We start from the raw sequence: 61,181 nt of genomic DNA on the forward strand, positions 1-61,181 counted from the left end.
AGCTTAATGATGAGCTTGGAGGGTACTATGGTGACGAAGGCTGAACAGCATTCTTACATAGGTATTTCTCTTGTAAATGTGGGATAGGCGATTGCATAATCTGTGGCTCTGTTGGGGCGCAATCCATATTGTAGTGGGTCTAGGGTGTCAGGTAAGATGGAGGTGAAATGGTCCTTAACTAGCCTCTCAAAGCACATATGATTACAGAATTAAACTCCTACGGGGGCGATAGTAATTTAGTTCAGTTACCTTCACTTTCTTGTGCACAGGAACAATAGTGGACATTTTGAAGCAAGTGGGGACAACAGACTGGGATAGTGAGAGATTGAATATGTAGGTAAACACTCCAGCCAGCTGGTCTGCGCATGCTCTGAGGACGCGGCTTGGGATGCAGTCTGGGTCAGTAGCCTAGCGAGGGTTAACATGCTTAAATGTCTTACTCACATCGGCCACAGAGATTGGCAGCACACCGTCCTTGTGAGTGGTGGGGCCCACGTCGGTGGCCCAATGTTGTTTTCCTTGAAGCAAGCAAAGGTTTTTAGCTTGTCCAGAAACGAGGTGTCGGTGTCCACGATGTGGCTGACTTTCCCTTTATAATCTGTGATTGTCTGTAGTCCCTGTCACACAGGGTTAGTGTTAGTGGGGCGGCAGGGTAGCCTAGTGGTTAGAGTGTTGGACTAGTAACCTGAAGGTTGCGAGTTCAAACCCCCCGAGCTGACATCTGTCGTTCTGCCCCTGAACAGGCAGTTAACCCACTGTTCCTAGGCCGTCATTGAAAATAAGAATTTGTTCTTAACTGACTTGCCTGGGTAAATAAAGGTAAAATAAAAAAATAAAAACACGCATCTCATGTCTGAGCCGTTGAATTGTGACTCCACGTTGTCTCTATGCTGAAGTTTTTCCACTTTGATTGCCTTGCGGAGGTCATAGTTGGTCTGATTGTGCATGTTCATGTTCCTAGACACTTTGCCGTGGTTAAATGTGATGGTCCTCGTTTTCAGTTTTGCACGAATGCTGCCATCAATCCACGGTTTCTAATCGTCACAGTATGAACCCAGAATGAACCCAGTGGACTGATGAACCCAGTCACCGAGTCAGTGTATACTTCGATAATATTCCCAGAGGCGACCTGGAACATATCCCAGTCCGCCTGATCAAAACAATCTTGAAGCATAGATTCCGATTGGTCAGACCTATTTTGAACAGTCCTTACCACGGGTTCTTCCTGCCTAAGTTTCTGCCAATAAGGGGGAGCAGGATAGAGGCATGGTCAGATTTCCAGAAGGAAGGGTGGGGAGAGGGCATTGTAGCCGTCCCTGAAAGGAGAATAGCGATGACCAAGAACACTCTCGCCGTGAGTAGCAAAGGCCATGTGTTGACAGAATTTCTGGAGTGTTTTCCTCAGATTTCCTTTAATTAAGTCCCCAGCTACAATAAATGTGGCCTCAGGATATGTGGTTTACAGTTTGCACAAAGTCCAGTGTAGTTCTGGTGTCGACCACCAGATTTCTACAGAGCTCCCTCTCTCTGTGTGTGTGTGTGTGTGTGTGTGTGTGTGTGTGTGTGTGTGTGTGTGTGTGTGTGTGTGTGTGTGTGTGTGTGTGTGTGTGTGTGTGTGTGTGTGTGTGTGTGTGTGTGTGTGTGTGTGTGTGTGTGTGTGTGTGTGTGTGTGTGTGTCTCTGTGTGTGTGTGTGCGTCAAATCAAATCTAATTCTATTGGTCACATGCGCCGAATACAACAGGCGTAAACTTTACAGTGAATTGCTTACATACGATACAACAATGTAGAGTTAAAAAGTAAGACAAATATTTGCTAAAAAAAAAAGGAAATAGTAACACAATAAAAATAATAATGAGACTATATAGAAGGAGTACTAGTACCGAGCCATTGTGCAGGGGTACGAAGTAGTTGAGGTAGTTGAGGTAATTGAGGTAATACAGTATGTACATGTGGGTGGGGGTAAAAGCGACTAGGAAAGGAAGATATATAACAAACAGAGTAGCAACAGCGTATGTGCAGTGTGAAAGTGTGTCAGTGTTTGAGTGTTTGTGTGTGTGGCGTCAATATGCATGTGGGTGTGTGTTTTGTGTGTGTGAGCATGAGCAATATGCATGTGGGAGTGTGTGTGTGTGTTAGTGTAGTATGTGTGTGGGTAGAGTCTAATGAGTGTGCATAGAGCCAGTGTAAGGGAGTCAGTGCAAAACAATGAAGATAAATAAATAATAAAGGGGTCAATGTAAATAGTCCAGGTAACCATTTGATGAACTGTTTAGCAGTCTGATGGCTTCTGGGTAGAAGCTGTTCAGGTGCATTTGTGTCCCAGACTTGGCGCTCTGGTAGCAGAGAGAACAAACAGGGAGCAGAGAGAACAAACAGTCTATTAATTGGGTGGCTGGAATCTTTGACAATCTGACACTGCCTGGTATTGACGTCCTGGATGGCAGGGAGTTCGGCCCTAGTGATATACTGTTTGGACCATGATAGGTCCCTAGTGATGTGGACACTAGGAACTTGAAGCTCTCGACCCGCTCCACTACAACCTCGTCCATGTGAATGGGGGTGTGTTCGGCCCTCATTTCCTATAGTCTAGTCCACGATAATCTCCTTTCTTGCCCACGTTGAGGGAGAGGTTGTTATCCTTGCACCACACTGTCGTCAATGATCAGGCCTACCGCTGTCGTGTTGTCGGCAAACATATTGGTGATGTTGGAATCGTGCGTAGTCACGCATTCATGGGTGAACAGGGTGAACAGGGAGTACAGGAGGGGACTGAGCTCGCAGCCTTGAGGGGCCCACGTGTTGATGGTCAGTGTGGTGGATGTGTTGTTGCCTCACCTCACCACCTGGGGCGGGCCGTCAGGAAGTCCAGGATCCAGTTGCAGAAGGAGGTGTTCAGTCCATGGGTCCTTAGCTTAGTGATGAGCTTTGAGGGTGCTATGGTGTTGAACGCTGAGCTGTAGTCAATGAACAGCATTCTCACGTAGGTGTTCCTTTTGTCCAGGTGGGAAAGGGCAGTGTGGAGTGCAATAGAGATTGCGTCATCGGTGGATCTGTTGGGGCAGTATGCGAATTGGAGAGGGTCCAGGGTTTCTGGGATGATGGTGTTGATGAGAGCCATGACCAGCCTTTCAAAGCATTTCATGGCTACAGATGTGATTGCTACGGAGCGGTAGTGTGCGCTTGCGTGTGTGCGTGCGTGAGTACTTGTGTGTGTGATGAGCTATAGTGCGCAGACAGAGCATGTGTTACATAATTCATAATTCAGAAATAAGCCTACATTAAATAACTACAGAGATACAGAGAGGAGAGTGTTAAACACACTAGGCTTGTGTGTGCGCTTGCGTGTGCGCATTCATGTGTGATGACGCCACACACCCTTGCCCAACTCGCCTTGCGCCCCTCCTCCGGTCACATCTGGATCCTTCCATCATCAGCAGCAGTCAGCAGAACTGTATCAGTGTCTGCGAGGGAGAGAGGAGAGAGAATCTCTTATCACGGGAAGACAGGAATATATACATCAGATCGTTGTCTCTTTTTCTATGTCTCTCTCTCTCTCTCTTTCCATTTTGAAACGGAGAAGCCTATTTATCTGTCTCTTTGCTACCGATCATCTCAGAAACAGAACAGAGGATTAAAAACAGAAGAGAAGAGTAAAACAAAAGGAGAGACTAATGGAAGAATAAAAAGCAAAGGAGAAGAGAGGGGGAAGACCTCTCATCTCATTCATCTATTCTAGCAGGAAGAAGGAATTTAGGCTACCTCTCCTCTACACTTGATCATCTCTCTCTCTTTCTCCTTTTCCTTCTCCTATCTCTTTCTCTCTCTATGGTCATGGCTGTGCAGGGGACCAGCCTGCTAGAGAACCCAGTTCAGGCAGTTCTATACCTTAGAGAACTGACCACTATTGTTCAGAACCAGCAGAGCCTCATCCAAACACAACGCCTGCGCATTGACGAACTGGACCGACGCGTGGGTGAGCTGCTTGGGGAGAACAGGAATCTGCGTGAAGTAAGAGGTGTACAACCTGACCCTCATCACCCAGAACACAACCCGAGCCTTCATTGTCATCATCCTCAGCATCAACATCCGTACCCACAAGACACCGGTTCTCTGCCCGCCCAGCCCATGCCTGAGGTTCATCCTGCTGAGCCAGAAAAGTCCTCTCCTCAGCCCGCCAATCCAGAGGACATGCAGCTGGTACCGGCCCATTCCCAGCCACAGTCACTGAGCCCTTTGCAAGGCGAGGCCATCCTGGGTGAGGGGGAGGACAGCAGGACTAGCATGGGCTGCCACATACTGGTTCCCCTGGTTCCCCTAGCTCCCCTCACTCCTACCACTTTCTGTCGCTCGCTGGCTCTCACCAGGCAATCAGAGTGAGTCTGTTTACTATAGCCTTTAGCATTGCAAACAAAATAAAGTGTGTGTGGCAACTCGAAAATGTCCAGTTTGTAAAATATAAGCCTACCAGCCCTCTGAAGTTGGCTGTTTTAACGGTAGGGTCATCGTGAGAGTGACGTGGAGAATTTACAGAAGCGGATTATTTGCCAAAATAGACCAAAACATGGGAGATTATATAACAAACAGCTGTGTGTGTGTGGTGTGTGTGTGTGTGCGTGCATGTGTATGTGTGCATGTGTGCGTGTGTGTGTGTGTTTGTTTGGAGGGATATGGCTCAAATGCATGCTGCACTCTTGGCAAAGAAACACTGCTTTGAAACCTGATTGAGGGGTCAGTTTTAAATATGGGACCGTAGGCCTAGTTGGATTGAATACAACTCTACAACTGCCAACTGTAATTGTTAAGAATAAATGCAGCCAGCTCTACTGTTATAGCTGTAGCAGCCCTCTCCATGGTTCTAAATCAATTTGAAAAAAAAAACCTTGTGTGTGTGTGTGTGGGAGTGTACTGTACGTCTGCATATGTATCCGTGTGTGTGTGTGTATGTGTGTGTGTGTGTGTGTGTGATGCCCCCCCCCCCTCTGGGGAAAAGAATGGAGTAAAGAGGGAACAGAGGAGGGGAGAAGAGAGGAATAAAATGCAAGATTGATGATGCTTGGCTGTGAGGAACAACCACAGTTCCATCAGGCTGGACCTGTGGACTCCTACTGATATTAGAGCTGTCTGTCTTTGGAAACCTAGAGGCAATGACATACAGGATATTCAGGAACTACAGTAGAAAATATTGATTTATATAGATATTCATATTTCTCTCTCCCTTCAACAACTACATCTATCCATATGACTGGCAATATTCTTCTCACATTACGCAGTGCACAAACTGTAATTTTTTTGTCACTCTTTTTTTTTTGCGGGGGGATCGGCAGACTGTATAACATACTGTACATGCTGAAATAGGCTGTGTGTGTGTGTGTGTGTGTGTGTGTGTGTGTGTGTGTGTGTGTGTGTGTGTGTGTGTGTGTGTGTGTGTGTGTGTGTGTGTGTGTGTGTGTGTGTGTGTGTGTTGGTGGGGGGACTGCACATGGGTTTGCCTATTGATGAGAGTATCATTCCTCTCCCCCTATTTCTCCCCCCTCCTTCCTCCAGCTGATCCACACGTATCTGGCCCACTTAGCCCATGGAGCGAACTGTAATCACCTACTCTCTGGAGAGAGAGAGAGAGAGAGAGAGAGAGAGAGAGAGAGAGAGAGAGAGAGAGAGAGAGAGAGAGAGAGAGAGAGAGAGAGAGAGAGTAACTGTGTGTTCTGACCCCTCGCTCCTAGATTGTTAATAATGCGTATGAGAGTCTAGGCTAGGGCAATGGGGCTAGGTTAGAGAGAGATATGGAGTGAGAGAGCAGAGAGAAGGAGAGAGAGCAGAGGGAGACGTGTCATGTTAAAATATTAATCTGCTCTCTGTATTAGAGATGTAATGGCTGAGATGTGTGTTAGTGTTGTACAGACAGAGAGGTGACCTTGCTATGGCCAATAGAGACAGACTAATTCCACTGTTACCAGGTCCCTGCTGGTCCTATAAGTTTTTTTGTAAGCAGCTGGGATTGAACTCTTCCTAAAACAGTTCATGAAAAACGCTTGCATGCATCAAAGCAGGACATTACATTTGTCAGAGCTCGGGAAAAGCCCAAGTCATTTGCCAGGACACTGGTGACGGCGGGCTGGCAGTTGAAGGTCATCTTCAGGAGGCAACTCAGGTTTCCATACATCATCACAACAACTAATCTGATGTTGAGAGACCTGAAACACCCCAGACCCCAAAATACATCACTGATGACTTAGGTCTAGCTAACTCTTCTGACTATCTTTCTCAAGCCATATATCATGACATTGTTATGACAATGTTTGGCATGGCAACAAGCAAACACTGCAAATTTGTGTGTGCGTATGTGTGTGTGTGCATGTGTATTTGTGTGAGACAGAGAGAGAGAGAGAGAGAAACCATCTGTCTGTATTTGTTAAATATGTCCGATAGCTGAATTCTGTTTCTGTTGTTTTAAGGTTTGTGTGTGTGCATGTGTGTGTCTGTGTGTGTTGAGAGAATTTGGTTTTGAGCCAACTCGGCTGTTTTAGAGTAAAGAAACAGTCACACTATACCCCTCCTTTTCCCCCTTTCCCCTCACTCCTATCTCCTCTGCCCTCTCTCCTCTCTTTGTCCTCTATCCCTCTACAGGAGTCAGACAATACTACATCAGTTCTGTTGTCCTGCTCCAGAGGCTCCAGAGGCTGCTCTCACTGGCTCCTCCAGGTAAGGTTGTGGCTTCCACACTCTGAAAACACTCCATCTAGATAGTTTTTTCTCTCTGCCTCTTCCTCTGTGACTGTCTGTTTTTCCATTTATTTTTTCCTTCCATCTGCCCCCTCTTGTCCTCTCGCTCTCTCTCACATCTCTCACTCTTTCTTTCTTTCGCTATCTCTCTCTCTCTCTCTCTCTCTCTCTCTCTCTCTCTCTCTCTCTCTCTCTCTCTCTCTCTCTCTCTCTCTCTCTCTCTCTCTCTCTTTCTCTCTCTTCTCTCTTTTTCTCCCTCTCTTGCTTTCTCTCTCTTGCTTTCTCTCTCTCCTTCTCTGTCTGTCTGTGTGTGTCTCTCTCTCCTTTGATCTTCCCTCTCTCCAGTCTATCCTGCAGTGCCATTACTGATTCTCTCAGCAGGGCTATCTAATGGCTCTGTCATTTTGCCCCCATGGAACTCCCTTCAGTGTGTGTGTGTGTGTGTGTGTGTGTGTGTGTGTGTGTGTGTGTGTGTGTGTGTGTGTGTGTGTGTGTGTGTGTGTGTGTGTGTGTGTGTGTGTGTGTGTGTGTGTGTGTGTGTGTGTGTGTGTGTGTGTGTGTGTGTGTGTGTGTGTGCATGGACATGTCTGTGTGTGTGTGCTAGTGAAAGTGCTAACAGTGACTGATTCAACCTAAAGCTCTGTAGCCCTCAGGAGGTTGGAGGGAGAAGGGCAATGTTGTCATTACATATGATGTTGTATTTATTTCACCTTTATTTAACCAGGTAGGCTAGTTGAGAACGCCTTTATTTAACCAGGTAGGCTGGAGGGAGAACACCTTTATTTAACCAGGTAGGCAGTTGAGAACACCTTTATTTAACCAGGTAGGCTAGTTGAGAACACCTTTATTTAACCAGGTAGGCTAGTTGAGAACACCTTTATTTAACCAGGTAGGCTAGTTGAGAACACCTTTATTTAACCAGGTAGGCTAGTTGAGAACACCTTTATTTAACCAGGTAGGCAAGTTGAGAACAAGTTCTCATTTACAATTGCAACCTGGCCAAGATAAAGCTAAGCAGTCCGATACATACAACGACACAGAGTTACACATGGAGTAAAACAAACATACAGTCAATAATACAGTAGAAACAAGTCTATATACGATGTGTATACGAAGGCAAAAAAAGGCAAAAAAAGGCCATGGTGGCAAAGTAAATACAATATAGCAAGTAAAACACGGGAATGGTAGATTTGCAGTGGAATAATGTGCAAAGTAGAAATAAAAATAACGGGGTGCAAAGGAACAAAATAAATAAATAATAAAATAAATAAATACAGTAGGGAAAGAGGTAGTTGTTTGGGCTAAATAAGTCTCACATACTGTACTGTGACTGTACAAAGTGTGTGTGTGTGTGTGTGTGTGTGTGTGTGTGTGTGTGTGTGTGTGTGTGTGTGTGTGTGTGTGTGTGTGTGTGTGTGTGTGTGTGTGTGTGTGTGTGTGTGTGTGTGTGTGTGTGTGTGTGTGTGTGTGTGTGTGTGTTCGCATGTGTGTGTCCCCTGTAAGTCCAGATAGACAGGGGAGTTTCTCAGAGTGGAAGTTAGTCTAAACAGTATTCACAAAGTATTCACCCACAGTTCAGAGCGGTTTTGCCTGTTGGTAAATAGAGGTAAAGGTGTAGAGGCAGACATAACCTTTAGACTAGAGATAACTCAATATACACTGATCATACCACAACTGACTGTATTGGCCTTGTGGTTGCATGTTATATTCATGTTCATGTGTGAGTGAGTGAGCTTGTGTATGTTTGTAAAGGTATGTGTGTGTCCTCTGACTGTGGGTGTCTATACGGTGATGTGAGATGACAGATGTTCATTTCTCCTTCACTGTGACATTAGAGGAGGCGGAGAAACCAGTGTGTGTGTGTGTGTGTGTATTTCGACCCTTCCCACAGGGCACGTACGTCAATTCAACGTCTATTCGACACTGGATCAACGTAATTGAATTGAAATGATGTGGAAACAATGTTGGTTCAACCAGTGTGTACCCAGTGGGATAAGTCTTCTTCAGCCATTCATATTCCAGGTGAAAAGTCCTATATATTGGGGCAGTGCTCAGTGACTTCACATCCTGAAACAGGAGGTCAAGAAACACTATTGGTTCACAGAATCAACATTAAATCAATCAAAATATAGAACCATACATGAGGAATGTGATACATGTTTACAATTATATACAGTACCAGTCAAAGGTTTGGACACACCTAGTCACTCAAGGTTTATAAAATATGTGTTATTATTTTATACATTGTAGAATAATAGTGAAGACATCAAAACTATGAAATAACACATGGAATTATGTAGTAACCAAACAAGTGTTAAACAAATCTAAATATATTTTATATTTGAGATTCTTCAAAGTAGCCACCCTTTGCTTGATGACAGCTTTGCACACTCTTGGCATTCCCTCAACCAGCTTCTTGAGGAATGTTTTCTCACATATGCTGAGCACTTGTTGGCTGCTTTTCCTTCACTCTGCGGTCCAACTCATCCCAAACCATCTCAGTTGGGTTTAGTTTGGTTGATTGTTGAGGCCAGGTCATCTGATGCAGCACTCCATCACTCTCCTTCTAGGTCAAATTTTCATTTGTTTAACACTTTTTTGGTTACTACATGATTCCATATGTGTTTTTTCATAGTTTTGATGTCTCCACTATTATTCTACAGTGTAGAAAATAGTAAAAATAAAGAAAAACCCTTGAATCAGTCGGTGTGTCCAAACCTTGGACTGGTACTGTAGATACACAATTATAAGGGCACAGGGCGAGACCCAGATGCAGACACGGGAGGCAGATGGTTCGAGTCTGATATTTATTATAATCCAAGGGGCAGGCAATAGAATGGTCGTGGACAGGCAAAAGATCATAAACAAGGTCAGAGTCCAGGAGGTACAGAGTGGCAGTGTCACTCACGGGTTTCTTCCTGGGAAGGAGATGAGGACCAAAATACAGCGCGGTAGTTGTCCATGGTTTTTTAATTAGAAAACTGAACATGAACACATAACCAAAACAACAAAGTGAAAACCCGAAACCAGTCCCGTGTGGCACAAACACTAACACAGGAAACAACCACCCACAAAACCCAACACAAAACAGGCTACCTAAATATGGTTCCCAATCAGAGACAATGACTAACACCTGCCTCTGAAACATAGAAATAGACAAACTAGACACACAACATAGAATGTCCACTCAGATCACACCCTGACCAAACAAAACATAGAAACATACAAAGCAAACTATGGTCAGGGTGTGACAGGCAGGCAGGCTCGAGGTCAGGGCAGGCAGTATGGCCAGGCAGGCGGGTTCAGAGTCAAGGCTGGCAAGGGTCAAAACCGGGAGGACTAGCAAAAGAGAAACAAGAACACGCAGGAGCATGGAAAAACACACAGGTTGACTTGACAAGACAAGACAAATTGGCAACAGACAAACAGGGAACACCGGAATAAATACCCAGGGACTAATGGGGAAAACAGGTGACACCTGGAGGTGGGTGGAGACAATCACAAAGACTGGTGAAACAGATCAGGGCGTGACAACAATATTCCCTTCAGGTAAAAACAGCAGTTTGGACATAGAACTATAGAAAAGGTTTCTAATCAAACTCCTCATTCAGGCCAAGATACGGGACAGTGTGTTGACCCTGTGGATCCAGAAAGATTTCCTTTGAAGTAGTTTCCTCCCAATGTCCCCTCCCCTGCATGACATCTTAACCCTTTCTATCCCAATGCATCTCAGAGAACTAATAGTGTGTCAGGTTGAGCAAAATGAACGGCAACAGGGTTTATGTACAGTGCATTCGGAAAATATTCAGACCCCTTGACTTTTTCCACATTTTGTTACAGCCTTATTCTAAAATTGATTACATTGTTTTTCCCCTCATCAGTCTACTTACAATACCCCATAGTGACAAAGTAAAAACTGTTTTTTTTTTTGAAATGTTGGTATTCAAACCCTTTACTCAGTACTTTGTTGAAGTGCCTTTGGCAGCAATTACAGCATTGAGTCTTCTTGGGTATGGTGCTAAAAGCTTGGCACACCTGTATTTGCGAAGTTTCTCCAATTCTTCTCTGCAGATCCTCTCAAGCTCTGTCAGGTTGGATGGGGAGCATAGCTGCACAGCTATTTTCAGGTCTCTCCAGAGATGTTCGATCGGGTTCAAGTCCGGGCTTTGGCTGGGCCACTCAATGACATTCAGAGACTTCCCAAAGCCACTTCTGTGTTGCCTTGGCTGTGTGCTTAGGGTTGTTGTCCTGTTGGAAGTTAAACCTTTGCCCCCGTCTGAGGTCTTGAGCGCTTTGGAGTAGGTTTTCATCAAGGACCTCTCCGTTCATCTTTCCCTCAACCCTGACTAGTCTCCCAGTCCACACCGCTGAACAATATCCCCACAGCAAGATGATGCCATCACCATGCTTCACCGTAGGGATGATGCCAGGTTTCCTCCAGATGTGACGCTAGGCATTCAGGCCAAAGAGTTCAATCTTGGTTTCAGCACACCAGAGAATCATGTTTCCCATGGTCTGAGAGTCCTTTAGGTGCCTTTTGACAAACTCCAAGCGGACTATCTATATGCCCTTTACTGAGGAGTGGCTTCCGTCTGGCCACTCTACCATAAAGGCCTGATTGGTAGAGTGCTGCAGAGATGGTTTTCCTTCTGGAAGGTTCTTCCATCTCTACAGAGGAACTCTGGAGCTCTGCCAGAGTGACCATTGGATTCTTGGTCACCTCCCTGACCAAGGCCCTTCTCCCCCGATTGCTCAGTTTGGCTGGGAGGCCAGCTCTAGGAAGAGCCTATGTGGATCCAAACTTCTTCCATTTAAGAATGATGGAGGCCACTGTGTTCTTGTGGACCTTCAATGCTGCAGACATTTTTTGGTACCCTTCCCCAGATCTGTGCCTTGACACAATCCTGTCTCGGAGCTCTACTGACAATTCCTTCAACCTCATTGTTTTTGCTTAGTTTTTGCTCTGACATGCACTGTCAATTGTGGGACCTTATATAGATATGTGTGTGCAATTCCAAGTCATGTCCAATAAATAGAATTTACCACACAATTTACCACAGTTGTAGAAACATCTCAATGATGATCCATGGAAACAGGATGCACCGAAGCTCAATTTCGAGTCTCATAGGAAAGTGTCTGAAAACGTATGTACTGTATATAAGGTAGTTAAAAAATCAATAATAATAATTTCTTAACAAACTGTTTTCGCTTCATCATTAGGGGGTTATTGTGCGTAGATTGATGAGGATTTTAAAAAATCAATAAGACTGTAACGTAACAAAATGTGGAAAAAGGGACAGGGTCTGAATACTTCCCAAATGCACTGTATATACACTATATATACAAACTAGTGGATTCGGCTATTTCAGCCACATCAGTTACTGACAGGTGTATAAAATTGAACACACAGCCATGTATTCTGCATAGACAAACATTGGCAGTACAATGGCCTTACTGAGAAGCTTAGTGACTTTCAATGTGGCACCGTCATAGGATGCCACCTTTCCAACAAGTCAGTTCATCAAATTTCTGCCCTGCTAGAGCTACCTCGGTCAACTGTAAGTGCTGTTATTGTGAAGTGGAAACGTCTAGGAGCAACAACAGCTCAGCTTAAGTGGTAGAGCTCACAGAACAGGACGGCCGAGTGCTGAAGCACGTAGTGCGTCAATATCGCCTGTCCTCGGTTGCAACACTCACTACTGAGATCCAAACTACTTCTGGAAGCAACGTCAGCCTAAGATCACCGTTCGCAATGCCAAGCATCGGCATTAGACTCTGGAGCAGTGGAAACTCGTTCTCTGGAGCGCATAGCACCCCCTGAAAAATAATAATAATAATAAAAATAATGAAACAATATATATAAATATACTGTATATTTTTGTTAAAAATATATTTTTTACAAAACTAGTGCACTGGTTCTTTAATAGTCCTGTGCTAGCGGACTGCAGCGAGGGTATGGTGGTGTTTTTAATAGAGTTGTTATAAAAGGTAGCCTCCAGCACGTGCAAACACACACACACACAAACACACACACATATATGGAGATAGAGAAAGAGAGAGACACGTACAGTACACACACACACACACACACACACACACACACACACACACACACACACACACACACACACACACACACACACACACACACACACACACACACACACACACACATATATGGAGATAGAGAAAGAGAGAGAGACAAGTACAGTACACACACACACACACACACATATACGGAGATAGAGAAAGAGACACACACACACACACACACACACACACACACACACACACACACACACACACACACACACACACACACACACACACACACACACACACACACACACACACACACACATATATGGAGATAGAGAAAGAGAGAGAGACAAGTACAGTACACACACACACACACACACACATATACGGAGATAGAGAAAGAGACACACACACACACACACACACACACACACACACACACACACACACACACACACACACACACACACACACACACACACACACACACACACACACACACACACACACACACACGGAGATAGAGATAGAGAAAGAGAGAGACAAGTACAGTACACACACACACACACACACACACACACACACACACACACACACACACACACACACACACACACACACACACACACACACACACACACACACACACACACACACACACACGCAGTGTTAGCTGAATAGTAGAACCAGAGAAGAACATTAGTGATGTAGTCATTATTTAAACATTAGTCTTTGCTTTTATACAGTAGCTGTGGTTTTAGAGCTGGCTTATATAACAACTGGTAGACTTAGCAAGTAGGTTAAAACACACACACACACATACAGTACATACACACATACACACGTTATCCCAGGCGTTGAAGGTGAGTGTTGTTGTTTCCATAGTGATGGGCAGCTGCTGGGTCTGGAGGGCGGGACTTCCGCCAGCAGACAGGAAGGAGAGGGGTCAGTAGGTGTGGCACGTAGAGAAGGACCCAGCGACTATGAACTTGCCCTGGAGAACAAGACCAAACAGGTGTGTGTGTGTGCAGAGGCATACAGGTGGGTTTGTGGGTTTGTGTTTCTGTGTGTATATGATACTGTACTCTTGATGAGAGAGAAAGAGAGAGTCAGACAGAGAGAGAAGAAAGTAAGAAAGAGAGGACACCAGCCCTTCCATCTCACGGGTAACAGGAACATGGGGGATGATGGGTTGTCATGGTAACAGCTAATAGCTCCTGCTGACTGCAGAATATGTCTTTATATTGCACAGAGAAGTGCCAAATGGACCACACTCTGTGTGTGTCTTTCTCTCTCTGTCCTTATTCTCTGTCCTTATCCTCTCCCCCTTCTTCTCTGCTTCTCCTTCCCACTCTTCCACTCCCCCCTCTTTATCTGAGCCTCAGAGGAAGTAAAAGGGGATTACTTGTCTTTTGTTCGCTTTCTGTTTGAGACACAGTGATGTAGTGATAGGTGTATCTGGTAGAAAGGTATTGGAGTTTGGTGAGAGGGTGTGTTGTACTCTCACCCCACCCCCCCTAGTTTTAGATGCACTATTGTTAAGTGACTGTCCCACTGGATGTCATAAGGTGATTGCACCAATTTGTAAGTCGCTCTGGATAAGAGCGTCTGCTAAATGACTTAAATGTAAATGTATGTTAAATGTACTGTTTTCAGAGAGGAGAGCTTGTCCCACTTTTCTTTTATATTTGGAGAAACATCCAGTTTAACAACCGGAGGCTTTTAGCATTGTTCTGTTAAGACTACAATATTTCCCCCCAAAAATCTTGCCAACAATATTTTTCTCTCTACTCTCTCTTCTTCTCTCCCCCCCTCTGTCTGTAGATAGAGGAGTTGGAGCTGAGGTACGGTGGTCACCTGGTGTCGCGGCGCGCTGCGTGTCGTATTCAGACAGCGTTCCGTCAGTACCAGCTCAGTAAGAATTTCCAGAAGATCCGGAACTCTTTGTCAGAGAGCAAGTTGCCACGCCGCATATCCCTGCGCCGGCTCAACCCCAGCCGGGGTCAGAACCCCACCCAGCGACACAGCTTCCTGTTAGAGAGTGGGGGCCCACCATTGCGCCCCAAAACACCCCCACCACCCCCCTCACGCTCCACCTCCCTGCCGCCCTCAGCCTCCCCTGCCATGGGCCCTGGCCCCTCGCTCACACAGCTGGAGGACTGCTTCTCAGAGCAGGTGGGCTTTATGTAACACTAGCATAGCCTAGCATCATAATAGTTTGCCTTTACAGTGAGCCTAGTGTTTCATCATAATACAGCTTAAAGGTCTTCCTATAACTAGTATTATGATTCTTATTCCAGGTACGCTCGCTGGCCCATTCGATAGACGAGGCCCTGCGTGGGTGGAGCCTGTCGGAGGGGGTTGAAGGGGGGACAGGGGGGCTGCTGATGGACCCTGAGGCATTTCGGGCGGCTGGTCAGAATGCCTGCATGCCTCGCAGTGCCAGCTCCCTGCTCATGGCCTTCAGAGATGTCACCGTTCACATCGACACCAACAACTACACTGTCTCCACAACTACCACCTCCACTACCACCACTACCCACGGCAACACAGGGACAGGGGCGGGAGGAAGCAGGCAAACCTCAATGGAAGGGGGAGGGGGAGAGGGGGGTGGAGGGGTAGGGAGAGAAACAACAACCTCCCAGCTGGGGGGTGAGAAAGAGTTCCCTGCCCCCCCTCCCAGTGAGGAATTGTTGAAGGGAGGAGGGTTGAGGATGGAGTCAACTATGACAGGGCAGGGGAGAAAGTTGGGGGGGCAGAGTGGCTCAGAGATACTCAGTTCCACCTCTACCTCCACCTCGGCCCAGTCTAACCAGTATACCACTCAGTCCTCCTATCCCCAGTACCACCAGTATTCCACATACCCCCAGGCCCATCACCCCCAATCCCAGCCAGGGTCCCAGTCAGTCAGGGACCCCACCACTGAGGCCCTCCAGGCCCTGGTCCTCTCTTTGCCCAGAGACCGATGCCAGGACCCTGCCTCCTGCCGATCCCCCACACTCTCCACTGACACACACCGCAAACGACTCTACCGCATCGGACTCAACCTCTTCAACGTGTAAGTACGCACGCACGCACACACACACACACACACACACACACACACACACACACACACACACACACACACACACACACACACACACACACACACACACACACACACACACACACACACACACACACACACACACACACACACACACACACACACACACACACACACACACACACACCTCACACTCACACTCACACGCAAACACGCACATTATACACCTTATAATGTAGCAAGATGTCGCCGAAAGAGATGGTAGCCTCTCTTCAGATCCTTAGGAAACTATGCAGTTATTTGTTTTTTTAATGTATTATTTCTTACATTGTTAGCCCAGAAAATCTCAACTGTTATTACATACAGCCAGGAAGAACAATTGGATATAAAAGCTTACCAACTTACCAACATTACGACCAGGAATACGTCTTTCCCGGATCCTTTGTTCGAAGCTCCACCCTGAACATGGGATCTTATCCCAGAGGCCGACCCAAAACAACGCAGTCGCTGCAGGAGAGGTAGACGGAGCAGCCTACTGGTCAGACTCAGAAGGCAAGCACACCATCCACCGCATCCGAGCATATTACTCGCCAATGTCCAATCTCCACTGACAGAAACAAATATCTCTCTGGTAAAAAGAAGGGCAGGGGTGTATGCCTTATGATTAACGACTCATGGTGTAATCACAACAACATACAGGAACTCAAGTCCTTTTGTTCACCTGAAATAGAATTCCTTACAATCAAATGCTGACCGCGTTATCTTCCAAGAGAATCCTCTTCGATTATAGTCACAGCCGTGTATATCCCCCCCAAGCAGATACCTCGTCGGCTCTGAAAGAACTTCACTGGACTCTTTGTAAACTGGAAACCATACATCCTGAGGCAGCATTTATTGTAGCTGGGGATTTTAACAAAGCTAATCTGAGAACAAGACTTCCTAAATTCTATCAGCATATCGAATGCACGACACGAGCTGGTAGCATTCTGGATCATGGCTACTCTAACTTCCGCGATGCATACAAAGCCTTCCCCCACTCTGCCTTTGGCAAATCTGACCATGACTCCATTTGTTGTCCCAGCCTATAGACAGAAACTAAAACAGGAAATGCCGTGCTATAGGTCTATCCATCGCTGGTCTGACCAATCGTGAATCCACTCTTCAAGATTGCTTTGATCACGTGGACTGTGATATGTTCTGGGTAGCCTCAGACAATAACATTGATGTATACGCTAACTCGGTGAGCAAGTTTATTACGAAGTGCATCGGAGATGTGGTACCCACTGTGACTATTAAAACCTTTCCTAACCAGAAACCATGGATTGATGGCAGCATTCACGCAAAAGCTGAAAGTAAAGACCACCGCTTTTAATCATGGCAAGGTGTCTGGAAACATGACCGAATACAAACAGTGCAGCTCTTCCCTCCGCAAGGCAATCAAACAAGCAAAGCGTCAGTATAGAGACAAAATACAGTAGAGTCGCAATTCAACGGCTCAAACACGAGACGTATGTGACAGGGTCTACAGTCAATCACGGATTACAAAACGAAAACCAGCCCCGTCGCGGACATCGACGTCTTGCTCCCAGACAAATTAAACAACTTCTTTGCTCGCGTTGAGGACAATACAGTTCCACTGACGTGGCTCGCTACATAAGCCTGTGGGCTCTCCTTCTCCATGGCTTACGTGAGTAAAACATTTAAACGTGTTAACCCTCGCAAGGCTGCCGGTCCAGACAGCATCCCTAGCCGCGTCCCCAGAGCATAAGCAGACCAGCTGGCTGGTGTGTTTATGGACATATTCAATCAATCCCTGTCCCCATATGCTTCAAGATGGCCACCATTGTTCTTGTTCCCAGGACAGCTAAGGTAACTGAACTCAATGACAATCGCTCCATTCCACTCACTTGTGTCATTATGAAGTGTTTTGAGAGACTAGCCAAGCATCATATCACCTCCACCCTACCTGATAGACCCACTCCAATTTGCTAACCGCTACAATAGGTTCACTGATGATGCAATCGCCATCACACTGCACACTGCCCTAACCAATCTGGATAAGAGGAATACCTATGTAAGAATGATGTCCATTGACTACAGCTCAGCATTTAACACCATAGTACCCTACAAGCTCGTCACCATAGTACCCTCCAAGACCCTTGGTCTCGACCCCGCCCTGTGCAACTGGGTCCTGGACTTTCTGACGGGCCACCCCCAGGTGGAGAAGGAAGGAAGCAATGTCTCCACCCCGCTGATCCTCAACACTGGGGCCCCACAAGGGTATGTTCTCAGTCCTCTCCTGTACTCCCTGGTCACCCAAAAATTGCATGGCCATGCACGCCTCCAACCCAATCATCAAGGTTACAGACGACACTACAGTTGTAAGCTTGATTACCAACAACCACAAGGCCCTCGGAGTGTGGTGTCAGGAAAATAACCTCTCAATCAAATTCTACAAAACAAAGGAGATGATCGTGGACTTCAGGAAACAGCAGAGCACCCCCCAATCCACATTGACGGGACAGTAGTGGAGAAGTTGGAAAGTTTTAAGTTCTTCGGCATACTCATCATGGAAAACTGAAATGGTCCACCTACACAGACAGCGTGGTGACGAAGGCGCAACAGCTTCTCTTCAACCTCAGGAGGCTGAAGAAATTTGTCACGTAAAACACTCACAAATGTTTACAGATGCACAATCGAGAGCATCCTGTGATTGAGTGCAACACCTTCAACCACAAGGCTCTCCAGAGTGTAGTGCGGTCTGCACAATGCATTACCAGGAGCAAACTACTTGCCCTTCAGGACACCTACTCCACCCGATGTCACAGGAAGGCCAAAAATATCATCAAGAACAACAACCACCCAGGCCACTGCCTGTTCACCCCGCTATCATCCAGAAGGCGAGGTCAGTACAGGTGCATCAAAGCTGGGACCGAGAGACTGAAAAACAGCTTCTATCAACAGCCGTCACTAACATAGAGAGGCTGCTGCCAACATACAGACTCAAATCTCTGGCCACTTTAATAAATGGACTTAATAAAGGTATCACTAGTCACTTTAAATAACGCTACTTTAATAATGTTTACATACCCTACAATACTCATCTCATATGTACAGTGGGGCAACTACTTTGTTTCCGGTGTCCTTTGATGCCTCTTTGGTCTTGGCCATAGTGGAGTTTGGAGTGTGACTGTTTGAGGTTGTGGACAGGTGTTTTTAAACTGATAACAACTTCAAACAGGTGCCATTAATACAGGTAACGAGTGGAGGACAGAGGAGCCTCTTAAAGAAGAAGTTACAGGTCTGTGAGAGCCAGAAATCTTGCTTGTTTGTAGGTGACCAAATACTTATTTTCCACCATAATTTGCAAATAAATTCATAACAAATCCTACAATGTGATTTTCTGTTTTTTTTTTCATTTTGTCTGTCATAGTTGAAGTGTACCTATGATGAAAATTACAGGCCTTTCTCATCTTTTTAAGTGGGAGAACTTGCACAATTGGTGGCTGACTAAATACTTTTTTGCCCCACTCTATATACTGTATTCTATACCATCTACTGCATCTTGCCTATGCCGCGCGGCCATTGCTCATCCATATATTTATATGTACATAATCTTATTAATACCTTTACATTTGTGTGTATAAGGTATTTGATTTGATTTGATAAAGGATCACATGCAGGGTTGAATTGTCCTCTAGCTACTCACAGAATTATTCACAGAACAGGTATCTGCTCTAGAAAGGGGGAGAGGAAAAGGGAGAGAGAGGTGGAAAGGTGGTATTTATATATAGCAGTACAGTTGAAGTCAGAAGTTTACATACACCTTAGCCAAATACATTTAAACTCAGTTTTTAAACAATTCCTGACATTTAATCATAGTAAAAATTCCCTGTATTAGGTCAGTTAGGATCACCACTTTATTTTAAGAATGTGACATGTCAGAATAATAGTAGAGATAATGATTTATTTCAGCTTTTATTTTGTTCATCACATTCCCAGTGGGTCAGAAGTTTACATACACTCAATTAGTATTTGGTAGCATTGCCTTTAAATTGTTTAACTTGGGTCAAATGTTTTGGGTAGCCTTCTACAAGCTTCCCACAATAAGTTGGGTGAATTTTGGCCCTTACCTCCTGACAGAGCTGGTGTAACTGAGTCAGGTTTGTAGGCCTCCTTGCTCGCACACGCTTTCTCAGTTCTGCCCACAAATTCTCTATAGGATTGAGGTCAGGGCTTTGTGATGGCCACTCCAATACCTTGACTTTGTTGTTTAAGCCATTTTGCCACAACTTTGGAAGTATGCTTGGGGTCATTGTCTATTTGGAAGACCCATTTGCGACCAAGCTTTAACTGATGTCTTGAGATGTTGCTTCAATATATCCACATAAATCTTCCATCCTCATGATAACATCTATTTTGTGAAGTGCACCAGTCCCTCCTGCAGCAAAGCACCCCCAAAACATGATACTTGCACCCCGTGCTTCAAGGTTGGGATGGTGTTCTTCGGCTTGCAAGCATCCCCCTTTTTCCTCCAAACATAACGATGGTCATTATGGCCAAACAGTTCGATTTTTGTTTCATCAGACCAGAGGACATTTCTACAAAAAGTACAACCTTTGTCCCCATGTGCACTTGCAAACCGTAGTCTGGCTTTTTATGGCAGTTTTGGAGTAGTGGCTTCTTCCTTGCTGAGCGGCCTTTCAGGTTATGTCGATATAGGACTCACTTTACCTAGATATAGATACTTTTGTACCTGTTTCCTCCAGCATCTTCACAAGGTCCTTTGCTGTTGTTCTGAGATTGATTTGCACTTTTCTCACCAAAGTACGTTCATCTCTAGGAGACAGAACGCGTCTCCTTCCTGAGTGGTATGACGGCTGCGTGGTCACATGGTGTTTATACTTGAATACTATTGTTTGTACAGATAAACGTGGTACCTTCAGACATTTGGAAATTGCTCCCGAGGAGGAACCAGATCATCTTGGCTGATTTCTTTTGATTTTCCCATGATGTCAAGAAAAGAGGCACTGAGTTTGAAGGTAGGCCTTGAAATACATCCACAGGTACACCTCCAATTGACTCAAATGATGTCAATTAGCCTATCAGAAGCTTCTGAAGCCATGACATCATTTTCTGGAATTTTCCAAGCTGTTTAAAGGCACAACTTGGTGTATGTAAACTTTTGACTCACTGGAATTATGATTCAGTGAATTATAAGTGAAATAATCTGTCTGTAAACAATTGTTGGAAAAATGACTTGTGTCATGTACAAAGTAGATATTATAACCGACTTCCCAAAAATATAGTTTGTTAAGCAAGACATTTGTGGAGTGGTTGAAAAACGAGATTTAATGACTCCAACCTAAGTCTATGTAAACTTCCCACTTCAACTGTATTTACGGTTGGCCTGCAGCCTGTAGTTATTTTAAAGAGCTAATGTGAATCACTGAGACTGAGAGAGTTGCCTATCACTTTACGGTTCTATTCACACACATATACGCACACACACACATGCATACACTTATATTGTGCTTTCTATCTCTACTCTAGGAACCCAGAGAGAGGCATCCACTTCCTGATCACGCGTGGTTTCGTCCCAGACACGCCCATGGGCGTGGCCCACTTCCTGTTACAGAGGAAGGGCCTAAGCCGACAGATGATTGGAGAGTTCCTGGGGAACAGCAAGCTGCTCTTCAACAGAGACGTCCTGGAGTGAGTCCACACACAAAATAAAGCACAAATATGTTTTACACGGATGCATGCTCTCACACTGCAGAGAGCGAGAGAGCCAGGAGAATGTGCTTTGCTTAGAGAAAAAATAGGTCACAGCACTCAGCACAATTTTCTTTCTCCTCTCTCCCCTTCTCTTCTTTTCTCTCTACTCCCCCTCTCTCCTCTTCTCTTCTTTTCTCTCTACTCCCCCTCTCTTCTTTTCTCTCTACTGCCCCTCTCTTCTTTTCACTCCACTCCCCCTCTCTCCTTTTCTCTTCTCTTCTTTTCTCTCTACACCCCCTCTCTTATTTTCTTTCTACTCCCCCTCTCTTCTTTTCTCTCTACTCCCCCTCTCTCCTTTTTTCTTCTTTTCTCTCTACTCCCCCTCTCTCCTTTTCTCTTCTTTTCTCTCTACTCCCCCTCTCCTCTTTTCTCTCTACTCCCCTATCTTCTTTTCTCTCTACCCCTCCTCTCTCCTTTTCTTTTCTCTTAATATAATAATAATAATATATGCCATTTAGCAGACGCTTTTATCTCGACTTACAGTCATGTGTGCATACATTCTACGTTTTCTCGGGGATCGAACCCACCCCCTGGCGTTACAAGCGCCATGCTCTAATGAGCCAGAAGGACCTCTTTTCTCTCTTTCTCTTCTTTTCTCTCTTCTCCCCCTCTCTAATCCCCCTCTCTCCATTTCTCTTCTTTTCTTCTTCTCCCCCACTCCTCCCCCCTCTCCATTTCTCTTCTTTTCTCTCTACTCCCCCTCTCTTCTTTTCTCTCTACTCCCCCTCTCTTCTTTTCTCTCGTTTCTCGTTTCTCTTTTCTCTCTACTCCCCCTCTCTTCTTTTCTCTCTACTCCCCCTCTCTTATTTTCTCTCTACTCCCCCTCTCTTCTTTTCTCTCTACTCCCCCTCTCTTCTTTTCTCTCTACTCCCCCTCTCTCCTTTTCTCTTCTTTTCTCTCTACTCCCCCTCTCGTCTTTACTCTCTACTCCCCCTCTCTTCTTTTCTCTCTACTCCCCCTCTCTTCTTTTCTCTCTACTCCCCCTCTCTTCTTTTCTCTCTACTCCCCCACTCTTCGTTTCTCTCTACTCCCCCTCTCTTATTTTCTTTCTACTCCCCCTCTCTTCTTTTCTCTCTACTCCCCCTCTCTTATTTTCTTTCTACTCCCCCTCTCTTCTTTTCTCTCTACTCCCCCTCTCGTCTTTTCTCTCTACTCCCCTCTCTTCTTTTCGCTCCACTCCCCCTCTCTCCTTTTCTCTTCTCTTCTTTTCTCTCTACTCCCCTCTCTTCTTTTCTCTCTACTCCCCCTCTCTCCTTTTCTCTTATTTTCTCTCTACTCCCCCTCTCTCCTTTTCTCTTCTTTTCTCTCTACTCCCCCTCTCCTCTTTTCTCTCTACTCCCCTCTCTTCTTTTCTCTCTACCCCTCCTCTCTCCTTTTCTTTTCTCTTCTTTTCTCTCTACTCCTCCTCTCTTCTTTTCTCTCTACTCCCCCTCTCTCCGTTTCTCTTCTTTTCTCTCTACTCCCCCTCTCTACTCCCCTTCTCGTCTTTTCTCTCTACTCCCCTTCTCTTCTTTTCTCTCTACTCCCCCTCTCTTCTTTTCTCTCTACTCCCCCTCTCTTATTTTCTTTCTACTCCCCCTCTCCTCTTTTCTCCCTACTCCCCTCTCTTCTTTTCTCTTCCTTTCTCTCTACTCCCCTCTCTTCTTTTCTCTCTACCCATCCTCTCTCCTTTTCTTTTCTCTTCTTTTCTCTCTACTCCTCCTCTCTTCTTTTCTCCCTACTCCCCCTCTCTCCGTTTCTCTTCCTTTCTCTCTACTCCCCCTCTCTACTCCCACTCTCTTCTTTTCTAACTACTCCCCCTCTCTTATTTTCTTTCTACTCCCACTCTCTTCTTTTCTCTCTACTCCCCCTCTCTTATTTTCTTTCTACTCCCCCTCTCTTCTTTTCTCTCTACTCCCCCTCTCCTCTTTTCTCTCTACTCCCCTCTCTCCTTTTCTTTTCTCTTCTTTTCTCTCTACTCCTCCTCTCTTCTTTTCTCTCTACTCCCCCTGTCTCCGTTTCTCTTCTTTTCTCTCTACTCCCCCTCTCTTCTTTTCTCTCTACTCCCCTCTCTTCTTTTCTCTCTACTCCCCCTCTCTTCTTTTCTCTCTACTCCCCCTCTCTTCTTTTCTCTCTACTCCCCCTCTCTTCTTTTCTCTCTACTCCCCCTCTCTTCTTTTCTCTATACTCCCCCTCTCTTCTTTTCTCTCTACTCCCCTCTCTTCTTTTCTCTATACTCCCCCTCTCTTCTTTTCTCTCTACTCCCACTCTCTTATTTTCTCTCTACTCCCCCTCTCTTATTTTCTTTCTACCCCCCCTCTCTTCTTTTCTCTCTACTCCCCCACTCTTCTTTTCTCTCTACTCCCCCTCTCTTCTTTTCTCTCTACTCCCCCTCTCCTCTTTTCTCTCTACTCACCCTCTCTTCTTTTCTCTCTACTCCCCCTCTCTTCTTTTCTCTCTACTCCCCCTCTCCCTTTTCTCTCTACTCCCTCTCTTCTTTTCTCTCTACCCCTCCTCTCTCCTTTTCTTTTCTCTTCTTTTCTCTCTACTCCTCCTCTCTTCTTTTCTCTCTACTCCCCTCTCTTATTTTCTTTCTACTCCCCCTCTCTTCTTTTCTCTCTACTCCCCCTCTCTCCTTTTCTCTCTACTCCCCTCTCTTCTTTTCTCTCTACCCCTCCTCTCTCCTTTTCTTTTCTCTTCTTTTCTCTCTACTCCTCCTCTCTTCTTTTCTCCCTACTCCCCCTCTCTCCGTTTCTCTTCCTTTCTCTCTACTCCCCCTCTCTACTCCCACTCTCTTCTTTTCTAACTACTCCCCCTCTCTTATTTTCTTTCTACTCCCACTCTCTTCTTTTCTCTCTACTCCCCCTCTCTTATTTTCTTTCTACTCCCCCTCTCTTCTTTTCTCTCTACTCCCCCTCTCCTCTTTTCTCTCTACTCCCCTCTCTCCTTTTCTTTTCTCTTCTTTTCTCTCTACTCCTCCTCTCTTCTTTTCTCTCTACTCCCCCTGTCTCCGTTTCTCTTCTTTTCTCTCTACTCCCCTCTCTTCTTTTTTCTCTCTACTCCCCCTCTCTTCTTTTCTCTCTACCCCCTCTCTCTTTTCTCTCTACTCACCCTCTCTTCTTTTCTCTCTACTCCCCCTCTCCCCTTTTCTCTCTACTCCCCTCTCTCTTCTTTTCTCTCTACCCATCCTCTCTCCTTTTCTTTTCTCTTCTTTTCTCTCTACTCCCCCACTCTTCTTTTCTCTCTACTCCCCCTCTCTTCTTTTCTCTCTACTCCCCCTCTCCTCTTTTCTCTCTACTCCCTCTCTCTTCTTTTCTCTCTACCCCTCTTCTCTCTCCTTTTCTTTTCTCTTCTTTTCTCTCTACTCCCCCTCTCTTCTTTTCTCTCTACTCCCCCTCTTATTTTCTTTCTACTCCCCCTCTCTTCTTTTCTCTCTACTCCCCCTCTCTCCTTTTCTCTCTACTCCCCTCTCTTCTTTTCTCTCTACCCCTCCTCTCTCCTTTTCTTTTCTCTTCTTTTCTCTCTACTCCTCCTCTCTTCTTTTCTCTCTACCCCTCCTCTCTCCTTTTCTTTTCTCTTCTTTTCTCTCTACTCCCCCTCTCTTCTTTTCTCTCTACTCCCCTCTCTTCTTTTCTCTCTACTCCTCCTCTCCTCTTTTCTCTCTACTCCCCTCTCTTCTTTTCTCTCTACTCCTCCTCTCTTCTTTTCTCTCTACTCCTCCTCTCCTCTTTTCTCTCTACTCCCCTCTCTTCTTTTCTCTCTACCCCTCCTCTCTCCTTTTCTTTTCTCTTCTTTTCTCTCTACTCCTCCTCTCTTCTTTTCTCTCTACCCCTCCTCTCTCCTTTTCTTTTCTCTTCTTTTCTCTCTACTCCCCCTCTCTTCTTTTCTCTCTACTCCCCTCTCTTCTTTTCTCTCTACTCCCCCTCTCTTCTTTTCTCTCTACTCCCCCTCTCTTCTTTTCTCCCTACTCCCCCTCTCTTCTTTTCTCTCTACTCCTCCTCTCTTCTTTTCTCTCTACCCCTCCTCTCTCCTTTTCTTTTCTCTTATTTTCTCTCTACTCCTCCTCTCTTCTTTTCTCTCTACTCCCCCTCTCCTCTTTTCTCTCTACTCCCCTCTCTTCTTTCTCTCTACCCCTCCTCTCTCCTTTTCTTTTCTCTTCTTTTCTCTCTACTCCTCCTCTCTTCTTTTCTCTCTACTCCCCCTCTCTTATTTTCTTTCTACTCCCCCTCTCTTCTTTTCTCTCTACCCCCTCTCCTATTTTCTCTCTACTCCTCCTCTCTTCTTTTCTCTCTACCCCTCCTCTCTCCTTTTCTTTTCTCTTCTTTTCTCTACTCCTCCTCTCTTCTTTTCTCTCTACCCCTCCTCTCTCCCTTTCTTTTCTCTTCTTTTCTCTCTACTCCCCTCTCTTCTTTTCTCTCTACTCCCCCTCTCTTCTTTTCTCTCTACCCCTCCTCTCTCCTTTTCTTTTCTCTTCTTTTCTCTCTACTCCCCCTCTCTTCTTTTCTCTCTACTCCTCCTCTCCTCTTTTCTCTCTACTCCCCTCTCTTCTTTTCTCTCTACCCCTCCTCTCTCCTTTTCTTTTCTCTTCTTTTCTCTCTACTCCTCCTCTCTTCTTTTCTCTCTACCCCTCCTCTCTCCTTTTCTTTTCTCTTCTTTTCTCTCTACTCCTCCTCTCTTCTTTTCTCTCTACCCCTCCTCTCTCCTTTTCTTTTCTCTTCTTTTCTCTCTACTCCCCCTCTCTTCTTTTCTCTCTACTCCCTCTCTTCTTTTCTCTCTACTCCCCCTCTCTTCTTTTCTCTCTACTCCCCCTCTCTTCTTTTCTCCCTACTCCCCCTCTCTTCTTTTCTCTCTACTCCTCCTCTCTTCTTTTCTCTCTACCCCTCCTCTCTCCTTTTCTTTTCTCTTATTTTCTCTCTACTCCTCCTCTCTTCTTTTCTCTCTACTCCCCCTCTCCTCTTTTCTCTCTACTCCCCTCTCTTCTTTCTCTCTACCCCTCCTCTCTCCTTTTCTTTTCTCTTCTTTTCTCTCTACTCCTCCTCTCTTCTTTTCTCTCTACTCCCCCTCTCTTATTTTCTTTCTACTCCCCCTCTCTTCTTTTCTCTCTACCCCCCTCTCCTATTTTCTCTCTACTCTTCCTCTCTTCTTTTCTCTCTACCCCTCCTCTCTCCTTTTCTTTTCTCTTCTTTTCTCTACTCCTCCTCTCTTCTTTTCTCTCTACCCCTCCTCTCTCCCTTTCTTTTCTCTTCTTTTCTCTCTACTCCCCTCTCTTCTTTTCTCTCTACTCCCCCTCTCTTCTTTTCTCTCTACCCCTCCTCTCTCCTTTTCTTTTCTCTTCTTTTCTCTCTACTCCCCCTCTCTTCTTTTCTCTCTACTCCTCCTCTCCTCTTTTCTCTCTACTCCCCTCTCTTCTTTTCTCTCTACCCCTCCTCTCTCCTTTTCTTTTCTCTTCTTTTCTCTCTACTCCTCCTCTCTTCTTTTCTCTCTACTCCTCCTCTCTTCTTTTCTCCCTACTCCCCCTCTCTCCGTTTCTCTTCTTTTCTCTCTACTCCCCCTCTCTTCTTTTCTCTCTACTCCCCTCTCTTCTTTTTCTCTCTACTCCCCCTCTCTTCTTTTCTCTCTACTCCCCCTCTCTTCTTTTCTCTCTACTCCCCCTCTCTTCTTTTCTCTCTACTCCCACTCTCTTCTTTTCTCTCTACTCCCCCTCTCTTATTTTCTTTCTACTCCCCCTCTCTTATTTTCTCTCTACTCCCCCTCTCTTCTTTTCTCTCTACTCCCCCTCTCTTGTTTTCTCTCTACTCCCCCTCTCTTCTTTTCTCTCTACTCCCCCTCTCTTCTTTTCTCTCTACTCCCCCTCTCTTATTTTCTCTCTACTCCCCCTCTCTTATTTTCTCTCTACTCCCCCTCTCTTCCTTTCTTTTATTTTCTCTATACTCCCCCCTCTATCTCCCTTTCTTTTCCTTTATCCTTTGGGAGGAATATGTACTGTATAAGCACTTGTTAAGTGTGTGAGTCAATTTGTGCGTGTGTGTGCGTTTTCGAGGTCAGTGCTTCTGTAATGAAACTATGATTGAAAAAGGGGGAAAAAACGCCAAGAGCAGTTGTACACCCACCCTCTCTCACCCTCAGACACAAACACACAAAACAATGATGTCAACGGTGACATGAGAGAGACATACACAACTAACCTCTTCTCCCCCTGTCTCTAGCTGTGTGGTCGATGAGATGGACTTCTCTGGGATGGAGCTGGACGAGGCTCTGAGGAAGTTCCAGGCTCACATCAGAGTCCAGGGAGAGGCCCAGAAGGTGGAGAGACTCATTGAAGCTTTCAGGTCAGACCCATCAACCAATCACATCATACCCTCAGATTGATCAGCATATCAGGGTTACACCAGGGGCAGACAATCTGGTTCTAGGGTATCACAAACAGCAAGTCCAACCTAGCACCACACCTGACCTGATTACTAAAAACTTCAGCAACTGAGCCAATCAATATCAGTAACGAGCTACATTCCAGCTGCCTAGTGGTTTCCCAGGTCTAAAACAACAAGTGTCCTGCCTACAGGACCATGGTTTTAAGCTGTAGGGACAAAGTCCAACCTATCTGGGAGGGGGTAGTAAGATAGACAAGAAGTTACGGGAGTGTCATCTGTCATAAGGGTGACATAGAGTGACATAAGAAGTTAGTTTAATGGAGGAATTATTCCGTGCCAGCAGGTAAGCATCTCTCATATGCAGATGTGAAGATAAGAAAACTAGCTGGTGTAGAAATAACTTTGTTACGTAATCACACACACACAAACGGATCATTCCCAGTGTCAGAGTATTTGATGTGCAGCAGGAATCTCAGGAAACTGGACACTGACAAAGTGTATGTGTGTATATGCTTGGGAGGAGGGTTATACCGTACATCTCTTGTCAGGATGTAAGAAGCCACAAGTGAACAGTATTAATGTCTGAAGTTGAGTTACTAGCTAATGATGGAGAAACTGTTTGTTTCTGAGACCATTACAGCAGAAAACAGCTTTTTGTCTCTTTTTCTTTCTTTCACTCTCTCTTTTTCACTGCTCCCCTTCCCCCTGTCAGAGGTACTGCACAGATGTAGGATCTTCATTTGAGCCAGGAAAATAATCCAGCTGCAACAGAAAATGTGAATTACTATATGGATTACAATTATTGGAATTTCTTTGCAGGGGTTTATACATTTTCTCTTAGGGCAAATCAAGTCTGACATTCTAAAGTGGAAATTACTAAGTTTAGAAGTATTTTTAAACCTTGAATACATTACAGGTTTGCTAAATTCTCAGCAACAAAAGAGTATGTGTCGATACCTCTCTCTCCATCTCTCTACCTGTCCACCTCTACAGTCAGAGGTACTGCATGTGTAATCCTGAGGTGGTGCAGCAGTTCCATAACCCAGACACCATCTTCATCCTGGCCTTTGCTGTGGTCCTCCTCAACACTGACATGTACTCCCCTAACATCAAACCTCAACGCAAGATGGGCCTCAACGATTTCATACGCAACCTACGAGGTGACTGGGTGTCTGTGTGTGTGTCTGTTGTCAACAAACAGGGCCTAGCTTGTTAGGGGAGTTGTGTCTTTGTTTAGTTCTTCCTTCGGTGTGATTTCTGTGCCTACTGATAAAAGAACGAATCAAAATAATACAAACCCCACAGTGTGTGTGTGTGTGTGTGTGTGTGTGTGTGTGTGTGTGTGTGTGTGTGTGTGTGTGTGTGTGTGTGTGTGTGTGTGTGTGTGTGTGTGTGTGTGTGTGTGTGTGTGTGTGTGTGTGTGTGTGTGTGTGTCGGTGTCGGTGTCGGTGTGTGTGTGTGTGTGTGTGTGTGTGTGTGTGTGTGTGTGTGTGTGTGTGTGTGTGTGTGTGTGTGTGTGTGTGTGTGTGTGTGTGTGTGTGTGTGTGTGTGTGTGTGTTGGTGTCGGTGTGTGTGTGTCGTGTGTGTGTGTGTGTGTGTGTGTGTGTGTGTGTGTGTGTGTGTGTGTGTGTGTGTGTGTGTGTGTGTGTGTGTGTGTGTGTGTGTGTGTGTGTGTGTGTGTGTGTGTGTGTGTGTGTGTGTCGGTGTGTGTGTGTGTGTGTGTTTATGAGTGTGACTCAGTATAATGAGCTGCAGAAGCCTTGCAACATTTATGACAGCGTTTCTGAGACACTGGAGGGGTTATTTATAGAACTGACACACAATGCTTTGAATATTTTAAAACAACACATGACCCTTTTCATCTGGACTGGCCCATATCATTAGAGTGGCAAGATCAGGGCTCGTCAGTGTAGAGAACACACCAAACCAGGGACAAGTGAGAGAAGGCTGAGGGCTGGAACATCCCTAACTCCTAAATAAATAATTAAAGTTGCATATTTAAAGTGGCATTATTAGAACATGAGGAGTAATGTTCTAATAATGCCACTTTAAAAATTACACTTTAATAATGTTTACATATCTTGCATTACTCATCTCATATGTATATCTGCATTTTATACCATCTATTGCATCTTGCCAACACCACTGTGTCATTGCTCATCCATATGTTTAAATGTATATATTCTTATTCCATTCCTTTATTTAGATTTGTGTGTATGCACACATGACTGTAAGTCGCTTTGGATAAAAGCGTCCGCTAAATGGCATATATTATTATTATTATTATATTATATTATTATTATATTATTATATTATTTATATATTATATTATTATTATTATATTTATTATATATTATTATATTATTATATTATATATTATTATATATTATTATATTATTATTATATTATTATTATTATTATATTATTATTTATTATATATTATTATATATTATATTTATTATATTGTATTAGGTATCTGTTGTGGAATTGTTTGATATTACTTGTTAGATTTTGCTGCACTGTCAGAACTAGAAGCACAAGCATTTTGCTACACTCGCAATAACATCTGCTAACCATGTGTATGTGACCAATACAATTTGATTTGATTTGATTTTGGAATGGGGGCTTCTCTCCTGACTGGAACACAACACAAGGTCTCCCTCTAGTGGTGAGATAGAGCCACAGCATATCTACTGTTGACAGATAGGGATGCTACTAACTACCAGGCAATCCTGTCCTGTCCTGCAACGAGTCTAAACCAGGGATGGAGTAAATTCAGCTATTACTTTATTTTGTGAATTTCCTCTGTAGTTCCTCCTGTGTGACTAGTAGTGTGTGTCCCTGTTCCCTTAGGAGTGGACGACGGAGCAGACATCCCCAGGGAGATGGTGACAGGGATCTATGAGAGGACCCAGCAGAGAGAGCTACGCTCCAACGAAGACCACGTCACCTACGTCAGCCGTGTGGAACAGTCCATACTGGGCATGAAGACGGTGAGTTGGTGGGTTTGGGTGTGTGTGTGTCAGATAGCTAGACAGAAAGTGAGAGGGAGAGAGAGAGTGGTGTGTGTGTGTGTTGTGTGTCTGAAAGAGAGATGGAGAGAGAGTAAGAGAGTTTGAGGGAGAGGTGTGTGCATGTGTGTGAGAGAGTGGTGAGTGTGTGTGTGTGTGTTAACCCCATGGTGTGTGTGTTAACCTCATGGTATGTGTATGTGTGTTAAACCCATGGTGTGTGTGTTAACCTCATGGTATGTGTATGTGTGTTAAACCCATGGTGTGTGTGTGCTTGTTAACTCCATAGTGTGTGTGTTAACCTCATGGTATGTGTATGTGTGTTAAACCCATGGTGTGTGTGTGCTTGTTAACTCCATAGTGTGTGTGTTAACCTCATGGTATGTGTATGTGTGTTAAACCCATGGTGTGTGTGTGCTTGTTAACTCCATAGTGTGTGTGTTAATCCCATGATGCGTGTGTGTTAAACCCATGGTGTATGTGTGTGTTAACCTCATGGTGTGTGTATATGTGTGTGTTTAGCCCATGGTGTGTGTGTTAACCCCATGGAGTGTGTGTTTGTTAAGCCCGTGGTATGTGTTTGTTAAGCCCGTGGTGTGTGTGTGGGTTAACCCCATGGTGTGTGTGTGTTAACCCCATGGTGTGTGTGTTTGTTAAGCCCGTGGTGTGTGTGTTTGTTAAGCCCGTGGTGTGTGTGTGGGTTAAACCCATGCTGTGTGTGGGTTAACCCCATGGTGTGTGTGTGTGTGTGTTAAGCCCGTGGTGTGTGTGTGGGTTAACCCCATGGTGTGTGGGTTAACCCCATGGTGTGTGTGTGTGTGTTAAGCCCATGGTGTGTGTTTTTTAACCCCATGGTCTGTGTGTGTTTAGCCCATGGTGTGTGTGGGTGTGTTAACCTCATGGTGTGTGTGTTTAGCCTGTGGTGTGTGTGTGTTTAGCCCATGATGTGTGTGTGTGTTTCTTTGTAGAATCTGTCTGTGCCCCACCGTAGGCTGGTGTGCTGCTGTCGTCTGTTTGAGGTGGCAGACTTCAACAAACCCCTGAAACAGAAACTGGCCAACACCCAGAGAGAGGTGTTCCTGTTCAACGACCTCATACTTGTGAGAACACACACAAGCACGCACCCGCATACACACGCATGCGAGTAGTGTTATTTTGTGTAGTAACAGTATGTGTATGTGTACTGATGGTATAGCTTATGTTCATTCTGCTATTTCCTCACACAGATCCTGAAGCTGTGTCCCAAGAAGAAGACTTCTGCCTCCTACACCTTCTGTAAAGCCATGGGTCTACTGGGCATGCAATTCCACCTCTTCAGTAACGAATGTAATTTCTATACTATTACTACTACTACTACCACTACTACCACTAATACTACTACCACTACTACCACTACTACTACTACTACCACTACTACCACTACTACCACTACTACTACTACTACCACTACTACCACTACTACTACCACTACTACTACTACTACTACTACTACTACTGTCCAATACTACTACTACTACCACTACTACTACTACTGTACTATAACACTGTACTTCTACATACATAGCTAATTATGAGCTGTGACATTGTCCAGAGTCCAGACTATATATGTGTGTGTGTGTGTGTGTGTGTGTGTGTGTGTGTGTGTGTGTGTGTGTGTGTGTGTGTGTGTGTGTGTGTGTGTGTGTGTGTGTGTGTGTGTGTGTGTGTGTGTGTGTGTGTGTGTGTGTGTGTGTGTGTGTGTGTGTGTGTGTGTGTGTGTGTGTGTCCAGACTATGCTCATGGCATCACCATGTTGAGTCCGTTCTCGTCAGAGAAGAAGCAGATGGTGAGTTTCTGCTCCCCCAGTGGAGAGGAGCTCAGGAAGTTCACAGAGGAGCTACGAGAGTCCATCACTGAGGTCAACGAGATGGAGCAGATACACATTCAATGTGAGCACACGCACACGCACACGCACATGCACACGCACACGCACACACACACGCACACGCACACACACTTTATGTAATATATGGTCATATATCACTGTCTACAGGGGAGCTGAAGAGAGAACAGGGGGTGCAGACTCACACCCCCCACACCAACGGAGGACAGATGGGCACACTCAGTCGACACACGGGATCCCCCACAGGTAACAGACAAACACTAAGTTAGCAACTAGCACCACACACCACTCTGTGTCTCTGAGTGTCACTTCTGTGTTTCTCCCCTCAGCCCAGAAAGATCTGTATGACAAGACTAGCAACAACACTGTGGAGGTGAGTCACATGCACACAGTGTATTTTTGTTAGCAACGATACAGACAGGTGAGGAGTAAAGGAGACCCTCGCCATCTCCCTCCAGCTCTGTGTGACTCAGAGCGACACAGCCACAACTGTAGGGCTAGATTTATCCTTCAGCTTTCTGCTAACAGGGGGCAGTAATGAACTATTAGCCACCTGCTAATGCACGGTGAGCTATTAGCCTCCTGCTAATGCACGGTGAGCTATTAGCCTCCTGCTAACAGAACATCTGCTTCCCAGCCATCATAAGCTTTTCTAAGCCCTGTTGGCCCTGCTAGAAAACCATCTCCATGGCCAGACTCAGGGTTGATGCGCGTGTCTGTGTATGCATGCATGAGTATGATTTTTAAAATGGCGCTGGAGGAGATTGCTGCCGTTTTACGGGCTCCTAACCAGTTGTGCTATTGTGTGTTTTTTTGCATTATTTGTAACTTATTTTGTACATAATGTTTCTGCCACCATCTCTTATGACCGAAAAGAGCTTCTGGATATCAGAACAGCGATTACCCACCTCGTAACGAGTCGGACACGAAGGATTTACTTCAGACACCAGACAAGGCCCAAATCCCCGTCATTTGCATGAAGAAGAGACGGAGATATAGGTCGGGGTGCCTTATAAGAAGGCGAGTGGGTAACCTCCTCTAACATCAATCCTATTAGCCAACGTGCAATCAATCATTGGATAATAAACTGGATGAGCTCGGATCAAGACTTTCCTATCAACGGGACATTAAAAACTGTAATATTTTATGTTTCACCCATTTGTGGTTGAATGACGACATGGATAACATACAGCTGACTGGGTTTTCCGTGCATCGGCAAGATAGAACAGATAGACAAGGGGTGGCGGTCTGTGTCTATTTGTCAATAAAAGCTGGTGCACAAAGTCTAATATTAATGAAGTTTCAAGGTTTTACTCACCTAATAATATATAATATATGCCATTTAGCAGACGCTTTTATCCAAAGCGACTTACAGTCATGTGTGCATACATTCTACGTATGGGTGGTCTGAGGTAGAGTATCTCAGCTCTATACCACACTATGTACTAAGAGAGTTTTCATCTATATATTTCATAGCTGTCTACTTACCACCACAAACCAATGCAAAAAAATGCTCATCCAGAGGTGGCGCTCCTAGTGGCCGGGACTTTAATGCAGGGAAACTTAAATCCATTTTACTTCATTTCTACCAGCATGTTACATTTTCAACCAGAGAAAACTCTAGACCACCTTTACTCCACACTCAGAGACGTGTACAAAGCACTCCCTAGCCCTCCAATTGGCAAATCTGACCATAAATATATCCTCCTGATTCCTGCTTACAAGCAAAAACTAAAGCAGGAAGTACCAGTGACACGCATAATATGGAAGTGGCCAGATGACGCAGATGCTAAGCTACAGGACTATTTTGCTAGTACAGACTGGAATATGTTCTGGGATTCTTCCGATGGCATTGAGGAGTTCACCACATCAGTCACTGGCTTCATCAATAAGTGCATTGATGATGTCATCCCCACAGCGACCATACGTACATACCCCAACCAGAAGTCAAGGATTACATGCAACATTTGCACTGAGCTAAAGGGTAGAGCTGCCGCTTTCAAGGAACGGGACTCTAACCCGGACGCTGATAAGAAATCCCGCTATGCCCTCCGATGAAGGCAAAGCGTCAATACAGGACTAAGATTGAATCCTACTACAACGGCTTCAACAGTCGTCGAGGTGGTAGGGCTTGTAAACTATTACAGACTACAAAGGGAAGCACAGCCGTGAGCTGCCCAGTGACTACCAGACAAGCTGAATTACTTCTATGCGCCTTCAAGGCAAGCAACACTGAGGCATGCATGAGAGCACCAGCTGTTCCGGATGACTGTGTGATCAAGCTCTCCGTAGCCGATGTGAGTATGAGCGATAAACAGGTCAACATTCACAAGGCCGGAGGGCCAAATGGATTACCAGGACGTATACTCCGAACATGCACTGACCAACTGACAAGTGTCTTCACTGACATTTTCAACTTGTCCCTGACTGAGTCTGTAATAGTAACATATTTCAAGCAGACCATCATAGTCCATGTGCCCAAGAACACCAAGGTAACCTGCCTAAATGACTAACGCCCTGTAGCACTCACGCCTGTAGTCATGAAGTGCTTTGAAAGGCTGGTCATGACTCACATCAACACCATTATCCCAGACACCCTAGACCCACTCCAATTTGCATATCGCCCCAACAGATCCACTGATGACGCAATCTCTATTGCACTCCACACTGCCCTTTCCCACATGGACAAAAGGAACACCTACGTGAGAATGCTATTCATTGACTACAGCAACACTGAAGCATGCATGAGAGCACCATTAGTTCAACACAACAGTGCCTTCAAAGCTCATAATTAAGCTAAGGATCCTGGAATTAAACATCCCTCTCTGCAACTGAATCCTGGAATTCCTGACAGGCCCCAGGTGGTAAGGGTAAGGAACAACACATCTGCCACGCTGATCCTCAACACGGGAGCCCCTCAGGGGTGCGTGCTTAGTCCCCTCTGTACTCCCTGTTCACCCATTACTGCATGGCCATTCTCATACATATTACCTCAATTACCTCAACTAACCGGTGCTCCTGAACATTGACTCTGTACCGGTACCCCCTGTATATAGCCTTGTTACTGTTATTTTATGGTTTCTCTTTAATTTCAATGTTTTATTGTTTTCTTCAGTTTATTTAGTAAATACTTTCTTAACACTTATTTTTTCTTAAAACTGCATTGTTTAGTTCAGGTTTTCTAAGGAAGCATTTCACTGTAATGTGTACACCGGTTGTATTCAGCGCATGTGAAAAATACAATTTGATTTGATTTAAATCGAGCCCAGTTACTCCACTCTAAATGACCTCTCTACAGAACTAGCAGCTCCCAACCCAACCTTCTCACCAAGCCCTAACTCTTAGTCAGTCCTTTAGAGTTGCATATATCTTGGCAGCAGGTAGCATAGTGGTTAAGAGAGTTGGGCCAGTAACCGAAAGGTCACTGATTCTAATCCCGAGCCGACTTGGTGAAAAATCTGTCAATGTGCCAATGCTCCTGTAAATGGCTGCGGATAAGAGTGTCTGCTAAATGATGTAAATGTAAAAATCTTTGTTAGGGAGACATTGTGTGTGTGTTCGCTCCCTGCATGCTGCCATTGTGTCTAACCCACCAGAGGGCTGTTGTAGGCTGCGTTCAGGCTGGTAACTCCTCATGCCATTCTCTGGCTGTTTCTAAACTAGGTGTCAATTCACAATAGGCTGCTGCAGACCTACCACATGACCCAGGCCAGCCCTGATAGGCTGCTTCAGACCTACCATGTGACCAGTCCTGACTCCACCCAACTGGCTCTGGCAGCACCCCTGGCAATGCATAGCCCCACCCACCCTGGAGAACTCCGCCCAGACACCCTCATTCAATGCCAGCAGATCGTCAAGGTGATTGTTGTGGACCAGAGCGGCCAGGGGCGAATGGAAGCCTTCCTCAGTCAAGGAAGCCCCGCCTCCCACCACCGCCTCATCCAATCAGCGATGTCCACACCCGTACGGATCAGAGAGGGATCTGAGCCCCCTCTGCCTCCCCCTCCTCCCCCCTACAACCACCCCCACCAGTACTGTCCCCCCGACTCCCCCTACCCCCTTCCACACACCCTTCCTCACCCCCTGCGCAGACGCAACTCTAGTGGTTCCCGCAGCCTCGTCTGACATATGTCCCCTGATCCTACCACACCTAATCCTCTGTCCTCTGAACCTTTGTTAAACAGTGATATACTGGGAGAAACACACACAACACAAACACTCATAGACAAAGATAGAGAGGGAAAGGGTGAGACGAGGAAGGGAGGAAGAGAAAGAGGGAGGTAAGGAAGTCAGCTGAGAGAGAGGGAATAAGCCGAGAAATAGAGTGGGAGAAAATGGAGAGTTTTCAAATCGATATAAATTCAAAGTCATCTAACGATGTAATGTGTATTTTTGATTCTGATGTAGTTTTGACAACATTTCTAAAGATAGATTTTCTAATCTGACAGCTCTTGTGTCATCTGTACATATCTATATCTGTACCTGGCTTTAGAGGCACTGAGTTTGAAGGTAGGCCTTGAAATACATCCACAGGTACACCTCCAACTGACTCAAATTATGTCAATTAGCCTACCAGAAGCTTCTGAAGCCATGACATAATTTTCTGGAATTTTCCAAGCTGCTTAAAGGCAGTCAACTTGGTGTATGTAAACATCTGACCCACTGGAATTGTGATACAGTGAATTATAAGTGAATCTGTCTGTAAACAATTGTTGGAAAAATTACTTGTGTCATGCACAAAGTAGATGTCCTAACCGACTTGCCAAAACTATAGTTTGTTAATTAACAAGAGATTTGTGGAGTGGTTGAAAAACGAGTTTTAATGACTCCAACCTAAGTGTATGTAAACTTCTGACATCAACTATATCACCTCCTTCACATCATCAACTCTCACCTTTAGCTTTCCTCCATCACATCTTCAACTCTCACCTAGGGTTTTAGCTTTCCTCCATCACATCATTAACTCTCACCTAGGGTTTTAGCTTTCCTCCATCACATCATCAACTCTCACCTAGGGTTATAGCTTTCCTCAATAACATCATCAACTCTCACCTAGTGTTTTAGCTTTCCTCCATCACATCATCAACTCTCACCTAGGGTTATAGCTTTCCTCCATCACATCATCAACTCTCACCTAGGGTTTTAGCTTTCCTCCATCACATCATCAACTCTCACCTAGGGTTTTAGCTTTCCTCCATCACATCATCAACTCTCACCTAGGGTTTTAGCTTTCCTCCTTGGCACTCTGTGTTTTGTGTTATAAGATGATAATGAGATGCTAAAACGACTTTTGATCCTGAAGAAGTGAGTATGTCAGAGCAGCAGGGAGGGAAGACTGTTTCTCCTGAATCCTGGTTTACAGTGTCTGACTTCTATATCTGTGTGGGAGTGTGTGTGCATGTGAAGGTATCGGGGTGTTATAGTGTGTGACAGTGTGTGTGTGTGTGTGTGTGTGTGTGTGTGTGTGTGTGTGTGTGTGTGTGTGTGTGTGTGTGTGTGTGTGTGTGTGTGTGTGTGTGTGTGTGTGTGTGTGTGTGTGTGTGTGTGTGTGTGTGTGTGTGTGTGCGCGCGCGCGCTTGTATGCGGGCATGTGTGAATACCATTGTTATCATCTCTGAGGTTTTGTTACATGGGTCCAAGCCTCACACTCAGGTAAACACCAGTACTGACGACAATCTTATTTGATCTGCTACTTGTCAACTTTTAATCTTATTAATGACGTTCATATGATTAGTTCATAAAAACATTAACGTTGAATCTTATTAATTGATCATGTTCTAACATTCTAGCTTATTAGTCCTGTTGAATATTTAGTCTCACGTTGTGAATCTATACCCATTCTTTATCCATTCTCACATGATTAACCTGTTCTACTCTTCACTGGACTGCTTGTCCCACAGGGATGTATATACACAACAAGTACACACACACACACACACACACACACACACACACACACACACACACACACACACACACACACACACACACACACACACACACACACACACACACACACACACACACACACACACACACACACACACACACACACACACACACAGAGAGAGAGAGCATTAAACCAGAGAATGACTTACGATGTAAGATATTTGTCAGAGTATTACGTATTTTTGATTATTATTACTGATTGTGGTAACATCTCTTCCTTCCCCTCTCTCGGAGGGCTGTGACACGCGGTGACCCACTGAGGCTGTCCTCTAAGTATCGCACCATATTTTTGGAGTACAGAAGAATAATGGATATGTGTATATAGGTGATTTATAGATTTAACATAGAAATAACGGACACAGTGCTGATGTGTGTATTAATACAGAGGGGAGGAAATTGTATTTAACTTGGACAAGAAAATAAATCGATTTGTTTTTCCAACTATGGGCACAACAGAACTCACTGTTACCACGGGAGACAGAACAGGCACCATGGAAACATACACAGAGATGACATCACTAAATTATCATAGTTAGAGTTATAGTGGTTGTGATCGCGCTAACGTAAGCATTAGATGGTTTAGTGGAAAATAAGCAGGAATCATCGTAGACATTTTAGCATGTTCTAAAGCCCTTATATATTATCGCCCTAACCCTAGCTCTGAGTCTGGCTCACCTGTCCTTCTTGGAGATGTGTTACACTATTGAGCACCTGTGCACCGACACACTTATAAAGTATTTACTAAGAGAATATCATGTTTATAACAAGTGTTTACTACTGGAATATTTCTAAAGATTTGTTTGAAATTAATTAAAGAATAAAGTAGTTTGTACTCTGCCTTGAGTCCTGTGTGTGTGTGTGTGTGTTATACTGTACACACAGTTTCTCAGACTTTCTCAGGGTGTAATTTCATGTCCACTAAACAGCTCACATTGCACAAGATGACAGACAGACCAACAGAGAGATCGATCGATAGATATGCAGACTGATAAGGCAGACAGGTGAGTAGGGGAGTTGATTTTACTTGTCCAAAACACAGATGTAGAACACTCAGAGAAAATACATTAAATAAACCATAACACCCCACAAATAAATTATCCCCCAAACACGATGATAGTAACATAGTAACACGAGGATAGTAACATAGTAACACGATGATAGTAACATAGTAACACGATGATAGTAACATAGTAACACGATGATAGTAACATAGTAACACGATGATAGTAACATAGTAACACGATGATAGTAACATAGTAACACGATGATAGTAACATAGTAACACGATGATAGTAACATAGTAACACGATGATAGTAACATAGTAACACGATGATAGTAACATAGTCACACGATGATAGTAACATAGTAACACGATGATAGTAACATAGTAACACGATGATAGTAACATAGTAACACGATGATAGTAACATAGTAACACGATGATAGTAACATAGTAACACGATGATAGTAACATAGTAACACAGTGACACAAACAGATGAACACAGTGACAACACTTATTTGGCTGAACAACTTAAATGTACAAAAACATGATACAAGAATATAATAAAATACACAGTGGTATGACTAGTGCAAGATACCTGTATACTTACATGTGTGATATATATATCCTATATATTAGGGCTGTCAAATTAAGAACAAAAAATGTAATCGTGTTAATCGCAGGATTTGCTGTGATTAATCGGCATTGCTAAAATTGGGCTGTAATTTAAGATTATTCATACAAAAAGCATTACAAAAATATTGATGTCTTGATTTTGTCCAAAGTAACAATAATTCAAATCAGGTAAATTGATAAAACACATGTTCTTTAACCTCAATGTTAACTTGTTTGGACATCGCATTGTGGTTTTTAGCTGTATGCATGATGTATTTTGGATGTTTTCATTCTATTTTCAACACTTTCAGACGTGATTAAACGCGATAACAAAAAAAATGTGTACACTAAAATGACAAAAAGTGAACTTGAGTTAACTGGTTAACTCTGACAGCCCTACTATATATATATACACATGTATCTCCCACTCTTTCTGTTCTGCCTGACGACATTGAAAAGATGGAGGGCTCCAAGAGGGTTGCAATGCTGTGTTGATTCAGGCCAGGGAACCACCAGGTTCTGTTGGGTGGTTTTGACTCTCCTGCCAGAAAAGGGCAACTTCTCTCCTTCCCTCCCTCCTTCCCCTCCCTCCCTCCCTCCCCTCCCTCCCTCCCTCCCTCCCTCCCTCCCTCCCTCCCTCCCTCCCTCCCTCCCTCCCTCCCTCCCTCCCTCCCTCCCTCCCTCCCTCCCTCCCTCCCTCCCTCCCTCCCTCCCTCTATCTCTGGTTGACCAATCCATCTGACAAACAGTCAGTATGTCCAGGATTTGGCCCCATGACTCAGGAATAGGTGTGTTTATCAGGTGTGAAGTTGACTGAGAAGTTCTCAGCCTTTACATCGTAGTCTCCTCCCATTCCAGTTCAACATCACCTGCAAGAGAACAAAAGAGTAGAGATGTGAAATGTGCGTTTATGACTTGTGTCTGCTAGCGTATGTGTGTGTGTGTGTGTGTGTGTGTGTGTGTGTGTGTGTGTGTGTGTGTGTGTGTGTGTGTGTGTGTGTGTGTGTGTGTGTGTGTGTGTGTGTGTGTGTGTGTGTGTGTGTGTGTGTGTGTGTGTGTGTGTGTGTGTGTGTGTGTGTGTGTGTCTGCTAGCATATGTGTGTGTGTGTGTGTGTGTGTGTGTGTGTGCGTCTGCTCACCCTCCATTGCGTCCAGTGAGTCCATCTTCTCCAGAGCAGAGTAGTTAACAAACCAGATGGACTGGCTGTTTCCTTTACTGTTCAGCAGGTCCAGAGTACTCTGGTGTAGGAACATATACTGGGCCTGGGGACATGCATGCATACACTTGGTAAGATTATGTCAGGCTCTCTACAGGTTTGAATACATCAGGACAACAGGGGGAAACTAGATCATACTATAAGGTATCATATCCATATCACTGTCAGAATATTTCATTATTTTATGATACATGTTGTATAAAGACATATTTCTCACTAGGTTCTGCACCATACACATCCTCTCACTGCGGAGTTCAGCCACCAGACCGTAGATGTCCACAAAGTCGTGATCACTGACGTGTTGGATCAGGTGATCCAGCGCTATAAACACTCCTGTCCTGCCCACACCAGCACTGCAGTGCACCACTATAGTGGTGTTCTCATGCCTGTTGGCTCTGATGGCTCGAACAAACTGTATGAGTGTGGTGCTGGACTCGGGTACACCATGCTCTGGCCAGGAGGTGTAGTTGAAGTGGTGAACCACCATGTAGTCCCCATGCTAGGGAGAGAAAGAAAGAGAGAGAGGGGGAGAACAATGTTTTGATTATCAAGAGGGAAACTGTGAAAACGTAGTTATTCTGGGGTTCTCGTGTGTCTATGTGTGTGTGTGTTACCCTCTCCACTTTGAGAGCTCGGACGGTCCAGTCAGGATAGACGTCCTCTGTCAACTTGGTGATGATGATGTCCCCAAATACTGTCACCGGCTTATTATCTTCTGGCCAGTACTGGTGACACCGGATCTACACACACACACACAATTGGTGACAGCGGATCTAAACAGACATTCAACCCTGACACTACTAGAGTCAATCACCACCTTCCGGAGACACTACTAGAGTCAATCACCACCTTCTGGAGACACCTGAAACCCCACCTCTTTAAGGAATACCTAGGATAGGATAAGTAATCCTTCTCACCCCCCCCCCCTTTAAGATTTAGATGCACTATTGTAAAGTGACTGTTCCACTGGATGTCATAAGGTGAATGCACCAATTTGTAAGTCGCTCTGGATAAGAGCGTCTGCTAAATGACTTAAATGTAAATGTAAATGTAGAACCTTGGTCCGGTCCTTACCCTTCCTTTCTCATAGCACTGTGTGAGCATAGCAATGGTTTGTGTGCGAGTCTCCCAGATCATCCTCCAGAAGTCAGCCACAGTACCGGGGAGAGGACCCTGAGTCGCTATGAACTCACTGGGACACAGATAGCCCTATTGAGGGAGAAGGAGATGCAGCAAGAGAGAGAATCTTATAGTCAGAACTGAGCAAAGTCGCAAATCTCCAGTTATTTTTATTTCATTTTTTACTTTTACCCCCTTTTCATCATATCCAATTGGAAGTTACGATCTTGTCTCATCGCTGCACCTCCCCTACGGACTCGGGAGAAGCAAAGGTCAAGAGCCATGCGTCCTCTAAAACACGACCCTTCCAAACCGCACTGCTTCTTGACCCACTGCTTGCTTAACCCGGAAGCCAGTCGCACCAATGTGACGGAGGAAACACCGTCCAACTGATCAGCTTGCAGGCACTGGGCCCGCCACAAGGAGTCACTAGAGCACGATGAGACAAGGAAATCCCAGCCGGCCAATTGTGCGCCGCCCCATGGGTCTCCCGTTCACAGCTGGTTGTGACACAGCCTGGGATCAAACCCACAAGTCTCCAGTTTTGTAGTAAACAAAATTGGAGTGTTTAGAAGGCAAGGTTCAAGAGGTGATGACATTTTCCTTAAAGCATGAGTGTTCTCTTTCCTGTGTGTGTGTGTGTTAAGGGATTTTTAAAATCAATAATCAATTCCTTTAACAGTGTGTGTGTGTGTGTGTGTGTGTGTGTGTGTGTGTGTGTGTGTGTGTGTGTGTGTGTGTGTGTGTGTGTGTGTGTGTGTGTGTGTGTGTGTGTGTGTGTGTGTGTGTGTGAGACTCACTGAGATGAAGCTAGCGTTGATGTAGTCAGATCCAGGCAAGCCAGGTTCAGACAGCAGCTTAACACGGTTGTTGTTGTCTGTAGAGGAGAGAGTGTGTTAGGCTGTGTGTGTTTGTTACGCTTAGTGTGTGTGCATGCATGTGTGCTCATACAGGGTTTGATGTTAGTGAAGCGGTTCGTGGATCTGTTCCAGGGAAGGTCAGCATCTGATGTAGCCAGGTCGTGCAGCAGTTTGGGTAGCTCCTGGAAAGGACAGGGTTAACACTGTCAGACTACAAACAGACACACAAACGCGCACGCACATACATTCAGGCACTACGCACACACACACAGGTTTTCACAGCGGTCAGAGGTCAGAGGTACATACTGCGAACTCTTCCTGGAACTTGGCGTTCTCGTTGGCACACAGATCCTCTACATGCTGCAGAAAAGACTTCTTATTGACGGGCCTGAGAGACAGAGAGAGATGGGGTAAGAGAAATCCTTCACAGAGCAGCAATCCACATCTAACTAGTATTTCCAAGCAAATACAATCACATAGCACAACGTACACACTCATCAGGTGACTTACTTGAGAGACTTTCTGTAGCTGAGAAGTCTGAAACAGAGTTGACAGAACAATGTGAGTCACACTGTGAGTACGGCAGACTCTACTTTCCATTACTCTACAGTTACAAACTCACACACTGAATTAATAACAGCACTTCACTACGAAACTAAAGCAATGGGAGAGACAACAACACACTGCAATGCAACACAGCAACACACACATGGAGAGCTACAACACACTGCCTACAGATGTAGGATCTTAATTTGAGGCAGGAAAATAATCTTGCAGAAACAGAAAATGAATTATTACGTGGATTATAATTAATGGACGTTTTTGCAGGGGTTGATAGACTTTTCATTAGGGCAAATCAAGTTAAAAACGTTTTTAAAACAAAAATACACTATATGTTTGCAGCAACAAAAGAGTGATCAAATGAAGATCCTACATCGGTAATACCAACTTACTGGATGACAAATATCTCCTTCCGTCTAAAGAAGAAGGAGGAATACCTGGAGAAGAGTGTGAGAGAGGGGTTAAAGTGAGAGAGTGGGCAGACAGCCATGTGTGTGGTTGTGTGATTGTGATTATGTGTGTGTGTGTGTGTGTGTGTGTGTGTGTGTGTGTGTGTGTGTGTGTGTGTGTGTGTGTGTGTGTGTGTGTGTGTGTGTGTGTGTGTGTGTGTGTGTGTGTGTGTGTGTGTGTGTGTGTGTGTGTGTGTGTGTGTGTGTGTGTGTGTGTAGCCAAGCACAGTCTGTAGGCATGCAGGTAGGTCGGAAGAGTGTTAGAGGTAGAGTGGACATAATGTTACAGAGGGTGAACCTTTGTGATAGAGAGGGAGTGTGTGTGTGTGTGTGTGTGTGTGTGTGTGTGTGTGTGTGTGTGTGTGTGTGTGTGTGTGTGTGTGTGTGTGTGTGTGTGTGTGTGTGTGTGTGTGTGTGTGTGTGTGTGTGTGTGTGTGTGTGTGTGTGTGTTGTGTGTGTGTGTGTGTGTGTATGAGGAAAAAGACACACACACGTAGGTTGCATACACACACTGACCGGTGTAGCTTCTCTTCCTTCAGCTCCAGGTCGGCCACAGCGATCATCTGATCCAGTTTAAACTTGGTCTCTATAATCTCCGCCTCCCGGGGAGAATAGGTCCCTCCCTCCTTCTGACGCTGACGGATCCTGCCATTGGATGAGGAACATGTCAAAAGCTCTGAGACACCTGAATACCGCTGGCTGGGTTTAAACCTTGGTCAGCTAGAACCATCAGAGGAAGATTGAGTTTACCTGACAGAGGCATAGATGATGATGATGAGTAGCACGGCCAGGAAGAAGGAGAGGAGAACTCCCAGAATGATCTGTTCATCTCTGGTCAACAACCCATCCACTGACAGACAGAAGGGGGAGAGGGGGGATGGACAGAGGTGTTGTTGAATTGCTTTGCATTGGAGAGGAGAGCTGTATGTGTGAGTTTGTGGAAAGAATGGGGAGGAGTGGTTACCTGTGGTTCTGATATGCTCAGAGTAGTCAGAGTCTGTGTACTGGCCTCGGATGTTGGTGGCTCGGAACTTAAACCTGCAACACAGACAAAGACATGCACTGTATTATGCACTTTGTATGTGTGTGTGTTTACATGTGTGTATTGTGGATACTCACACGTAGACAGTGTTTGGTTTGAGGGGTCCGTTACAGAGTGTGTTACTGTACTCCTCCGTCAGACAGTTGCCCTCCTCTCCGATAACATAGTGGTCTTCCTGGTGGTCTCTACGGTCCAGCACCCTGTCCCTCACAATTCTGTGTCTAATCTGTGAGTTGTTGTGTCTGCTGGTTTGTGTGTGTGTGTCCCTGCTTTCGCCGTCCCTCACACAGAGTGGGTTGGGGAAGCCATTGTCAGTCAGGTAGGGGGCGGGACGAGAGAGGAATGCGATCTTCCAGTTGGTTAGGTTCCTGCTGTCCATCACTGAGACAGAGAGATAGACAGATCTCAGAATAGGCCTAAAGAAGCGGCTCCTAAACATTTTAGTTTTGGATATATTTTCTGTCTGAAAGATGTACTGTATGTTTATGTGTGTGTCTGTGCATGTTAGTGCGTGTGATGTCGTACCCCCAGATTCTGCCACGATGATCTGGATGCTCCTGATTGGTCCGTTGTCATCACTGTAGAAACAGGCTGGCATGCGAACAATGATGCTCCTGGAGGTTACCATGGCAACTCCTCCTCGGTCCAGCACAGCCTGGGGTCTCTGGGTGGGCTTGGCAGGAGCTACACACATACGTTGCAGTTATGCAGGGGTCATGTTGTGGTTATGAAAGGGTTACGGGATTCCTAAAAAAAGACCATTATTTGAGGATTTTCCCCCTAGAATGGTCCTTTGGAGGAAGGATTTTTGATATATTCAGTTGAAGTCAGGAGTTTACATGCACTTAAGATGGAGTCATTAAAACTCGTTTTCAACCACTCCACACATTTTTTGTTAACAAACTATAGTTTTGGCAAGTCGGTTAGGACATCTAATTTGTGCATGACAAGTCATTTTTCCAACAATTGTTTATAGACAGATTATTTCACTTAAAATTTCACTGTATCAAAATTTCAGTGGGTCAGAAGTTTACATACACCAAGTTGACTGTGCCTTTAAACAGCTTGGAAATTTCCAGAAAATGATGCCATGGATTTAGAATCTTCTGATGACTCAATTGGAGGTGTACCTGTGGATGTATTTGATTTTCACATGATGTCAAGCAAAGTGGCACTGAGTTTGAAGGTAGGCCTTGAAATACATCCACAGTTACACCTCCAATTGACTTAAATGATGTCAATTAGCATATCAGAAGCTGTTTAAAGGCACAGTCAACATAGTGTATGTAACTTCTGACCCAGTGGAATTGTGATACAGTGAATTATAAGTGAAATACTCTGTCTGTAAACAATTGTTGGAAAAATTACTTGTGTCATGCACAAAGTAGATGTCCTCATCAACTTGTCAAGAAATTTGTGAAGTGGTTGAAAGACAAGTTTTAATGACTCCAACCTAAGTGCAAGTAAACCTCCGACTTCAACGGTATATTTCTGTTTATTCTCAAACAATATCTACAGTTCCAAAGGGGGATGTCTGCTACTTTTAGTGCTAGGATCCAATTTGTAAGCATTCCCAATATTAACATGAACTCAAGTCCTTCCTCCAAAGGAACATTCTATGGATTAGATTTCCAGATCATTTTCTTTTTTTGTCCTGGTTTCATGAGTAATCACCCTTATGTAGTGTAAATGTAGCACTGTACCTATGATTCCAGTAGTGATCCGAACCTCTGAGCTGGGGGGGCTTAAACCTGCTCCGTTTACTGCTGCAATCTGAGAGAGAGAGAAACTATTTGGCCCTAAACAGACAATACACAGTGGCAGAATACCTGACCACTGTGACTGACCCAGAATTAAGGAAAGCTTTGACTAATGTACAGTCTCAGTGAGCATAGCCTTGCTATTGAGAGAGACCACCATAGGCAGACCTCTCAAGAGACCTCTCAAGAGAAGGCAGGCTATGTACACACTGCCCACAAAATGAGGTGGAAACTGAGCTGTACTTCCTAACCTCCTGCCAAATGTATGACCATATCAGAGACACATATTTCCCTCAGATTACACAGATCCACAAATAATTCGAAAACAAATCCAATTTTGATAAACTCCCATATTTACTGGGTGAAATACCAGTGTGCATCACAGCAGCAATAAGTGTGACCTGTTGCCACAAGAAAAGGGCAACCAGTGAAGAACAAACACAATTGTAAATACAACCCACATGTATTTATTTTTCCCTTTTGTACAGCGCTACAACACTGTATACAGACATAATATGACATTTGAAATATTTACTGTTCCCTTTTTATTGTTTATTTTACTTTTGTTAATCCATTTCAATTACTTTGGCAATGTAAACATATGTTTTCCATGCCAATGAAGTCCCTTGAATTGAATTGAGAGAGTATTTTGTGACAGTGTGTGTGTTCCTCGTCCGTATATTATAGTTGTGACCTGTGTGTGTGTAGTTGTGACTTGTGTGTGTGTAGTTGTGACTTGTGTGTGTGTAGTTGTGACTTGTGTGTGTGTAGTTGAGTCCTGTGTGTGTGTAGTTGAGTCCTGTGTGTGTGTGTGTATGTGTGTGTAGTTGTGACCTGTGTGTGTGTAGTTGTGACTTGTGTGTGTGTAGTTGTGACTTGTGTGTGTGTAGTTGAGTCCTGTGTGTGTGTAGTTGAGTCCTGTGTGTGTGTGTGTATGTGTGTGTAGTTGTGACCTGTGTGTGTGTAGTTGTGACCTGTGTGTGTGTGTAGTTGTGACTTGTGTGTGTGTAGTTGAGTCCTGTGTGTGTGTAGTTGAGTCCTGTGTGTGTGTGTGTGTGTGTGTGTGTGTGTGTGTGTGTGTGTGTGTGTGTGTGTGTGTGTGTGTGTGTGTGTGTGTGTGTGTGTGTGTGTGTGTGTGTGTGTAGTAGAGTCCTGTGTGTGTGTGTGTGTGTGTGTGTGTGTGTGTGTGTGTGTGTGTGTGTGTGTGTGTGTGTGTGTGTGTGTGTGTGTGTGTGTGTGTGTGTGTGTGTGTGTGTGTGTGTGTGTGTGTGTGTGTGTGTGTGTGTGTGTGTGTGTAGTTGTGACCTGTGTGTGTGTAGTTGAGTCCTGTGTGTGTTGTTGAGTCCTGTGTGTGTGTGTAGTTGAGTCATGTGTGTGTGTGTGTGTGTGTGTGTGTGTGTGTGTGTGTGTGTGTGTGAATGTGTGTGTGTAGTTGTGTGTGTGTGTGTGTGTGTGTGTGGTTGAGTCCTGTGTGGGTAGTTGTGACCTGTGTGTGTGTGGTTGAGACCTGTGTGTGTAGTTGAGTCCTCTGTGTGTAGTTTTGTGACCTGTGTATGTGTGTAGTTGTGACCTGTGTGTGTGTGTAGTTGTGGCCTGTGTGTGTAGTTGAGTCCTGTGTGTGTAGTTGTGACCTGTGTGTGTGTGTGTGTGTGTGTGTAGCAGTGACCTGTGTGTGTGATCCTCACCCGTATACTATAGTTGAAGCCTCCCTTCAGCCCGTCGATGACTGCGGTCAGAGTGCGGTTCTTATTTTTGACCACATTGAGGTGGTTAATGGTCATCTCTAGCTGGCCCTGGCGGTAGACAAGCACTGTGTAGGAACTTATGTTCCCATTGGGTTCCTCAGGGGGGGCAAAGGTCACAAACACACGGGTCACTTCCTCCGGAATCACCTGCAGGGTCACGTTCTTAGGAGGATCCCTGGGCTCTGGAAGGAGGAGGGGAAAAGGATGGACGGAGGAGAGAGAGAGATGAACTACTTCCCAGTTTAATAAAGTAGCTACTGTATTACTGGATCTGTGTGTTCCTCACCTTCCTCCATTGTTCTGATGACAGTGGGCTCAGTGGCCTGTCCATCCCGCCGTGCGTTCTCCAGTGATCCAGTGAAGGCGGTCACGGTCACAGAGTAGCGAGTGAACGCAGTCAGGTTTGACACAACTACAATCCTCAGCTCCTCTGGACTGCGTACCACAGACTGGTTTAACCCCTCGCTATCCAGCTGAACAACGACACAACAGGTAGTAAGTAGTGTTAGGTTCTTATTTTACAGATCTAAATAACTCACGGACACTAGAGAAGCTTAACCAAGTGTAATTGTTCCCAAAGGTTCTGTACAGCTGTATTCAGACAGCAAAACATTTCTCACCATCACACGTATGTATACCCTACTTGGGACACTCCTTCTCTCCAATCCTTACATCTTATGGTTTCACAGGAAATGGGTAACAGGATAATAAACCCTTATTACTCCCTTCAGGGGATCTTCAGGGGATCTGACCTCAACCCCTCAGCCTACTCCACAGATGTCCTTCCGCTCCCCTATAGCCTGTGATCTCCTCCCATCCACCCAGTATATTCCACAGACACTCTGTCTTTCTACAGATCTCACTCCTTTATATAGTATGCGTCTAATCTATTACGTCTTTAATATCTCAATGCTCAAAGTTTAGAATCCAACAGTAGCAAGAACCATTTTCATATTATTATTTGTGTGTGCTTTGTGTACTCACAGAGAGGACGTCTATGAGGTAGGAGGTGGGGCCGGTGATCACATCTGGGAGTTGCCATTGGATACGGAGGCTGTTGGAGGACATGGTCACTGACAGGTCACTGGGAGGGGCATCAGGGTCTGAGAGGAGAGGCAGGTATAAATATACACATACTGCCTGGGTGTGTGGGTACATCTGTTGTATGTATGTGTGCATGTGGGTACTTACTCCCAGCCAGTGTGTGTGTGTATTTCCAGGGTGTGTGTTCTCCTGGCCCAGCATTCGTAAGGGCTGTGATTCTGAAGCGGTAGAGGCGGTACTTGGCCAGAGACTGTAGAGTGATGCTCCTGTTGCCCTCACCACCATCAGAACCATTCACTGACACCAACACCTGACCAGGAACATCATGAAGATGATGTTGAGTTCAATGTTAGGATTTAATTTTGTGTCATACAGCCTATTCATGTAGACATACTGTATGTACGACACAACAACACAGATATCCAGGTAAACATACATCCTGATGGACGCAGCCTGGAGCCAGGGCAACGGTCGGCTCTGGAAGGGGTGTGGCCCCAGCTAGGGGTGTGTCAGACTGGCAGTCGGGTGACAGCAGCTGCACGGTGATGCGGTACTCAGTGAGCATGCCCGGAGCAGAGAGGGGAGGAGCCCATTGGAGCGTTACACTGGTGGCTGTGGCCTCTGACACACTCAGGAAGCGAGGGACACCAGGAACTGCAGGGGGATATAAAGGTGGGTTGAGGTGGTACAGTTCATCTGGTCTCCTGGTGAAGTCTGTGTGTGTGTGTGTGTGTGTGTGTGTGTGTGTGTGTGTGTGTGTGTGTGTGTGTGTGTGTGTGTGTGTGTGTGTGTGTGTGTGTGTGTGTGTGTGTGTGTGTGTGTGTGTGTGTGTGTGTGTGTATGTGTTTACCTGACTCGGGGTGTGTGTAGGCAGTACAGTTGATCTGGTCTCCTGGGCCGGCAGAGTTGACAGCCGTCACGGTGAGTGTGAATTCTGCGTCCGGCGCCAGCCCGCTGACCGTATACTGGTTTGTGTAAGCCTGGTGTATGTATGCCTGTGAGCGTGTGTCCACCTGGTAGTACAGGATGAGTCCATTAGGGTTGGCTGGAGGCTCCCAGTGTAGAAACACAGAGTCCCAGCCCAGACCAGAGCAGGACAGGTTACCCACCACCTCTGACACTGGAACCAGGAGACACAGGGTTAACACAAGGGTTATTAACCACTTTCACATGCATATGGCACTTGATTTCTAGTTCCACAACCTCACACACGAACCTGATTCATTGGTTGTGAAGGACACAGGAGTGCTGTACTGGTCTCCATGACCCACTCTGGTGTAGCTAAACACACTGATCTCATAGGAGCTGTGAGGCCGGATCCCACTCAGCTGTCCTTCTGTCCACGGACCTGTAGAGTTCTGACAGAGAGGAGGAGGAAGAGAGAGAGAGAGAAATCAGGAAATCTTATAGACAGAACATTGCAAAGTTACAGGACTCCAGTTTGACATATTTAATGTGTGTGTGTGTGTGTGTGTGTGTGTGTGTGTGTGTGTGTGTGTGTGTGTGTGTGTGTGTGTGTGTGTGTGTGTGTGTGTGTGTGTGTGTGTGTGTGTGTGTGTGTGTGCAGTACTTGGTAAGTGAGTGTGTTTGTGTTGTTCTCCAGGATCCTGAAGCCGTAGTGTGTGACCACACCGTTGGGTTCCAGAGAGGGTTCCCAGGTCAGCCACACAGAGAAGGCTGTGTGGTTATACAGAGACAGGTTCCGGGGAGGAGACATCGGACCTGGTGGAACACAATGTTAGAGTACATTACTGGCCTTCGTCTGTGTTCAGCGGCCGCAGTTGGAGGGGTTATGGTAGGTTAGAGGTTAATAGGAGATAAAGGTGAGAGGTTAAAGATGACCTGCTTCGTCTGTGTGCAGCATCAGTAGTAGCGGGGGTCCGGAGCCCTTGCGGGTGGCTGCGGTGATAGAGAGGTTGTAGGCTGTGTAGGGCAGCAGCAGTGTAAGTGTGAGGGTGGTGTTGGGGGTGTGTGTGGTGTTGGAGCCTCCAGGGCCGAACAGGGTGAGGGAATAGTCAGTTATCTCTCCGTTGGTCTCCAGGGGGCGCTGCCACACCACAGACACTGAGGAGGACGACAGGTTCCTACTGGACACCAGCACTGGAGCTGAACTGGGGACTGGAGGGAGAGGGTGAGTTAATAGTATGTGAGTGTATGAGTTTAAAATATGCGTGTGCATTTTATGTGTGTGTGTGTGAGAGTACGTAAGAAGACTCACTATCATCATCGGTCCTTACGTGCAGCAGGCTGGTGTGGTTGTGGGCGGGGCCGGCACTGGTTGCCGGGGTAACAGTAAAGACGTAGGGATAGTACTTCCTGAGTTTGGTAAACAGGAAGACGTTGTCATTGGTTATCTTGGTGATGGTATTGTTGACAGCGGGGGGTCCGGGGGGGTTGCTGTTAGGTTTAGGGGGGTTCAGGGGTTCAGTGGTAAGGGGGAGTCCAGCCTCCTGCAGGGTGAGCAGGTAGAAGGGGCGTCCGTTGGGTTCCATAGGGGGGTCCCAGCTTACAATGATGGCCGTAGAACTGAAGATCTGAGCACTGAGGTTGTGGACCGGATCACTGGGCACTGTGGGGGGAGACGAGGACTTAATATGACTGACTGAACTACTATGCATCATTTATATCACTGAATACTAGGACTGCGTCCGAAATGATGGGGCAATATGCATTACATAGCAAACAGGGTGTCATTGCTTAAACACTTCAAGCTACAGTAAGTTGATGGATGCTGTATATACATGTAATACATCTCCACCCAAATCAACAATATTATTAAGAAATCAAACACTTGAGCCACCCCAGGGACAGAGAGACACACAAAACAGCACTTCATCATCATCATCATCATCATCATCATCATCATCATCATCATCATCATGAGGATCATCACCCCATGATCAACAGGGAGAACCTCAGTGTGAAAAGAAAAACATTTGACCAGAGAAACTTTGTTTGTAGAAAAGTTATATCGAGAAACTTTGTTTTGAAAAACTTCAAGTCGAGGAAGTTTGAAGAAAGACACTTTGAACAGCAGATACTCATCCTGGCTACACCCTCTTCTGGTGTATATCCTCTAAGCTCCGGTCACTGAGTCTGACCATATTGAGAGAGCAAACTGAGCATGTGCACACCTCGGGAAACAGGGATGGAGAGAATAAGAGAAGTGGAGATGGAGGAAACAAGGAGGGAGGGGAGACCTCAGTGAAGGCAGATTGAGAGGCTGGTAATGTGGATGGATGGGTGGAGGAGAGAGGGCGGTGTGTGGGTGTCTGAGCCCAGGGCAGTGAGCCCTGCTGGGCTTGGCAGGGCAGGACAGGCAGGGTGGGCTGGAGGTCCGGTGGCTGGAGCACAGAGGCAGAGACACATAGTCAGTATCAGAGACATCATCAGACAGAAACAGGAGTTAGGTACTATTATATGTCAGATGAACGCTGCAGTCTGTCTACGCCATTTTTCCCAAAATCACATAAAAACAAAGAGATCAAAACATGAACAAAACCTGACTAGCTAGCTATGTTTTCGAATCCAGATGAATAATATCAGACATTTTATCTGTATTATCTATTTGACATGGACATTGCTACTTCTTCTTATAATCCAGGTGCTGCATTTCAACAGTGATTCATCTGCACCTGAAGCTACAGACAACATTAACAGATGATTGATCACTCCTCAACACTATCAACTACTAACACTGAGAGAATAATGACCTACTGACAAAACTATACTGGATGTCTATGTTGATAGCGTTGAAGGATTGATGCCAAGTTCTGTTTACTAAATACATGGAGGCCTGTAGCATTGCTCCGTTTGGACAACAAGATATGATCAGATGTCCAAGATGTTAAAGAGTAAACTTCCACCAGGTTCAGTAAAAGGAGACACAAACTGGTTGTCTGAGGTACGGAGGCCTCGAAGGGACAAAAAGGGCCAGTTTGTCAGACTGACAGAGTTACCTCCATTCACTAGCCAGCTGAAAGTTACACTTCAATCTCAGAGTTTTTCCGTGATTTTAGTAAGTTCAAAAAGAGGTTGGAAAAAACAGTGCAGACTCTCTCTGTGTGTGTGTGTGTGTGTGTGTGTGTGTGTGTGTGTGTGTGTGTGTGTGTGTGTGTGTGTGTGTGTGTGTGTGTGTGTGTGTGTGTGTGTGTGTGTGTGTGTGTGTGTGTGTGTGTGTGTGTGTGTGTGTGTGTGTGTGTGTGTGTGTGTGTGTGTGTGTGTGTGTGTGTGTGTGTGTATGACTGACCATCCTCTGGGGTGAGTAGGTTTAAGGGATCAGTATGGACCCCCCCATCCCCCTGCAGGGTGCTGGAAGTCAGCCAGAGGCTGTAGTTCTGTCCTCCTCTCAGGCCAGACAAACGGTAGGACAGGTCCTCCCCCGGGGAGACAGGGTCCAGCTCTGACACTGGGATATGCTAGGGGAGAGGTAAGAGAGAGACAATGCCCTTAAAGTAGAACATAACACACTTTTAGACGAGTGTACAATGTGTGTGTGTGTGTTACTCACCTGCTTTATAACAGCTTTATTGTCTGTGTAGTATACACTGTAGTGCTGTAAAACTCACCTGTTCTGTGACAGTGGTATTGTCTGAGTAGTACAGAGTGTAGTGCAGGAGTATTCCATTTGGCTGAGTGGGAGGTTGCCAGAGCATGGTCACCGAGGAAGAGGTCAGGTTCACCAACGACACATTCTGGGGAGGGTCAAACGGCACTGTGGAAGAGAATTGCAAGAAAATGTGTTCAATAAAGATGAACTGAAGGCCTGGAGCATTGCTCAGTTTGGACTACAAGATTTTAAAAAGTGAAGGAACTAACTCTCTCTGTCTGTCTGTGTCTGTGTGTGTACACCTGTGTCAATAGTACTGAAGCTGATGTATATAAGGACTCCCCCGTCCCCCAGGCGTGTCCAGCTGGAGATAGAGGCATTGTAGCGACTCTCTGAGTCAACACTGATAACCACAGCTGTATCTGTCACATTCTGCCACACCTCAGAAGACTCATTCCTTAGAGAAGAGAGAAGGAAGGAGGATGAAGAAGAGAGAGACCATGTTGGAGCTAGCTGTAACTGCTCCTTCAATCAGAATGCCTCATCCCTCAACATCTTTTTCAACATCACATCAGCAGTAGGATTCAAACTATTGATCAATAATGAAATAAAAAACTCACCAGACTCTGACTATGTAGTAGAGGATCTCAGAGTTGGCCTCTTTCGGTGGTTCCCATGACAATTGTACCTCGTAGTCTGAAAATGTCCTGGCTAGCAGAAACTGAGGGGGAGTGTCTGGTTCTGAAACAAACTTACCATTGATTAGAATCAAAACACAGACACACTGAAAACCACGCCACCTTGGGGAAATGGACTGGAAGAAGGAAGGTCTGTCTGCATTCTGTCTCATCTGTAAGTACAGCCCTGTGAAGAGAAGCTGATTGGTTAATCATCTGTAAGTACAGCCCTGTGAAGTGAAGCTGATTGGTTAATAGCATGGTTCTGGGCCTGTTGAATATCTCTGTGATAACCCCTGTGATGTCAGAGTGTCAGGAGAACCTGAAACCGAGAGAGGAAGTGACCTCACAGTAGTGAGATGAGAAGAAGAGGTAATGATGAACCTTCTGTGGTCCAGAGTCTCCGGTCACGTTAACATCATGGTCCACAATGCAGCCACCTGAAATATAATGACTCTAACCATGGTCCCCCTTCCCCCTCTCACCCCAGGGTCCCTCCCTCTGTTGGGGTGATGTTAGGGGTTTACTGTGTGTGTGATGTTTGAGAGGCTCTCACCGTCCTCCAGAGTGGTAATGTTGAGAGGGTCACTGCTGTGGTTTCCGGAGCCAATACGTGTGTGTGCCTTCACCACCAGAGTGTATTGCGCAAACTTCCTCAGGTGTGTGATCTGGGCGTGGTTGATGGGTGTGGTCAGGTTGAGGAAGTGGGAGGAGTTTCGCAGCTCAAGGCTGTAAATCAAATCAAAGTCCATTTAAAGTGCATTTAGTCATCACGATATACGAAATATAGAAGCTAAGCAGAGATGTACCTGTAGTGTGTGATAACTCCGTTGGGCACCAGGGGGTGCTCCCATGTCACGTTCACCTCATTGGAACTGACAGACACGTAGGACAGGCCGTAGGAAGGACTACCCGGAACTAGAGAGGAGACACACACACTTCAACATGAGACGTTAGTGTGTGCATGTGTCTAGTGTGTGTGTGTGTGTGTGTGTAGACTCACCGTCCTCCCCAGACAGCATAGTGAGTGTGTCTGAGGTGTGGTTCCCGTGTCCGATGCGTGTGTATGCTCTGACAGAGACATTATAGTATGAAAACGGCCTTAGCCCTGTCAGAGTCACTCTGGGGACAGAGCTGTTCAACACTGCCACATATGATTGGTTCTCGTACAGAACCTCATACTGTTGGATCACCCCATTGGCTCTCTCCGGGGGCAACCAAGAGAGGGTGGTGGTGGAGGGAGAAGTGTCTACCACTGTTAACCCTACAGGCGGGGTGTCAGGTTCTGAGAGAGAGATAGAGAGGGGTAAGACTGGACTTTCTATCATTAAACCCACACAATGACAGAGGTGTGTGTGTGTATGGTATGTACCATCCTCGGGTGTGACAGCGAAAATATCGTCTAGGTCAGACAGAGAGCTCTCTCCTACAGCAGTAGATGCAGCCACTCTCAATTTATAACCTGTATACTTCTCCAGCCCTGAAACACACAGCAAAGCAGTTTATAACCTGTATACTTCTCCAGCCCTGAAACACACAGCAAGCAGTTTATAACCTGTATACTTCTCCAGCCCTGAAACACACAGCAAGCAGTTTATAACCTGTATACTTCTCCAGCCCTGAAACACACAGCAAGCAGTTTATAACCTGTATACTTCTCCAGTCCTGAAACACACAGCAAGCAGTTTATAACCTGTATACTTCTCCAGCCCTGAAACACACAGCAAGCAGTTTATAACCTGTATACTTCTCCAGTCCTGAAACACACAGCAAGCAGTTTATAACCTGTATACTTCTCCAGTCCTGAAACACACAGCAAGCAGTTTATAACCTGTATACTTCTCCAGCCCTGAAACACACAGCAAGCAGTTTATAACCAGTATACTTCTCCAGTCCTGAAACACACAGCAAGCAGTTTATAACCTGTATACTTCTCCAGTCCTGAAACACACAGCAAGCAGTTTATAACCTGTATACTTCTCCAGTCCTGAAACACACAGCAAGCAGTTTATAACCTGTATACTTCTCCAGCCCTGAAACACACAGCAAGCAGTTTATAAGTTTATAACCTGTATACTTCTCCAGTCCTGAAACACACAGCAAGCAGTTTATGAAACACACAGCAAGCAGTTTATAACCTGTATACTTCTCCAGCCCTGAAACACACAGCAGCAAGCAGTTTATAACCTGTATACTTCTCCAGCCCTGAAACACACAGCAAGCAGTTTATAAGTATACTTCTCCAGTCCTGAAACACACAAACAGTTTATAACACAGCAAGCAGTTTATAACCTGTATACTTTCTCCAGTATACCTGAAACACACAGCAAGCAGTTTATAACCTGTATACTTCTCCAGCCCTGTTTATAACACACAGCAAGCAGTTTATAACCTGTATACTTCTCCAGCCCTGAAACACACAGCAAGCAGTTTATAACCTGTATACTTCTCCAGTCCTGAAACACACAGCAAGCAGCCTAATACCAATACATCATATACGGTATGTGTTTGTTTGTGTGTCTGTTACCTGTGAGCAGTATGCTGGTGTTGTGTGTAATTCTCTGCAGGGCCCGGTTGCTGTGTAGGTTGAGTCCGTAGAGAGTGTAGTGTGTGATTCGTCCATTTGGGTTGAGGGGCAGAGTCCAGCTGACCAGGATAGAGGTGGAGCTAACATTCTGATAGGACACTCCTACCACTGAGCTAGGAACTACAACAACGCACGACAATAAACAACAACAATAAACAAACAATGACATTAATACAAAACTGTGTGTAAATATATATCTGTGTGTACCCTGTTCACGAGTCTTCTCAGTGACGTGTGTTGCAGGTCCCTCTCCAATAGTAGTAGCCGCGGTAACAGTGAAGGTGTAGTCAGTGAAGGGACTGAGACCAGAGACTAGGTAAGACAGCTCCTTAGCCTGTATGTCTATGACCTTGTCCCTCACATACACTCCTGGAACACACACACACACACACACACACACACACACACACACACACACACACACACACACACACACACACACACACACACACACACACACACACACACACACACACACACACACACACACACACACACACACACACACACACACACACACACACACACGGTGTAAAGGACAGACTGTAGAGCAGTGGTAACACACCTATTCATCAACTAGTCTTAAATGTTTAAAGTGTTATGACTCATGTGCTGGAGGCAGCTCTGGAGAGTGGTCACTAGTTCTGTCCTTGAGCTGTTCTTATCTATTGATGTTCTGTATTATGTTTCATGTTTTGTGTGGACCCCAGGAAGAGTAGCTGCTGCAATTGCAACAGACAATGGTGATCCTACTAAAATACCAAATAAACCTGATTTTAAACCTAACAACACTGCTAAGCCTAATGCCTAAACCAAACCTTAAATTAAGACCAAAAAGCACATTTTTGTTTTCATGAATTTACACAATATAGCCAATTTTGACTTTGCAGTTGGCCCATCTAGCGGAAATCGCTCAGTTCTGCCTCCAGGGCAAGATTCATGACAATAAACGTCAACTTGTGGTTAAAAGGTTAAAGGTTAGTGGTGAGTGCAGTACTTCCTGGGGTGCTGGATGCAGCAGCCCTGGTGAAGAGGTATGTCAGCAGTGTCTGGAGGTGTCCAGTGGCTGCAGGTGCAGAGCGGGTAGAGAGGTGTGGCTTGCCAGAGGTGAGCTGGCCGGGCTGTGGGTGGGCAGTGAGCCAAGGGAGGGGTGTGGCCGGGGTTGAGGTGGTTAGGGAGAGGGAAGAGGTCCCTGAAGTCACATGGTCAAAGGTCAGAGGGGTGGAGTCTGGAAAGTCAGAGGTCTGGCCAGCCCCAGGGGCCATACTGGCCAGACTGGAGCCCTCAGTGACTGTCGGGTCAGTGTTGCTGTTGTGCTCAAAGTTAGTGTTAGGGCTGGTTGGAGCGCTGTGTGTGCGGCTGATTGCAGTCCTGGTCATGCCGGTGATGAGCGTGTGGTCGGGGAGGGTGACCGTGAACGCAGGTGGGGAGGTGGTCAGGCTGTCAGCTGATCTCTTACGCCGGAGAGAGTGGTCAGGGATAACAGCAGCAAACGTTCCATCACCAAGGAGATCAGTGTAATTTAGATCCTAAAGAGAAGATGAAAACATCAGAGACACACACACACACCCACACACATACACAGCCACTAATCCAGACAAATAGAGTGGTACCTGTGTTCCAGTGAGGGTGATATCCTGCAGCAGTGTGTTGTCAGAAAGAACCAGGAGTCTGTACTGTGTGATCAGACCGTTGGGCTGGGCAGGACTTCTCCAACTCACACGCACCGACACAGAGTCTACTGCTACTGCCTGCAGAGCCTGCACTGCACTGGGAGCTACACACACACACACACACACACACAGACAGACACACAAGACGGACGGACGGACGGACGGACGGACGGACAGACAGACAGACAGACAGACAGACAGACAGACAGACAGACAGACAGACAGACAGACAGACAGACAGACAGACAGACAGACAGACAGACAGACAGACAGACAGACAGACAGACAGACAGTACAGACAGACAGTATCAGACAGACAGTATCAGACAGACAGTATTAGACAGTATTAGACAGACAGTATTAGACAGTATTAGACAGACAGTGTCAGACAGACAGTATCAGACAGTATTAGACAGACAGTATTAGACAGACAGTATTAGACAGTATCAGACAGCCAGTATTATCAGTATTAGACAGACAGTATCAGACAGACCGTATTAGACAGTATTAGACAGTATCAGACAGACAGTATTAGACAGTGTCAGACAGACAGTATCAGACAGTATTAGACAGACAGTATTAGACAGACAGTATTAGACAGACAGTATTAGACAGTATCAGACAGCCAGTATTATCAGTATTAGACAGACAGTATCAGACAGACCGTATTAGACAGTATTAGACAGTATCAGACAGACCGTATTAGACAGTGTCAGACAGACAGTATTAGACAGTATTAGACAGTATCAGACAGACCGTATTAGACAGTATTAGACAGTATCAGACAGACAGTATTAGACAGTATCAGACAGACAGTATTAGACAGTATCAGACAGACAGTATTAGACAGTATCAGACAGACAGTATCAGACAGACAGTATTAGACAGTATCAGACAGACAGTATTAGACAGACAGTATTAGACAGACAGTATTAGACAGTATCAGACAGCCAGTATTATCAGTATTAGACAGACAGTATCAGACAGACCGTATTAGACAGTATTAGACAGTATCAGACAGACCGTATTAGACAGTGTCAGACAGACAGTATTAGACAGTATTAGACAGTATCAGACAGACCGTATTAGACAGTATTAGACAGTATCAGACAGACCGTATTAGACAGTGTCAGACAGACAGTATTAGACAGTATTAGACAGTGTCAGACAGACCGTATTAGACAGTATTAGACAGTATCAGACAGACCGTATTAGACAGTATTAGACAGTATCAGACAGACCGTATTAGACAGTATTAGACAGTATCAGACAGACAGTATCAGACAGACCGTATTAGACAGTATTAGACAGTATCAGACAGACCGTATTAGACAGTATTAGACAGTATCAGACAGACAGTATCAGACAGACCGTATTAGACAGTATTAGACAGTATCAGACAGACCGTATTAGACAGTATTAGACAGTATTAGACAGTATTAGACAGACAGTATCAGACAGACCGTATTAGACAGTATTAGACAGTATCAGACAGACCGTAT

At 45.3% G+C, this 61,181-nt stretch overlaps 3 protein-coding genes across 3 annotated transcripts in view; 1 reads left to right on the top strand and 2 right to left on the bottom strand.

Annotated features, from left to right (window-relative positions):
* Positions 1 to 3,459: 3,459 nt before the first annotated feature.
* Positions 3,460 to 37,442, top strand: LOC124042114 (IQ motif and SEC7 domain-containing protein 3-like). Its single transcript, XM_046360498.1, has 15 exons — positions 3,460 to 4,374; positions 6,626 to 6,700; positions 13,646 to 13,775; positions 14,585 to 14,935; positions 15,061 to 15,818; positions 21,363 to 21,524; positions 27,773 to 27,895; positions 28,931 to 29,097; positions 30,791 to 30,930; positions 31,917 to 32,048; positions 32,175 to 32,274; positions 32,718 to 32,876; positions 32,981 to 33,076; positions 33,160 to 33,203; positions 36,494 to 37,442. The coding sequence occupies exons 1-15, from the start codon at positions 3,827 to 3,829 to the stop codon at positions 36,953 to 36,955; spliced, it is 3,447 nt and encodes a 1,148-aa protein (XP_046216454.1). The 5' UTR covers positions 3,460 to 3,826; the 3' UTR covers positions 36,956 to 37,442.
* A 3,669-nt stretch (positions 37,443 to 41,111) lies between these two features.
* LOC124036080 (phosphatidylinositol phosphatase PTPRQ-like) overlaps positions 41,112 to 61,181 on the bottom strand; it is a 46,553-nt gene continuing 26,483 nt past the window's right edge. The window contains exons 20-53 of the mRNA XM_046350224.1: positions 59,620 to 59,783; positions 59,004 to 59,535; positions 58,214 to 58,375; positions 57,947 to 58,126; positions 56,792 to 56,899; positions 56,423 to 56,704; positions 56,229 to 56,337; positions 55,976 to 56,148; positions 52,412 to 52,762; positions 52,036 to 52,311; positions 51,764 to 51,915; positions 51,410 to 51,551; positions 51,044 to 51,313; positions 50,630 to 50,847; positions 50,341 to 50,503; positions 50,134 to 50,252; positions 49,436 to 49,622; positions 49,090 to 49,331; positions 47,348 to 47,417; positions 46,170 to 46,328; positions 45,722 to 46,025; positions 45,567 to 45,640; positions 45,353 to 45,452; positions 45,119 to 45,247; positions 44,546 to 44,590; positions 44,103 to 44,129; positions 43,899 to 43,980; positions 43,684 to 43,774; positions 43,533 to 43,609; positions 42,688 to 42,822; positions 42,228 to 42,353; positions 41,831 to 42,112; positions 41,536 to 41,659; positions 41,112 to 41,265 (exon numbers count right to left, since the gene is read on the bottom strand). Coding sequence (XP_046206180.1) covers positions 41,228 to 41,265; positions 41,536 to 41,659; positions 41,831 to 42,112; positions 42,228 to 42,353; positions 42,688 to 42,822; positions 43,533 to 43,609; positions 43,684 to 43,774; positions 43,899 to 43,980; positions 44,103 to 44,129; positions 44,546 to 44,590; positions 45,119 to 45,247; positions 45,353 to 45,452; positions 45,567 to 45,640; positions 45,722 to 46,025; positions 46,170 to 46,328; positions 47,348 to 47,417; positions 49,090 to 49,331; positions 49,436 to 49,622; positions 50,134 to 50,252; positions 50,341 to 50,503; positions 50,630 to 50,847; positions 51,044 to 51,313; positions 51,410 to 51,551; positions 51,764 to 51,915; positions 52,036 to 52,311; positions 52,412 to 52,762; positions 55,976 to 56,148; positions 56,229 to 56,337; positions 56,423 to 56,704; positions 56,792 to 56,899; positions 57,947 to 58,126; positions 58,214 to 58,375; positions 59,004 to 59,535; positions 59,620 to 59,783 — 5,693 coding nt within the window. The 3' untranslated portion in view covers positions 41,112 to 41,227. The remainder of the gene's footprint in view (positions 41,266 to 41,535; positions 41,660 to 41,830; positions 42,113 to 42,227; positions 42,354 to 42,687; positions 42,823 to 43,532; positions 43,610 to 43,683; positions 43,775 to 43,898; positions 43,981 to 44,102; positions 44,130 to 44,545; positions 44,591 to 45,118; positions 45,248 to 45,352; positions 45,453 to 45,566; positions 45,641 to 45,721; positions 46,026 to 46,169; positions 46,329 to 47,347; positions 47,418 to 49,089; positions 49,332 to 49,435; positions 49,623 to 50,133; positions 50,253 to 50,340; positions 50,504 to 50,629; positions 50,848 to 51,043; positions 51,314 to 51,409; positions 51,552 to 51,763; positions 51,916 to 52,035; positions 52,312 to 52,411; positions 52,763 to 55,975; positions 56,149 to 56,228; positions 56,338 to 56,422; positions 56,705 to 56,791; positions 56,900 to 57,946; positions 58,127 to 58,213; positions 58,376 to 59,003; positions 59,536 to 59,619; positions 59,784 to 61,181) is intronic.
* LOC124036086 (phosphatidylinositol phosphatase PTPRQ-like) lies at positions 52,814 to 55,900 on the bottom strand. The gene is made up of 5 exons (XM_046350232.1): positions 55,363 to 55,900; positions 55,045 to 55,199; positions 54,762 to 54,907; positions 54,443 to 54,611; positions 52,814 to 53,537 (listed from the first exon to the last, which is right to left on the bottom strand). Exons 1-5 carry the CDS (start codon positions 55,590 to 55,592, stop codon positions 53,395 to 53,397), a joined length of 843 nt encoding a protein of 280 aa, XP_046206188.1. The 5' UTR covers positions 55,593 to 55,900; the 3' UTR covers positions 52,814 to 53,394.

The sequence above is a fragment of the Oncorhynchus gorbuscha genome, linkage group LG01, assembly GCF_021184085.1.
Source record: "Oncorhynchus gorbuscha isolate QuinsamMale2020 ecotype Even-year linkage group LG01, OgorEven_v1.0, whole genome shotgun sequence".
Classification (NCBI taxonomy): Eukaryota; Metazoa; Chordata; class Actinopteri; order Salmoniformes; family Salmonidae; genus Oncorhynchus; species Oncorhynchus gorbuscha.

What these genes read in the sequence shown, in the direction of transcription:
- LOC124042114 (XM_046360498.1), top strand. Translation starts at nt 3,827, where the DNA reads ATGGTCATGGCTGTGCAGGGGACCAGCCTGCTAGAGAACCCAGTTCAG. An exon ending in TTCAACAGAGACGTCCTGGA is followed by an intron (nt 21,525 to 27,772) that starts GTGAGTCCACAC and finishes CCCTGTCTCTAG; the next exon opens with CTGTGTGGTCGATGAGATGG. An exon ending in AGACTCATTGAAGCTTTCAG is followed by an intron (nt 27,896 to 28,930) that starts GTCAGACCCATC and finishes CCACCTCTACAG; the next exon opens with TCAGAGGTACTGCATGTGTA.
- LOC124036086 (XM_046350232.1), bottom strand. Translation starts at nt 55,592, where the DNA reads ATGAGACAGAATGCAGACAGACCTTCCTTCTTCCAGTCCATTTCCCCA. An exon ending in CTTCAGTACTATTGACACAG is followed by an intron (nt 54,908 to 55,044) that starts GTGTACACACAC and finishes TCTCTTCCACAG; the next exon opens with TGCCGTTTGACCCTCCCCAG. An exon ending in ATACCACTGTCACAGAACAG is followed by an intron (nt 54,612 to 54,761) that starts GTGAGTTTTACA and finishes CCTCTCCCCTAG; the next exon opens with CATATCCCAGTGTCAGAGCT.